This window comes from Rhamphochromis longiceps, linkage group LG23 (assembly GCF_057381845.1).
Source record: "Rhamphochromis longiceps isolate RC_006_pf linkage group LG23, R_longiceps_female_GT1.1, whole genome shotgun sequence".
NCBI classification, from domain to species: domain Eukaryota; kingdom Metazoa; phylum Chordata; class Actinopteri; order Cichliformes; family Cichlidae; genus Rhamphochromis; species Rhamphochromis longiceps.
The window spans coordinates 48638395-48702116 of NC_140578.1; the positions used below are offsets into that span (position 1 = coordinate 48638395).

Genomic DNA, 63722 nt, shown 5'->3' on the forward strand with positions numbered 1-63722 from the left:
GCCAGAGAGGACCGAGCTTCAGGCCCACAGGCCAGAGGCCTGAGGGCATCCCACCCCCCGGAAGGGGCCCAGCCGGGCCACAGGCGCCAGGCCCCGCCAATCGGCCACCAGGAGTGATCCGGTACATACATGAGCGCCCAGCCCCAGACGACAAGTACCACCAACACACCAACGTCTGAGGGCATCAGCCACCGGCAGGGAGTGTGGTGAGGGGAGATAGGCCTCCGTACTTTAGGTGTACCCAGAGAGGTGGAGTCTAAGACCCAACCTGACATATAGACACAAACGAACAGGCACACGCGGACACAAACGTGCATTCCCACCCCATATGCACAACCAAATACTCGGCACTCACTCGACGTGTAGACAGACACAAATAGACACTGCACAGACAGTCGCACTCCCCAAACATACTCTATATCCCAGGTCCAGGTACCCCCGCCCTCAGAGGGGCAAGCCGCACCTAGACCCAGGAGATGTAACCCTTCTCTCTGGGGTGGAGGCAAGCGGACCACCTCCTTATCTCCAGTAGCAGGGAGGCCCCGCATCCCAGCCCCCAGTCTGACGGCCAGCACCTCCTCCGGGCCCCCCAGCCCTGACGGCTAACAGAATCGAAATGCATTTAAAATTGAGGGTAGGGCACCAGCGCCAGAGGTGGGTTTGAATACACAGAACATCCTCTGGACGCTGTATGACGTGCCCACCCCCAAGCCCCTATATGTATGTGTTATGTGAGAGTGTGAGTAATGGGGATGTCTAGGTTGCAGAATAAAATTGAGGCACAGGCGGCCAGAAGGGGACAGAGGGGGAGTGCCTCCCCTGCACCCTGGTGACATACCTGCACCCCAAGCCCTGCATGTGTGGGTGGGTGTGGTAGAGCGGGAATAGGGAGGCAGCTGAGGATGGGGAGGGAAGAAAGGGAGGGGCAAGCGGCCCCTCCCTGGGGCCAGCTCCCCCGCTGACCCCAGTAGGCACCCGCACACTCTGGAACCCACCAGGGCAAGGGGGCCCAAGCCCATCCAGACCGGGGCCTGCAGCAGCAGCACCGCCCAGCCCCACAGAGTCCGGGGCAGCCCACCTGACTCCACCCCAGAGAAAACTGCACCCACCCCATCATCCAATCCTCTCCCAAACTACACAAGACAATAGACACCCAGGTGGAGTTCATTCTCCACCTCTCCTATATCTCTCCCCCCCACCTGCAGAGTGAGCTCCTGTAGTGAGGAGACCACCTGCAAAGATATAACAACTTGTACCATACATCTATAAAGCCTTTTCAATTATAGTCCCAGAAAAGTTGAATCAGAACCATCTTTGTGGCCAAATCAAAAGGCACAATATAAGTACAGACCCAGTACCAAATAATAATAATGGATTGGATTTATATAGCGCTTTTCAAGGCACCCAAAGCGCTTTACAATGCCACTATTCATTCACTCTCGCATTCATACACTGGTGGAGGCAAGCTACGGTTGTAGCCACAGCTGCCCTGGGGCAGACTGACAGAAGCGAGGCTGCCATTTCGCGCCATCGGCCCCTCTGGCCAGCACCAGTAGGCAAGTAGGGTAAAGTGTCTTGCCTAAGGACACAACGACCAGGACAGAGAGCCCAGGGATCGAACCGGCGACCTTCCGGTTACAGATACACTTCCCAACCCCCTGAGCCACGGTCGCCTCGATACTGTACAAATGTTAATTTCTAAAAATCCTAAATTCATCTATAAATCCCAAAAAATGTGGTCAACCTGGACACATGCGCAGAACCCAGATGTAAAAGTTCAAGTTGTTTATGGAATAATTATGGAATAATTAGCACGATCCATTATGAATAAAGATCCAGGATGAAGGCAGCTGTGTGATCTGTCCCGTGCTAACCTGCCATGTCATGACTTTCTCTTGCTACTGTCATGATCCTGGGTCCTTTTGACCCAGCGTTTTGTGTTTTCTCTTCGCGATTTTGGCTCTGTTCTCCTCTAATCGGTGTTTACCCTGTTCCCCCCCCCGTGTGTTCCTGTTTTATTGTGAAGGTCTGCGTCTTATGTGAGTGTTTTTAGTTTGCCTCCCTGGTCTCGTCATGTTAATCACTCCCAGCTGTGTCTCCCACCTGTGTGTAATCTCCCTGTGTTCTCTGAATGTATTTAAGTTGTATTTTCTGTCTTAGTAATCGCTGGTTCGTCTGTGTTGTTTCCCCTCGGTCTCCCTGCGTCTCCCCGTATGTATTTCTCCGGACCTCCCTGCATCCTCATTCTGGTTTGTCTTATTAGTTTACCCAGTTTAGGTTTCCGGTTTCATGTTTTGTTGCCACCGCTGTTTGTACTTACACCCCTGTAAATAAACACTCACCTGCACCAGAGCTGCTGCCTTTTGGGTCCTTTTCTACATTCCACACGGCTTGCCCCGGCAATCCGTGACAGTACGAACCAGCCACCATGGACCCAGCGGCAGTAAATCCGTCCGAGGAGCTCCAGGATGACATTACGTACAATGTGGAGATTCTCCTCGGGCTATGGCTAGAGAACCCTCCAGAGGAGCTCCGTCGTGCCGTGGAAAGTCGGCTACAACGGCTCTTTTCTGGCCTGCCATGGCTTCTGCAGTCGCTCCCTCCGACCATGCAGGCTTTTTTCCGGCTCACACCGCACCTTCTCTCAGCCACTCCTGCCTCGCTGCCCGACTCGCCGGATGTGATCTTGCCCGGCCCGTCGGAGCCGTCTGCGGGGAGGAAACGCCGATCGCGCCGCAAGCGCGCCACCCCACAGCCGGACGTTCGGGCTTCTAAATCGCCGGCTGTGGTGAGTGAGGACTCTTTTTCATTTTCGGACTGTATGACTGTTCATTCAGGGGCGATGTTCTGTGCAGCATATGATATTGTGAACAGCATATCACCTGCTCAGTTAGCTCCCCCGCAGCCACTCCCAGCTCAGTTAGCTCCCCCGCAGCCACTCCCAGCTCAGTTAGCTCCCCCGCAGCCACTCCCAGCTCAGTTAGCTCCCCCGCAGCCACTCCCAGCTCAGTTAGCTCCCCCGCAGCCACCCTCAGTTCAGTTTCCAAAGCCTCCAGTGTCGCTTTCAGCTCAGTCTCCAGTGTCCAGCTACGTGTCTGTGAAGGTTCTCAGTCATACAGGTCATCATAGCTTAAGGAGCTTGGAAAGAAAAGCGTCTGGACTTCTTTAAGTTGCTTGAAGACGTTTCACCTCTCATCCGAGAAGCTTCTTCAGTTCTAAGGTCAAATGGTGGAGAGTCCCAGATATTTCTTGCTACGTTTTTCCTCTAAGATGTGTGTGTGTGTGTGTGTGTGTGTGTGTGTGTGTGTGTGTGTGTGTGTGTGTGTGTGTGTGTGCGCACGTGCATATGGGTTCTGGTGTTCTTGTTTTTGTGCCGTGTTGGGGCTTTATGGAGGGTCCCCGTCTTTTGGCTGTGATGACCTTGACAAGAGCCACTACTGAAGGCAGTGGCTGAGCTTGAGTCTACGCTAGATTGTTGAATGACAACCATTGAAACCCTGAATCATGCATGAAGCGATTCTATCCTACGACTCTAAAGAAACCTTACCTTTGTTCTCTTTGTTCAGGAAACCTGTGGTTTGGGATAGAGTACTGAGTGTCTTGTAAACATGATTTTGTTTACAAATAATATGTATCACTTATAAATAAAGTCAATGTTATTTTTAAGGAAGTCCTGTAACTGAGTCCTGTTTTGCTTACAACAGACCCGACATAATTTCCATTTCATGGTTCAAACTCTGCTGAATCTCAGCTTCTGTTTCACTTTTTGAAGCAAAACTTTTCCTCAGCAGTGGATACATTGGGCACAGCCTACAAGGTAACTCCAAAATAGTTACTTCTTTCCAGTACTCACAAAGATGACAAGCCGAGCAACTTAACACATGTGGGGTAACGATGTAGTGTCTGGTGAGGAAAAACCTCCATCCTAACTCAGCCAGCAGAAATCTAACAACTGCAGCCTTCAACAAACATTTCTGGTGGAGACCAAGGTAAAACTCTGGAACACACAAGGCTCAAGACACAGCCACAAACCAACCCAAGTATCACGGTGGGCTGGCGTGTCTATTACACATTTTGCCTGATATCAGGTCGCACAAACACAGAGACAAAGAAGGGAAGAGAGTCAAAGGGAGAGTCAAAACTGGACAGAGAAGAGGAAAAGGGCGAGACAGACCAGTAGGACCAGGACACCCTGACCAGGGATGGGATCTGATAAGAATTTAGCAAATCTGATTTCATTGATATCACCTATCAGTTTGATTCCTTGTCACTTCTTTTATTTATTGTCATTATTTTCTCATTGGCCCCACCTTGAGTGTCACTGCCATCTATTTCATTTGTGTAAATTAATTGCATTTTTGCATTAGCAGCAAAATGCAGTTGTTTCTGTCCTGGATGCAGTTTCAACTTGTCTTTTTATTTAACGTATAAATAAAATGTTCATATCCACACTGTACGTTGTAGACTGCGCCACTATTTTCCTCCTCCGGCACAAGGAATGAAAAGCTGATTGTAGTGTAAGTAGAACTGATAAGGGGGATTGATAGGCAGCAGACTAACAATATCAAAGAACTGAACTAGTCATTTCCCAACCCTAGTTTAGAGATAGTTTTATTGATTCAGCTCTTTTAGTCAGAATATTTTTGTCAGACAACCAGACTTTCTGACCTGGAGAGTAGTTGGGGCCTGAGATTTGATGGCAATCGGCTTGGTGCTTGTTTTGTTCCTGCATCCTTAGAAATGCTGTTTTGGTGTCTCTCCAAAGGCAACAGCAGCAATGGAGATGATGCTGGATGGAGGGAGCACAACACTTGCTGTCCTGGGAATGCAAACAGAAAACATCTGGAGTTGTGTACCTACTCTAGCTAAGCCAGCTGGGTACTCCACATAGGCTGGTTTGATTGGACCACACAGAGCCTGGTTGGCTGTCTTGGTCTGGCCGTTGGTCTGTGCATGGAACTTAGCAAAGAGACTAACCTTGTTGACCGAGGCCCAATGGGAAACTTGAAAATTTGCTTTGGGCACAGACAGGGCAGGTGGAGACATATTAAACCTGGAACCAAAGACAGACACCAAAACAACCTCTGGAGAAATAAGACTGTCCATTACTGCCTTAGTTGGCAGTTGAACCTTACAGTGTGAGCCCAGAGGATTACCTGGGGCCTTATTGCTGTAGGAACATAGAGTCAAGTAGGTGGTCCACCTCCAGGATTGGGTTTGGTCTGCTGCTGTCTTGACCAAGTATCCGATCTGTCAGGAGACCTTTAGGACAACACAGGTGGGCAACAGAACGGGCTCAGGTTATCAGATTTATAGATTACCAGTCTTCCTTCAAAGAACAGCTCGCTTGAAGTTAAACCCATTCTCACTCCATATGTCTGTGTTTGGGTTTTCTCTCTAACCCATGAGTCCTATAGCTACCTACAGCCTTCTGACAGCTTTTCTTTATCTTTTTTTAACACCATCGTCTATCTCTATTTTCAGTCACCTTCTTCATTTCGCTACACTTCCCTGCTGACTTTAAGCTCCTCTGAAGTTTGGAGAAACCGCTAACAGCAAATAGCCATCTGGCAATCGATGAATACTGAAGCTTTTTCAGTATTCCCTACATTTTCTCACAGCCACATTGGTTCCCCCTCAGCCTTAATGGGCAAAATGCCGGGTGCATATCTGTAAAGTCTAGTGTGACAGGTGTCCTATGTGAGGCAGGGCAAAGTCCCTTTAGTCTTGTGGTTAATGAAGAAGTCATGCAAAGAGTTGCCTCACCCATTTCTCACTCTTCCTCACCCTCTATTTTCCCTCCATTTCCATTTGTTCCCACATTGTGGTTAACAAGTGAATGCAAAGTGTTGTCTCTGTGCTTGGACTGTACCCATTAGTGCCCTTATATTCTGTATCGTAAATGCCACCAAGTGACTAAGCCTTCTGATTTATTCATTGGCTCGTTTGGGATTTGTGTCTCCTTGTGTGGTTGGTTTTAAGATTGGCTGCCTCTGCTGCTTGCACCACTGACCTGCTTATGTTTTAACAGATCTTCTGGGTTACTTAACATGTGCACATACACAAACACACATGCTACAAAGGCATAAAGTAATGACATCTTGAGGGGTGTGAATGGCTAATTAGTTAATTGGAAGTCTCCTTCTCAAGCTGTCTGAAATGATCTATGTCATGAAAGACAGTCATTGATTTTTGGGCTTGTCTGTAGTTACTTCTGTATTGTGTATTTACTGTCTGTGCCTGTTCACAATCCAGTGTTTACCATCTTAAAGCCAGATGTATCGTCAAATAGCTCTTCTATTGATATATCACTTCAGTTCTTACAGTTACTCTTTAGACATTACACCGAGTCAAGGCCCATATACATGAACTTTTAAAGATTAACCTAGTGAGGTTTCATGGTGTGAAGTAACACTTTTTATGTGAAAACATGCAAATGTTATATAATGTATTTCTTATTGTTGCTTCTTTTGGTTAAGGTACGATACGAAGTAACAATCAGATTACTCAGAACTTACAGGGCTAACCCCAAAGCAACATTAGTCATCCTTATATTGAAAGAAAACATGTACAATCCAAAACATGTGATACAGGGTGAGTTATTAGCAACAAGCAGTAGCAGCAAATGCCTTGTATCAACCCAGCAAGCTAGCATATTAATGACTGAGCTGGGCCTCTATCAGAACAGCTTTGTTGCTGCTTGTTACAGATTCTCCAGTCTTAGAACTGAAAAATAATTTCTCTTCATGAAGTGATGAACGCTATTCTTAAACCCCTCCATAGGGGAAGCAGCATGTGCTCTTTTCTATGGATTGGGCTACTCAATTTCAATTTACTGGTGTTCAAGTAAAGAATGGCACGAGGACCACAGCGCAGAACAACATACATTCACACAACCAACAGAAATGCATGATGACACATGAAGATTATGGGGGTTTTTTTGTTTTTTTTTTAAAAGAGGACAGTACAGGCAGAGCACAGCGGCCAGCCCAACACAAATTTGGGACTGTTTGCTTAAACTAATTGTCAGGACAGCTGATGCTGTTTCTTTAACAGTATGAAGTCTCCCATATATGTTCAGTTGGGCTGAGATCTGTGAGGTGTATAAATCACATCATTTGAGCTTGTACCCCATCACCAATACCGAAACTGGTTTTCCTGTTTTTGTTACCTGTTTGTAGGACATGAGTTTACATAAAGCTCTATGTATTAAAGTGGTGATGTGCAGAGGTTCCCCATTTATATTACAGGTTCACATCTTCCAATTGTTGTTGTGAGAAAAGATTCTTGTAGGTCTTTGGCCGTAGTAATGTCCTGGTTCCACTGCACAGCTGTGAAGTCCTGACATCACAGCCTTTACAGTGATATCTGAATTCTGAAGTATTCTTTATTCAGTATTCATATCAGTGTTGCTATGTCATAGCAAAGTGTGGTTGAGGTCACAGAGATTTCAGTCACGCAGGCACATATATATTACAGTACACATTTTTACATTTAGATAAGGGTATGCAGATTGTTCAATCACAGCTTTTATTCATTTACAAAATATCCACAACGTTGGGAAGTAAATGCTGTTAAAATCAAGGCTCTAGTTTTCTTTTTGCAGCTTTCACTCAAGCTGTTTTCCTCACAGATCTCCATTTCTCTTCTCATTCTCCTTTTCCTGCTCTCAGAACCTGAATTCAGTCCTCCATACCACACCAGTGCTGCTGCTGCTCCATCCATCCTCCTTGCATTTTGTGCACATTTTGTCATGAAATCACCATAAAATCTTTACACAGAAGAGACACACTTGTTTTGGATAGATTTGCACCAATATTGTGTAAGTGTAGCTGATGTATGGAAACAGTCACCTTTACTAAAACAATCAAGAGTCTACTAGTTCCATAATGAAATGTCTTGAGATCAGAGTATTATATTTAATCAAGAAACAGGGTAACTATGTGCGAATGCTGTTTGTTGATTACAGTTCAGCGTTTAACACAATAGTGCCCTGCAGACTGTTCACAAAGCTCAGGGTCTGTGTGCATGGGTGTTGGACTTCCTCACTGGCAGAACTCAGGTGGTGAGGGTGGGCAGGTGCTTCTCCAACAGCATCACCATCAACACAGGAGCACCTCAGGGATGTGTCCTCTCGCCACTGCTCTACTCCCTCTACACTTCAGACTGTGTGGCCACCCACGGCTCCAACACCATTGTGAAGTTTGCTGACGACACAGTGGTGTTGGGTGCCATCTCCAACAATGATGAGGCGGCCTACATGGATGAAGTGAAGAATCTGGCATCGTGGTGCCAGGACAACCACCTCCAGCTGAACGTCAGCAAGACCAAGGAGCTGGTGGTGGACTTCAGAAGGGGTCAGCACAGAGACTACAAGCCCATTATCATCAATGGAGCTCCAGTGGAGAGGGTGCAGTCCTTCAAGTATCTTGGTGTTCACATCTCCTCAGACCTGACATGGGCTGCCCACATTCAGGTCCAGACCAAAAAGGCTAGGCAGCGCCTGTATCACCTACGACAACTGAGGAAGTTCAGGGTCTCTCCAAAGATCCTCAGGATTTTCTATACAGGCGCTGTGGAGAGCATCCTCACACAGAACATGACATCATGGTTTGGGAACAGCTGTGTGAAGGACCAAAAAGCTCTCCAGAGAGTGATCCGTACAGCAGAACGCTGCTGCAGGATTGCTCTCCCCCCGCTTCAGGACACCTACACCAGGAGATGCCAGACTAGAGCAGATACTGAAGGACCCGTCCCATCCTGGCAACAAACTGTTCCAACTTCTGCATTCTGGTAGAAGGTTCCGCATCTTCTGGGCAAGGACAGAGAGACTCAAGAGGAGCTTCTATCCCCAAGCCATCCGTGCCCTCTCTCTTTATATATATATATATATATATATATATATATATAAATAATGTTCTTCCTCTTGACATGTCGAGGAGCGTGTCAGGCTACATTTCACTGTGTGTTATACTTGTATAACTATGCATGTGACAAATAAAGAACCTTGAACCTTAATCTGTAAACTATATTCAGTGGAGCTCAATATTGTCTGTACAGATTCCAGTGTTGTCCATTTAATAGTGCTTGTAGAATTTTAGTGCGTACAGGAGTAGCACTGTCATGTCCTGAGCCATTACACGCATACACTACGTCAGCTGCAGTTCCTGATAACCCAATAAGCTTTGTTTTTTGTAAAGGCAGCAGTAGCTGAGGTTCTCTGACCATGTGATGCTTTCTGTATATTACCTCACATACTGTCAATTCATCTAATGGGAAGTATTAAAAACAGCTGCATCTGCGACTCTGTTTCAAAAGTTTTAAATGTCATTCTGCCAGACGTTTATCAGTCCACTACCCATTTTACACAGTAATCGGTCAGATGACCACAGGTGAAAAAGAAGCCAGAATTTGCCCTGCTTGTGTTGCTTTTCATGTGCCCACATAGCAAAATTGGTATGGCCCGGATCTGGCCCACACAATGTGCTTACACATGGCCCACATACCGCAAAAAATGACGGCCCCTTGGAGGCATATGTGAAATGAGAACTTGTAAAGGTACTCATCTGTCCTGGTTGCCTCTTGCAGGATGTGGAGCAAAAGAGTGAAAGCGGCTCAATCACCTGTTTAAGAGCTCTTGGAGCAGACCAGTGTGCCAGGTTAGGGAGTATGGTTAAAGAGGGTTTTAATTTAGATAGAAATGGGTGAACCTTATGTTATTGGTTTGTTTATAGCATGTGCTGGAAATATGTATATGTTTGTGATGTGCTTTAATGTTATTGTATGTTTGTTTGTGTGGAGGGTTATGTTTCATGTTGATTAGTTAACCCCCATACTTGGGCTATTCCGGATGCTCACCTGAAAAGGTAGAGTATAAAAGGAAGCCATTTTGTTTAGTTGTAGTTAGTGTTATCATGCTCCTTCTTTAATAAAGTGCCAATCCATGGATGTCTTTTACTCCAGTCTCGCGTCATATTATTGGACAGAACCTATGACCGCCGGCCAAAACTGACAAGTGGTGGCCCACACATCGGCCATTACAAGGCCAGTTGCAGACACACTGCTGGCCCACAACAGTTTCAACTCTGGCCCCAGATGTTAGCCTAATGTGTACCTTAATCAAGCCTTGTAATGACGACATGTGCTGGAACCTAATAGTGCAAAAGCAACATGACGAAACTCTGTTCAGACTGATTCTTATATAGCACTTTGCTACTCTCCCGGTTTACTCAAAGTGCTCTATACAACAGACCATATTCACCCAATTCCTCTAAACTGAGTGCTTCCTAACTACAGCCACACACATTCTCACTCTTGCAGACTGGAAGAACTAGGGATCGAACCACTAACCTTCTGATCAGTAGGTGACCTGCTCTTCCTCCTGAGCTACAGCCACCCACTAGAAACGACAACTAAACCGTCACTAGGTATTGCTGCCAAAGGAATCTCTCAAGAAACTACATGCTCAATTTGTTGGCTTTGTTTGATTATGCAGCTGTGTAAAAGATCAGCCCTGATCTGAACATCATTTACTGCATCCTTTAAAATCATTGAATCCTTTTCATATATTTATTAGCTCTTACAGTCTGATGCTGATCTCAGTAACAAACGGGCTGCTTCCTTCCCTGTAGGAAGGTTTGCAGATGTGGCTAAAAGAGGGTGATGCACTGTCATCAGTCAGTCAGCAAAGGAGACTGTTTTCTAAGTTTGATATGTAGGATTCTCTCATACTGAAATATTTATTTAGCATAGAAATCGTTTTTACTTGACAGTGTTTTGTGCTGAAATTAGGATTATTTCATATTAAATAGTGATGTGCATTGGCTGAATAGCACTAAGTGGGAAGGAGACTTGCGTTTTAAAACTTTTGTATTGTTATGTTTGGATTACCTGTGTCTGAAGAATACTGCAAAGAGAGAGAATAAAGGCATGCTCACATTTACAAATACATCACCATTTCCTTGTAAAAGCTGTATTTATGTTATGTTATATTTAAGTTCATATTATTCCTAATTATTCAATAATTCCTCATATTTGTTCCATGAACACTACATTGAATAAAATATATTGTGTCAAGCTTCAGATATGAGAGTATAGATCGTTCCCTGGGTGCCTGATGGAAGCATTGGTCTGTGCTGGGGCAGGAATAACACACACACTCGATATGTACTGTGCCCAGCTGAATTGTTGGCTTAAAAAGGCATGGAACAAAAACGGATGGTAGAAACTGCCTTATGTGAGCACGCCTTCATTCTTTCATTTAGCACTTTCTGTTGTCAGAAGGGAGTTTCCCGATATTCTGGACATACAGTGGGGCAAAAAAGTATTTAGTCAGCCAACGATTGTGCAAGTTCCCCCACCTAAAATGATGACAGAGGTCAGTAATTTGCACCAGAGGTACACTTCAACTGTGAGAGACAGAATGTGAAAAAAAATCCATGAATCCACATGGTAGGATTTGTAAAGAATTTATTGGTAAATCAGGGTGGAAAATAAGTATTTGGTCAATAACAAAAATACAACTCAATACTTTGTAACATAACCTTTGTTGGCAATAACAGAGGTCAAACGTTTACTATAGGTCTTTACCAGGTTTGCACACACAGTAGCTGGTATTTTGGCCCATTCCTCCATGCAGATCTTCTCGAGAGCAGTGATGTTTTGGGGCTGTCGCCGAGCAACACGGACTTTCAACTCCCGCCACAGATTTTCTATGGGGTTGAGGTCTGGAGACTGGCTAGGCCACTCCAGGACTTTCAAATGCTTCTTACGGAGCCACTCCTTTGTTGCCCGGGCGGTGTGTTTTGGATCATTGTCATGTTGGAAGACCCAGCCTCGTTTCATCTTCAAAGTTCTCACTGATGGAAGGAGGTTTTGGCTCAAAATCTCACGATACATGGCCCCATTCATTCTGTCCTTAACACGGATCAGTCGTCCTGTCCCCTTGGCAGAAAAACAGCCCCATAGCATGATGTTTCCACCCCCATGCTTCACAGTAGGTATGGTGTTCTTGGGATGCAACTCAGTATTCTTCTTCCTCCAAACACGACGAGTTGAGTTTATACCAAAAAGTTCTACTTTGGTTTCATCTGACCACATGACATTCTCCCAATCCTCTGCTGTATCATCCATGTGCTCTCTGGCAAACTTCAGACGGGCCTGGACATGCACTGGCTTCAGCAGCGGAACACGTCTGGCACTGCGGGATTTGATTCCCTGCCGTTGTAGTGTGTTACTGATGGTGACCTTTGTTACTTTGGTCCCAGCTCTCTGCAGGTCATTCACCAGGTCCCCCCGTGTGGTTCTGGGATCTTTGCTCACCGTTCTCATGATCATTTTGACCCCACGGGATGAGATCTTGCGTGGAGCCCCAGATCGAGGGAGATTATCAGTGGTGTTGTATGTCTTCCATTTTCTGATGATTGCTCCCACAGTTGATTTTTTCACACCAAGCTGCTTGCCTATTGTAGATTCACTCTTCCCAGTCTGGTGCAGGTCTACAATACTTTTCCTGGTGTCCTTCGAAAGCTCTTTGGTCTTGGCCATGGCGGAGTTTGGAGTCTGACTGTTTGAGGCTGTGGACAGGTGTCTTTTATACAGATGATGAGTTCAAACAGGTGCCATTCATACAGGTAACGAGTGGGGGACAGAAAAGCTTCTTACAGAAGACGTTACAGGTCTGTGAGAGCCAGAGATTTTCCTTGTTTGAGGTGACCAAATACTTATTTTCCACCCTGATTTACGAATAAATTCTTTACAAATCCTACCATGTGGATTCATGGATTTTTTTTTCACATTCTGTCTCTCACAGTTGAAGTGTACCTCTGGTGCAAATTACTGACCTCTGTCATCATTTTAGGTGGGGGAACTTGCACAATCGGTGGCTGACTAAATACTTTTTTGCCCCACTGTATCTGCAGTACCTTCAGTCTCGACATCCACACAGCAGGAGAGATATGCTTAAATTTTCAATGGTCACAGATGGACGTGTGTGTGTGTGTGTGTGTGTGTGTGTGTGTGTGTGTGTGAGAGAGAGAGAGAGAGAGAGAGAGAGAGAGAGAGAGAGTAGAAGGGGGAGAGTTAAAAGTTTCTGCTCTAATGCACCTTGTTATCCATTCATACTGCACTAAACACAGCCTGAGGCGATTCTATCTCTCCCTCTCTATCACTCTCTCTGTCTTGCTCCCTTTTATGTCCATTTCTATGTTAAAAGAATGAAGATTTAAATAACTCTGACTGTGTGCAAGACTGAATAGGTATGTCTCCCCTCCCCCCAAACCCAACCCCAACATCACCATCACCACATTTCTTGTCACAAAATCAATTTTTAGTTTAGCAAGAATAAACCTGTCTCCTTTCATCGCAGAGGCTGGCTAAATAATTGAGTACATATATGCACACACATACACCTAAAAAACAATTACACACTTTTGCACTTGTAAAGTACTTTTTGTGAAAAGGAACATTGCTGAGCATTTTATCATTTTTCTTTCTTACATCAATGTGTGTCTGTGATTTTGATACATTTTAGAGAATTATTAAAGATATCCCTCCGAGACATTAAATCTACTCTGTGTTTTTGTTACAACATACCATAAAAATCAAATACAATAACATATTCATTATTGGACTCCACTCCTATTTACATGGCTCTCAAATAGACTCTCAAATACATAGATGCATAATCCAACCACTCCAAGGGTGTTCTCGAACTGACCCACATAGCAAAATTGGTATGGCCCGGATGTGGCCCACACATGGGCCAGCACAAGGCCAGTTGCCGACACACTCCTGGCCTTGTGCTGGCCCATGTGTGGGCCACCTCTGGCAAACCTGGTCTGGGCCACCAAAGGGCTGTCATTCTTTGCGATATCTGTGCCATGTGTAAGTTGTGTGCAGCCACGGGCCAGTTGCAGACTGCTGACCCACAACAGTTTCAGCTCTGGCTCCAGATGTCAGCATAATGTGTACCTTACTCAAGCCATGTAATAACAGAATATGCCAGAACATAATAGTGCAAAATTAACATGACAAAATTCTGTTCAGACAATGAATTACCTGAATCTTACTGTATACTCCCCTGGGTTACTCAAAGTGCTCTATACAACATGCCACATTCAGACACTTCCTCTAAACTGAGTGATTCCTACTGCGTTCATACACTTTCACACTCTTGGCACGCAGACTTGAGGAGCCAAGGATCGAACCACTAACCTTCCGAGCAGTAGGTGACCTGCTCTTCCACCTGAGCTACAGCCACCCAGTGGCAAACCTGAGTAAACCGTCACTAGGTTTTGGATAAAGTGTACACTCACAAACCTGCTTTTGAAACGTTGGCTACCATAGCAGTATAGTATTGCAACATGGCATTTGGATCTTCTAACTAAAATAGGAAAATAGGAACATAAACAGTGTCATCATTGCCAGACCTGGCCCACATCTGGTTGACATACACTCTGCCATGACACCAGTCAGTCTGAAGTGCCTGCTTGATGCCAGATCCAGGCCAGACCTGTTTTCTATGAGCCTGGGCCACGTAAACCAAACCACAATCGGGCCAGATATGACATGCCATCACATAAACAGTGCCATCTATGCCAGGCCAAGCCCAAATCTGGATGACATACCACTCACCATGCCAGAAGTCAGCCAGCAGTGGATACACAGGGCAAAACGAATTCACACCAGCAAGACTGAGGTACAAAGGAAAAAACAGGACTTTGGAGTCACAGCAAACTAAGACGAGGCAAATGAAACCATCCGTTCAGTCAGCACGGATTCTTTGAGGTCCTCTAGCGAATGAGGCAATATAGTGGATGAGCCTAGAGCATTGCTTAAGACCTAGAGCAAATACAACGACGTTAGTATTATATACTGATCTCAAACTTGACAGTCTGATAGTTTCTGGCTTCAGAACTTTTTAGGTAGCTCTGAGGTATTTCAGTGACTCCTACAGCAGGAAAGGTGGAGACCAAACAACACAGGGTATGTGTGGAGTCCTATTAATTAATGCTTAAATATGATCTTAAACCAAATCTACCTTTATTAATGGTGTATGTACCACAGGCCTTCAAGCTGGCTGTAGTTAAACCTTTACTCAAAAAGCATCTCTAGACCCAGCAGTCTTAGCTAATTATAGGCCAATCTCCAACCTTCCTTTCATATCAAACATCCTTGAAAGAGTAGTTGTCAAACAGCTAACAGATCATCTGCAGAGGAATGGTTTATTTGAAGAGTTTCAGTCAGGTTTCAGAGCTCATCACAGCACAGAAACAGCTTTAGAAACAGAAACAGAAACAGAAACAACATACAGAAGTACTGTGCTGGGGATGCCTGTACTCCTAAGCTTTCCAGTCCAGTGAAACAGTGAAATATGCCACCTGCAGAAGTTCTCTGTTCCCACCACAGTGGCGGGGTCTTTTAGAGTTGGGCAGGAACTGGGGAATAAGGAACTGGTAAGATTTCTGTGGAGTAATCCAGCAGAACTGGAGGGCCAACAGTTATGCTGTGCACAAGAAGCGAATGGGAAGATTCTATCTTCCGAGGAAGCTCAGATCCTTCATCATATGCAGCAAGATGTTGGAGATCTAATGCCAGTGTCCATCTATTGACTGCCCGCCTGTCCACCCGTCCACCTGCCCGCTCAAACCAACACAGTGTATACAAGAAGCAGGCTCTATTTCCTTAAAGAGGATGAGATCTCCCAGTGAGTGTGTGCAGTAAAATAATGAAGGTTTTCTATGAGCCAGCCGTGAAAACTGGAGGAGCAACATCCCTTAGGAAAGCTGGCTCTGCGGTGGAAGCATGTCATTATTACCTGTTACTGTGGATAAACTCGACCACAGCATGTACAGAAGAGGCAGCGGAGTACCTTCACACTGTTTAAGCTTCGCTGCAAACAAGAAACCTTGATACATCATCTACAACAGAGCTGTCTAGAGCATTGTTTGCCACACATTATTATTATTATTGTTGTTGTTGTTAATGATAATAACAATAATAATGGTGTCATCATCATTTTAACTGCTGTAACAAAAGAATTCCTGAAATATGACAAATAATATTAATAATAAATCTAATATTTTGCAGCACATTGTACTTCCTTAATGATTCATAGGTAGTCACAGGGAGTTGATTTTTTGTGGCTGACAGCCTTTTACTTCTCCCACAATTTGCAATGACAAACTGTGAAAGCACCCATCTGTGTCATAAAGTAATCTGAGTGATTAGCACCACGTTAAACATGCTGTACTCATCACAGTAATCAGGATAAATTCTCAAATCCAAAGGGGCAATGATTCAGTTAAGGACTGTCTACGTTTATGAGCGATCAAATGGGAAGAGGGCAGAATGAGACAGTTTACTGTGTAATTCTATAATGTGCAGTTAGTGCACATCGTGGTGCAGGTCTGCGTTTTATCCAGACTCTTTGGGTCTATTTGTGTCATTTAGTGCTGCTGCGAACTGATATGTCAGAAAATCAATTAATTACTTTGAAGTGGCAGTTAACTGCATCCGCACAATACACCCCATGAATTATAGATGAAGTGTGTGTGCAAATAATCTGTGTGTGTGTGTGTGTGTGTGTGTGTGTGTGTGTGTGTGTGTGTGTGTGTGCAATACCAATGGTTTCTCTGTTAACTAGAGACAATTGCTAGCTCTTCTGTCCCTAATAACTTGATGAGAGTGCTTTGACACAAATCCACTGAGTTGTGAAGAGTCTGAAGCAACTGAAATGAATAATAGGACAATAATACAAAGATGTCAAGTAACATGAAAGAAACAAAAGTTAATGAAAATCCAATAAAGCATTTAACGTGATGTCTAAAACATTTCACTGCTGTACATTCCTTTGTGTGATCTCTCTGTATCATTTTCTGGAGAAATTCAGTGATGCTCGTAAAGATTGGATTTTATCGCAGTCTGAACTCGAAATTCTGCTTTTGAGAAAATATGATGAGACATGTTAGAAAAAACAAAGGATTCACCCTCAATACAGCCACTGGTTTCTCAATCCATTGATCCCCTGCTGAAGGTGTGTGTGTGTGTGTGTGTGTGTGTGTGTGTGTGTGTGTGTGTGTGTGTGTGTGTGTGTGTGTGTGTGTGTGTGTGTTGAACAAGCACTGTCATTAGCCTCAGGCTGGCCTCAGTTCAGGCCACGACAGGGACTGACAGCCACTGGCATGGGTGGGGGCGGGGACCATGAGGTCATTTTATCTGAGTGCTTTTTCACCGGACTCTGATTATACACAACTTAGTTACATAAACTGCACACAATATCAAATAGCATGTATTTATTATTACAAGCTGTTGTAATTAAACACTTACAGTTCAAGTAGTACAGAACTTTTGGTCATTTAAATGAAATCACAAAACAAATTATTGCATTTGGTTCCTCATTCAGCCAAAATGGTGAAAAACAACAGAAAAAGAAAGACAGTTTCTCAGCTTTCAACATGTTCTGCCTGTTAAATTGTTGAATTTAACACGTGGAGTATCATTGCAGTTCCCCTTTATGTTATGTTTTTTTAAAGCAGTCCTACAAACTCTAACGTATTCAATAAACCCATCCAACATTTTCTTCAACTTATTATTTTTGATCAACTTCAGCTAGTTTGCATATTACATTCCTGCTACTTAATTCAAAAGGATCACAGAAATGAACCGTTTTCTAAACTCAAACATGTGACTCTGTTATGTCAACTTATTCTATGGGATATTGATTTAAAACATTTACTACATTTACTCAAACCATTATTTGGTCAGATAATATCTATGCGCCATTCTTCCTGTCAGTATTCATTACCAGTGTATGAATGTGAGGGTGAATGAACAGTGGAATTGTAAAGCGCTTTGAGGGGTCCCGAAAAGCGCTATATAAATCCAATCCATTATTATTATTATTATTATTATTATTATTATTATTATTATTATTATTATTATTATCCACTAAATACATCAACGCGATGATAAGCAGTGATGTATTTGCATCCAAGGAAAACCATCATAGGGATCAAGGTAACTGTCTGTGTTGGTTTTCACTTCTGCATTATGTCGAAGCATCAAAGCAAGCAGATCTGAAGCAGGCCTCGACCACGACCACAGCGGCTCACCAAAATCACAGAGAGTTTTTGGTCCAGCAGTCACATACACGCTATAAGTTTGCCAGAGCCACTAAGGGGAGACAGATAGACGTCACCAGCTAAAAATCCTCTGTGGGAGGCTAAGTGAGCACCGATGTTGGTGTGAGGTCTGGCAGCATGCACCATCTCTGCCACGTATAATACTCTTTTACATCTATGTTGAAATGTAAATCTGCACATACCATGTAAGCATGTTGGTGGACTAGAATTTATATAGGAGTTTTCTAGTGTCACTAAACACACAGAGTACCAGCAACATTTACCTTTGGGCCATGTATAAAAATGTCCATTCTCCTAAATATTCATGTAATACTTTTGTTAATCCCCTTGAGGTGCATTAAACTCATTTGCCCATTGGCCATTAAACTCAAACTCACATCAAAATCACATTTATGTGTCTATAACAGGGGTCGGCAACCCTAGGCACGCATGCCACAGCTGGCATGCGACGGGTTAACTGATGGCACGACCATAGCTGGACTGGCTGGTGGGCCGATGATTATTTTTTGTAACGGTATAAACAATGAGAGGTGGTGGATTGGCCAGATGCTGGCCAGTGTGTAAAAATAACTCAGTTGTTTGGTGGTGGCTATGGCGGAGCTTCCACAGATTCAGTAACATTAGCAAGTGGTGGAGGCCAGCAGGTGGATGAGGGAAAGGGGAGGCAGGAGGAGGAGAGACACCCGAGGCGGCCGCCGGTCCGAGTATCAGGTGAAGTGAACTTCAGGTAAGAAGTTATGACCTGCAGTCTCTCTGGGTCAGATATGAACCAAGTTTAGGTGGAGTTTATTTTAGCTGTGCTGACTTTTTACAGTCAGTTACAATACCTCATACTGCTACTAGCTAGCATGACGGAGTTTCTATACAGCTGGGTGGTGCTATGATGTTACTGATAGTGAACTTTATTTTATTCATAAGGTTAGTTAGTAGAGTTGCCAACTGTCCCGTAAAAAACTGAATCATCTCGCATTCAGAGAAAATATTACGAGTTTCGTGTTGAGCTGAAAAGGAACAGTTTGTCCCGGACTTCAGCTACAATGGAAAAAGACACAAAGCTGGATTTATTCTGTCTTTATGCTGCAGCTGCCTCTTCTTCTCTCCCCTCCCTCTCCTGTTGCTACTTCAATCATGAAACTGATCAGTGATCAGCTGATTGTCTTTTCTCTCTTGTTTGTTTATCGCTCACTTTGCGCCAGAAAGAGGAAACCAGCGGATGTCGCGCTAAACAACAGCAGCACGTTTAAGCTCGATCAGCTGTTGTTAGAATTTATTTAATATTAATTTCTAGTATCAGCTGATGTTTGCTGGAGCCACAGCTGTAAAGCTGCTGGTCATGATGTGGGTTTGGATATGTGGTGAGAGGGAAACATGAAGATGAAACCAGGAGATGTCCTTACTGGATCATCAGAGCTGTGATGGAGAAACAGGTTTACCTTTTAGGTGACATGGATGAGTTGAAGTTATGAACTGTTTCTGAGAGACACAAAGAAATACTTTCTTTTTCTCATTTAAAATGTCTCGCTTTAATAAATAATTATCTGAATCTTACAACCAAAGTTTTCATCTGATGTAAAATGTATAGAAATCATACATATACCAACAAGACTGTACATCACTGTCACAACAGCATTTTCATTCAAAGGCTTTATGGCTTTAATACCTGGGGGGCCGGTCTCTAGTCAAAATGCTGATTTTTGTCCCAGTCCAGCCCTGGGCACGACACACAGTGAGTTAATCTGAGAAGGTGCATTAAAAAATAAATGGCCGCGCCAGCGATGCACATAGCAAACTAGCTCACATAGACACATTAGTTGTGCTGCTTCTTAATGACAGTATCTTAGCTAACAACCCCAACTACCAGATTCAACTTGTAATTGGCTAAAAATAACTTAGCTACCGGTGAGAGGGACATTGCTAGCTGGCAGTTTTTTCAAGCGATGTTAAAATTTCCACATTCTGACACTTCAAAAGTTTCAGCAGCTGTCTGCTCAGCGCAGCAACAGCACCACGGAGATACACGGATACATCCGTAGACTCGAGACAGAATTCACAATGTGTTTTGGGGACTGTCAGGTGTTTGGACCAATGTTTTCTTTTCTGATCAAACCAGAAATCTTTAATGAGCAGCTGGATTTGTCTCACATTAACTGGCTGAGTTAATGCCAGTTAATGCAACACGCAGCTGGAATCCACAGCTGTGCGTGTTCATGGAGCTGCATGTTCACCTGCTGGACATCACTACCTGACAAGTTTAACTGTCTTCAGAACATTGCAGAGGCCTTACTGACAGTATTTGGCTCTACATGTCTGTGTGAGCAGATTTTCTCTCACATGAGTCCTCAGGTAGCCTCTGAATGCTGGACACTGGGAGACCTGTGTCTCTGAGTGGGAGACCAGAGATCACATTAACATGTGTCTCTGTATTAACAAACATGCCATATTGGCCCAGTTTATTTTTCTTATCATTGTTGTGAGGAGACCATAGAGAGCATTTGTATTTTCAGTTGTACAGTTCATTTGCTGTTATGGATAAAAAGTCTTTTTTTTTGTTTCCAAATAGCTGATAACTATTCACTGATAGCTGCCAACATCTGCGAACACATATAATTCTATAAAGTGGTTCTATATAGTGTGTAACTGTTCATATAGAGCGTTATTAAATTTATTGCTAATGCAGTCATATGGCACACTGACCTCTGAGGAAATTTTAGATGCACTCGTCATCAGAAAGGTTGCCTACCCCTGGTCTATAACAACTGGGACATGTACCAGCACATCAGGGATGCCAAACCTGCCCAGGATGAGTTTGTTGGGTTTCAGGTTCCTGAGCTAGCCTGAGCTCATCTTTTTAAACAACCCACAGAGCTGTCACTGGTCACTATGGTGACAGTGTCCAGCAGCAGCCTGTATCACTTTGAATATTTTTATGTCTTTCAGTGTAAAATCCCACTTTTGGGTAACGGCACAAACACTAAGAAACGACAGAGAACATGTCATTATTACAAAGCTGTAGCTTCTGTTTTGCCCACATTTATTGATGATGATTTCACATAACTAAGCAGTGTACTGTACTCTCATCAGTTATTTGGGCTCTTATAATATTTAAGAAAGAGCACAGAGAGGTGGTACGGGTACAGGAAGGACGACGGAGCAAACAGTGAAGTTAGCTGAAAAACAAACGTTATTGTTTATAAAGTAATTGTTCGTGTATTTCAAGGATCTGTGCTTTCTAGTAGCACACTTAAAAAATGCCAGTGCACATTCTAAACAGGAAATATTGATATGAATGGTAACATTTCACAGGATGGCTGCTACACTGATGTGACGGACTACAAGTCTACTCTCCACTCATGAAATTGGGGTACACAGTGCTCTGTGCTGAGACTGCATAAAAAGGAGGGCTGTATTTTATTACAAAACAGCTCTATTACCAATTTGCTTTGTGTGCAGGTCTTTGAAATGAATAATGCTGCTTTTGGTGGACTGGGATGGTCCATATGTCAAATATCAGTGATGTAATATTTAGTTAGCATGGTTTCAAATTGAACACAATAGCTATCTGCAAGTTCAACACCTAAATAAAGCTCATCATACTGATTGTTTGACCTCAGTGTTCAAGCAGATCTTAGCAGAACCAAATAGAAAGAGCAAAGAGCAGATCGAGAGATGGAGAAAAAAAGAGAAAATTATTTGAGCGCTTAAATAAAATTAGCAGCTTTAAAGAGCCTGAGGGCAAAATGGAGTTGTGTCCCTCGTGGCTATGCTTTGAAGAAGGGGAGAATGAATTAAGCTTGACTTGCTCCTCTCCCTCCTCCTCCTCTTCTTTGCTCTCACTTTTAACTCCCTCACTTTTCTTCTGGTTTGCACTAATATGTAGGGTGACATGGAGGGAGAGGGAGGGGGTTGAGGAGATGAACGAGGGGTATAAAAGCAAATGATGAAGGTAAGGGCAGGCTGGAGCACTTCATTGCTGAACAGCTTTTTGGACTCTCTTACACATGTTGTTCTTAAGTTTCACAAATACTTGATTTGTTCCCTTCCTATTTAAGTTCTCTTTTTCCTCCCTCTTATCCTTCTCCGTACAGTTTTTCCCTCATACGTTCTGAGTATCTGAAATTGGGCCCCAGTTGTTGGTGCTTCTACACACAGGACCGGAGCATGAACCCCGGGGCTTTCTCCAGCTCTGGGCCTCTGTCTTGGGCTATGTATCTGATGAGGAAAGGCCGGACAGGCAGCGGACTCTTTGGTAAAGCTGATTCTTCTTCATGTTTGACGTCACCTCGATCACTATCATATCTGCTCTGTTCGTGATTATGTTGTTTTTGTTCTTAACTATTTGTTCTGTTGGGGCTCCTTATTGGGAGGTTTTGCATGACCTAAATCCTCACAGTACAAACAGTTAAACTGAACTGTGCTGCCCATCATCAGATGGCTCTTACCTGTTCCATTTTCTTGTCTAATTCTGTTTCTTGGATTTCTACAAGCATTTGTAGATGGAGTTTCAAGGCTTTTTGAAATTCTGCTGGGTGCTTCAGTTGGTTCTGGCTAAAGGCTACCAAAGTTTGCATTGTCTCAGATCTGCAGCCGTGCCTGTTTATTGATATAAATCATCTAACTTTAAAAGAGAAATAAACAAAAAAACCATCAAACGTGTGAGAAGCACAGCTGACTCTGACTGCAGATATCGATCAGTGTCAATCACTATCCTGGACAGGACATATCTCTTTAGTAAACTTGTCCTCCTGCTATTTTAAAGAAGCAGCTTCTGGTTTTCACAATGAAATTTTTATGTCTAATAAATAATTAGAAAAGGAAAACAGTTGCATGCACACTACTGATCCACACTGTATTTCTATGAAAGATATCAAGCAATGTTAGTATCAATAACGTTGATAGGACACTGTGGCTGAGTATTGATTATAGATCAGAGGGCAGTAAGCAGCTCACATTACAAGATAGTCAGCGGTAAATGCTGGCTTCGTGAAATCCAACTCCACTGCCACTGTCATCACTCTTTCTTTCTTTCTTTCTTTCTTTCTTTCTTTCTTTCTTTCTTTCTTTCTTTCTTTCTTTCTTCATCTGTTGTTTTATTTGACTTCTCAGATGTCTACAGAGGACTTTCATTGAAATAGTGTTTAGCAGGCTGCTCTTTGTTTTTTCTTTTATTGTGATGAGCACCAGAACTCTATTTCTGTCTTCAGAGATATACTGTTTCAAACAATCCTTCAGTATTTGGAATATTTAGCAGTTTACTCATAAGAAAAGGAAATGTCACGTTTAAAAAATCTATATTTTAAAACAACTTGTACTTGTACTTGAAGGAAAATAATGGTAAAAAGCTGTGAAGTCAGCCTTTAATAGGTTTAACGTTTTGATTTCTGTTAACTCCTGATGACCTGCACAGTGTGGACAAACAGGCATGATGTGAAAAATGGATATTTCCAAGAGCAAAACACACCGTGTCCATCTGGGGCTGGGGCATTTACATTTTTTATTATCCCCCGTTGGCTACAAAGACAGACGGGTGTCTGCATGGACAGCATGTGTTTCTCAGGCAACACAAAGCTGTATTTAATATAGTTTTATAGTGAAAGGAATCATCGCTACTGTGTGTACAGCATAGGTTTACTCCTGTTTCTGGAAAAACTCCAAGCTGCTGATTCCTGGTTTTTTTTTTGTTTTTTTTTTTAAATTTTATTTATTTTTTGCCTGTCCCGTTTGGCTCTTTTGCCATCAGAATTGTTGTCTAAAGGCAAAGAAAGATGCCCAACGGATTTACTTTACCAAACTGACCATCCCAGCCTTGCCGTAATGGTCCATTTGATTCACCTTTTATTGTTTATTTTATTTTCACTTACTGAATACGGGACAGACTTGACTGGGGGAAAGAAGGGGAGAAAGAAAGAGGGAAAGAGAAACAGCTGAGAAGAGGGACGGGGGAGAAGGGCAAAAGACATAAACCAACAGAATGAGCAGAAATTTTTATTTCATTTTTTAGTTTTTATTTCCTCCAAAGGAATATTAATGGAAGAGGAAAACAGATATTTGAATTTGGCTTCAAAGCAAACAACTGCAAAATGATTTCAGAGATACGTTCACTTATAAGTTGGTGTGCTGCGGTTTGACATACAGATATACACAGACACAGAGGAACATTAACGTCACGCACACACAAATGAGTGGATCATTTTCTCATTTTTGGATAAAAAAAGAAAGAAAAACATGATTTCCTACACTCGTTTTAGTCTTTAAGATTAGAACATAATGTAAAACTGAAACACATGAACTCCCACGTGGTTACTGTGTGACTCTGTAAGTGCTGTTGGAGTTTCAGCAGCAGCTTAAACACAGTTTAGTTCTTCATCATTGAGACTTTTTTTAGTTGAGCAGATAAGTCATAGTTACTTTTTTCATCTGTCAGCTCTTTCCCTGTTGCTGCTTTCTTCCAGAAATGGTTAATAGCTCCATAATAATAACCTTCCTGGTCATCTTCATTTATATAGACTTTACATACAGTACATGCAGAAGACAGAGTGCTGAAATGAACTCAGTATCTAAACCATTTTTTTGTGCATTAAAGTTTTTGTGTGTGCATGAAGACAATGTGCATGTGCAAATGTTGTTCAAATGTGAAATTAATATAATAGCAATATAATAAAAAGAGCTTTTCCTTCATTTAAAGTTATTTTTGGTGCTTAATTTGTTTTGTGAAATACTTTCCAGTAAAAACTTGAGCGGGATTCAAACTATCCCTGGTCAGTATAGGCAGCAATAACACAGTGTTCACAGTTATGATGATAACATCACAATAATGTAATTTAGTTAGAGGCTGAGAGCATTATAAAACGGTCAGGAGTTCAGAGGTATCATTTATATCAAAGTACTAATGCAGATGTTTGAATGTGTATTCGAACTCTTACTATTAGAAACAGATGAAATCACATGAAAGTGTCATCCATGTGAGTCGGCTCGTTCGGCCTGTGCCGTCTTCATTTAGGATCAGTAACGTGCTTTAGATCACCTGCTGCCCTCTATCGTCTGTATGTGCTACTGACAGCTTGCATATATAAAGCACACAGATTCTCACGCCTCGGTCTGCTGTGGTGAAAAGAATAAGAAAACAAAGATTTGGAGGCATGTGACTCTGACTTTGATCCGCAGTGATGCATTCATATGTCGTTAGTTTGTTATGTGTGGATAACGCACATAACCACACAGTGTCACGAAGGAAGAAGCGCAGCTCTGCCTCCTTGTTTCTCAGCTAAAGCCGCCTCCTTTCGGACGCACAGGATGCTGATTGGTCTTGTGTTTTCGGCGACAGCCTCTAGAACGTGTCCTGATTGGCTGAGAGCAGGTCTTTGCGCAGACGAGATGCAAATCCAGAGCGGTGCCGGTAAAAGGCTGACGCCAAGATCGGAGATGGCCATTCATCTGCAGCGGAAAGGACATAGAAGTAGTTATGATGAAAGCGCTTACTTACTTTGAAATACAGTCAGATACTCTCTCTTTTTCCCCTCCAACGTCTGCCCATTTCCTTCCACTTTCAGTATGAGCGGAAGTTTGTTCTGCTGAGCTTTGAAGACTACAGAACCCATCTCAAGTCTGCCTTTGACTTCTACTCTGTATGGAGGACGCATCAAACACATCTGAAAGCGTCGGGGACATGTTTGCACGGATTTAAATGTGTCGCGTTTGGTCGGGGTAGTTTGACAGATAAGTACTGGACGACGCGCACACAGGAATCCGCTTCTTGGCCGCAAACAGGAGGAAAGCAGGAGGCTTATAGTGAAAGTCAGCGAGAGGAGACTGTGGACGCACAGATGGTGTTTCCGTGGGACGCCAAATACGGTACGACGTATTATTCTGGTTGTTGTTCACGATAAAGTATGAAGACATGCGCAGAGAACATATTTGTTCTCTTCAGCTGTCACATTAGTTTGACTGACTGAGCTTTTGGAGAAATGGTCTCTGACGGCGCGGTGTTAGTCCGTGGTTTGTCGGTCCGTGTGTGTTTGTGTGTGAGCAGTGATGGTGATATCCATATACTGGAATGTGTGTCATTGTACAACAACGTTGTCATTTACAGGCCTGTAGAAAACTGTAGCTTTATACATAATATAGCACAATCCAGCGTTCGTGTACCGGTTTACTCTGTGACATCCAAATCAGCTCAAACGATCATTGTCAGGTTATTGGTTTGATCCAGTCCACGAGTCAAAGTTTCTTAGATTTAAATATACAACCCCACCTTTTCTCAGTGACTGCGTTCGTGAATGGAAACAGAGTTATTGTGTGAACTGGTGAATGTGGTTTGTAGTGTTTGTAAAAGGGGAAAAAGTGGAGTCTGAGTTTTGCACTGCTGCCAGAATTCTTCAGAGATTGATGCAAAATGTTAACCATGTGTTGAAGTGTTCATTCTGAACTAACAAATGTGTGCTATAATACGAATGAGTGTTACCTGAGCTCACTAGGATCCAAAACTTTGGATTTGACTGAGAAGGTCATCAGGTTGGTCCAGTCTGCATGCCATCCTTGGGCAACATACGAACCCCAGGGTACTCTCTGTGCTCTCAGTGTGAATGTGTGTGAATGTTAGACCAAAAGCGCTCGTATGAAAGGACGTGAATGAGGTGTGTTGTATAAAATACTTTGAAGGCTCCAGATTAGAAATTTAAAAAATCAGATATAAGAATCAGTCAATTTAACATTTAGATACAAATGTAACTATTAGCAAAATAAACGGTCACACCTGTTCACCTGGTTACCTTCTCCTGTGGTTGTGGTGCCCCGACAAGTGTACAACTTAAACATCTCTCAGTCTCACTCTGTGTGTGTGTTTTATAGATCCCAGTTCACACACACCTGTACAGTGAAACAGGTGTGTGTGTGTGTCTTTAACCTGAATAAAAAGCAAGCGTAGTCATAATTTGTCAAACACTATCTATAGAAATCTTTCTAGTCATTACCTACTAATCTACTTACTGATTGATCATAAGTTGTGACAGAATAGTGAAAAAAGTCCTTGTTAGTGCAGACTGGGGGGAAAGAAAATATCTGTGAGCAAACAGAATCGCTACGTTTTCTTTCTCTGCTGAAATTATTTCTTAAACAATGAATGAAGAGTGAAAATATATTCTCATACTGTTCTGATGATTACGTGATTCAAAGACTATTTTTTCCTGGGTTCTGTCACAGACCCTGCCCCCGGTCGCCGCTATACTCCCCCCTCTACCACCCTCGCCTCGGGGGGGAAGATGGCCGAGGCCCTGCCTCTCGGAGCCCAGGAGGCCGGTGGTGGAGCTGCTATGGTGGGAAAATTGCGAATTGCAGACCACGGCATGGTGGAGGTAGGGCAGCACGGGACTGGTTGCTTATTTCTGTCTTAGACTAAAATAACTGTGCTGCTGTTTTTTCAGGTGATGCCAGATCATCCAGGAGAGCTGGTGAAGACAGACAGTCCCAATTTTCTGTGCTCTGTGTTGCCTACTCACTGGAGGTGTAATAAGACTCTGCCCATTGCTTTTAAGGTGTGTATGTTGTCATTTTAGCACGGGCCGTGCTGTACATTGTAATGGACTGTGCGTACTTAGAGTTCACATACATACCAGGTTTTACTGTTACGTATGCAGTCAGCTCCACCTCTAACCAAGTGATCACGAACCTTTCACCTACTGAAAGTTTCCTGATAATAACATGTAGCATTTTTATATTATTACATCATCATGAGTTCATCTCTCTATTACTTTGATTGCCTTTACTGTTCTTGTCCAACGTGCTGTTCAGTATATTCACTGACAAACAGAGAAAAGCAGCATTTCCTCACATCTGGGAACAAATCTTTGACATTTTGCCTTTAAAAGTTAATTGATGTAAATGGTCCGGATGATTTACGACTTTAGTGTTTAATGTACCAAATCTAACATTTTGTACATTTTCCAGCATCACTCACAAAGGTCCGTTTTTACAGACCTTTATACTGTCTTACCAGTGGGTCATATGATCCATCCACCCTCAGTGATTTAACACAAGTTTGTTTGTTTTTGCTGCGTTTCCCTCATGTGGATGGTTTTCCTGCACTTTGAGACAAAATGCATTTGTGGAAAAGCGGCTTTTAGCTGCAGAAAACACAGTGGATTGATTTACTGAGTTTTATGCATTAGTGTTTGCGCATACATGTGTGTGTAAGAGAGAGTTTGGTGCATTATGCATCATTATGGAGTGTCATGAGCGGATGTCACTGCCTCTTACTGATAATGGATGACTGTTGAGATGAACACGCACATTTTATGCACACAGCGAAAGACGTGCATCCATATTGTATGTAGCTGATAACACACACTCTGCAGGTATTGTTCTGTATACATAGACAGACACACATATTTGCTGGGCTGCTTTTTTGCTGCTGCTCCACAGTCTGCCCGACGGTGAATTTACTGTTTGTTCTTGAATAATTTCTAAACCCAGTGAAATGCTTATTGCAGCCAGTGTGATTCCATCAACTTATCTCATTACTGTGACCGGCACTGGTACTCAGTCTCACACCACTTTAAGTGATTACCAATAGGTGGAAGGTATAATTGTCGTTTTAATACTAGTGTGGCAGTCAGCGCTGGTTGGAGCGCTCTGGGTCACAGACAGAGATGCTCCATAGTACTATATCTGCCCTGCTTATTTGCACAATGATGCTTTGGTGTGATTAGCCACAATATGGAAATCAGCCTGCCTGGCTCTATATTTGTGTAGGTGTGGAAAAGGAGAGTGTGCTTTCTAGTGCGCTGAGCTCTCGTGGAGGGTAAAGCCTAACAGTACGCACAAAAGCTTTATTCAACAACTTTTAGTTAATCATTTGCATCTTTTACTGTCCATGAAGTTCAGTGTAAAACTGCCTCTTTGCCTCTCAGTCAAACCAAGCGTATGGTCAGTTTGAAATTGTGCTAGCCTCTCAGCAATTCAGTCTTTATATATGAACATTAGCTGCTCAGTCACTAATAGATGACTTTTTTGTTGTACTCTACTTTGGATCATCCCACAATCATCCCATCTCATAGGTGTCAAACTCTGGCCCGCGGGCCAAATTTGGCCCGCAACCTAATTACATTTGGCCCGCGAAGCCATACCAAATTACTATTAGAGCTGGCCTACTGGTATTATACAGCTAATATATATATTGTTTAGTATTAAGCTTTGCTTGTTCCATATTCAGTTTTTCAGCAAAACTTATTTGAGTCCATAAGAAAAGATTCATTCTTATATCTGGAGGAAGATTTTTTTTTCAATAAATGTTAATGTTAGCCCACAACTTTGTTCCAGTTTTGAATTTTGGCCCACTGTGTATTTGAGTTTGACACCCCTGTCCCATCTGCATAATCAGGAGTTTTGCACTCCTGCTTTGCATGGACTGACATTTGGTGCAAAGTAGCATCAGGTGTGTAAAAACCTCTGTGGGACGTGTGCACTGAAAAATGGCACCGAACAGGTTGGATACAAAGATGTTCTGAAAACCTCAAACTTGGATTAAACCCTCACGCAGACACAGCGCACACTCGTGCTTTTCTCTTGTTTGTGCCAACATGTCACTAGGTGGTTGCCCTGGGCGACATTCCAGATGGCACCTTGGTTACAGTGATGGCAGGAAATGATGAGAATTACTCAGCAGAGCTTCGCAATGCGACAGCTGCAATCAAGAACCAAGTGGCCAGATTCAACGACCTCCGCTTTGTGGGCCGCAGCGGTAGAGGTACGCACAGACACGCAAATACATACATGGAAATGTGAATGCAGATTTACTGTACAGTGTAAAAGTTGTACAGTGTGAAATTAGCAGGCACCAGTTTATTAGTATGAGTGACATTAGTCAGAAGAGTTTCACCTTTAAATCTTCCACAGGTTGAAAATTAATAGACATGTTTTGTACAAGCATACAGCATTAAATTAGGGGAAGTACATGTGAATAAAAACAGCATTCACACAACTTCCTCCTAATATCCCATCCAGTGTCTGCCTCTTTCTTTCTCCCTCTCTTTTTAACGGACACACAAGCACAGTTACTCTAAATCAGGCACAGGCAAATGTCCCTACTTATCTATTTAAAACACCAGTCTTGTGTACACAAACCCTGCTAACATACAGACACACACAATATTGATAAATCCTCCCCCAGCCAAAAGAAATTGGTATAACTGTCAATATTTTATCAGCTGTGCAGACCTTAAGTTGAAAAAATGAGCATATTAATATTTCAAGTGCAGCAGAATTCAAATGAAGAAGAGTGAGGAGTCTAAATTTGTTTCATGCAAATTTAACAGCACAGAATACAATGGGACCATTTTCTCTCCCAGCAGTATTTTAAGATAGTATTTCTGTAATGTTGACTTACAGCTGGAAGACTGTAGTTGCATCTGTCTGTAAAACAGTGTCTGACCCAAACTGCTGTGACACGCAGTGCTTTGTTCTCTGTGCGTCTAGTTCTTATTAATGCGTTTCATGATAAGGTGACAGGAACAACACGCAGGAAGGACGCAAATCATTTACACACACATGTGTAAGACGTACAGATGTGACGGAGACGATACAAACCTGCACAAATGTCACTTTCATTTCCACTAAATGGCCAAAAGTTAAATTGGAAATTGGTGAAAAATTTGTTACAGACTTGGTAACAAAACTGCTGGTTCGTGGATCAGTTCTCAGAATGCAGTTATTGGAATCTGTCTGGAAAAATAAAGCAGTCAATATGGAAATAATCTGGTGAAAAATCTGGACCTTGCTTCTTCATTTTTGAATAAATGTAGTGGAGACAGGTGCATACAATATGCCTCGTGCAGTAAATACATATTTTATTTCTTACCGTTTTCTATATGTGTAAAATCACATCTCACCGTGTTTCTGTTTGCTTTTGATAAACCTGTACACTCATGGATTCAAGTCAAGATCATTTTTTGTGCAGATGTCATCATCTCATGCTCACTCAATCAAAGCCTGATTTCGTTTATTCACGAGTGCTGCCTTTGCTTTGCACAGAGCTGTTCTGACTTTAGAACGTTTGCCTCGCTAACCTGTATTTCTTCTTTGTTTATGCTTTCTGATGACTTTTCAGTCCCCTCGTAGGGACCAAAATCCACGTCCCCACGAGGTTCAGGCGTTTTTCACACTCAAAATGTGGTTTTAGTGTCATGGTTACAATTAGGTTATGGTTATAGTTAGGGCTAGGCATTTTTGATGGTTAGGGTAACCGGCTCAGGAAAGCATTATGCCAATGAGATGTCCCCATGAGAATAGCAAACCAGACGTGTGTGTGTGTGTGTGTGTGTGTGTGTGTGTGTGTGTGTGTGTGTGTGTGTGTGTGTGTGTGTGTGTGTGTGTGTGTGTGTGTGTGTGGCCATATATCGTGAAATACAGAAATCATGGTCTTGAAAGAGGAACTGAGAAAAAGACTGAAAATTGGTTACATACATGTACACACACACACACACACACACACACACACACACACACACACACACACACACACACACACACACTCTGTGTGTATTTAACTTTGATTGTTAGCTAAACTGAGTAACATGATGTGCACATTCATGAATCACATCTCGTCCTATTTTCCCAGGGTGAGATGTGCAAGAGTGACTGCAGAGAAAACATTTGTTAAGACGCACACAGGCTCTTTGTTATCTGTTAATGTAGTGTGTGTGTGTGTGCATGCATGTAACTCTTTTTGTAAACAAGGGAACAGAAATGCTGTTATACATTTTTCATTCATGATGTGCTTTTCCTTTGCTTATATAGAGCAGAGAAAACACTGTGTGTAGACCAGGATCACGATCTCTTTCTGTTGGTTGCACAAAGACAGCAGAGACACACTGATGTCAGCTGCCATCTAGTGGCCATTAATACAGCTGAGAATGGCATGTGTTAATCGTTAGTGTTTCCTATAGAAGGGTTCTAGACAACTTAAACTGTTATTCAGTTCTGAGCTTTGTATAGCACTATATATGTTATATAATATATGACTACGTTTCATGTATCATAATTTAAGACAATGAGAGGAGACAGAAAGGGAGAGGGAAATGAGAGTAACACCCGACACACAACAGCAGTGGGGCTCTGCCATGTGCAGTGTTTACATCTAGCACAGTGTTAAGTGACTGCTACTTCACACAGACACAGAGATAGTCCTATTAATGTGTGGTACATACACTCATATCTCTTAGATATGACCGCAGTTAAACACTGGTTTGTGATTGGCTGGCAGGTGTCTATTAGAAATGGGACACAGTAGTTTTCTAAATAAGTAATTAGGCTACATCCAAAGCCAAACTTTAAGTCACTCAAAAAAGTATTTGTCATTTAAATGATCAAACCTTTCCAAAAAATTGTTTTTTATAACATTTAAGGTAAAGCAGAGAATTTCGTTTATAAATGAAAGACATTTTTTTAGTTTTTCTCTCATTTTTTAAAAATATCTACTTGAAAAGATTGACTGCAGATATGTGCGAATAGCTTCATAATACCTTGTAATATTCATGATTACAGGTAACATTCTGTATTATTGTAGAATATGTAATATTCTACATTTGAATTCTTAACTTTGTCTATGACCACAAGTTTGCATGAAAAAACATTTTCATGTACACCATCCTTTTTTCTTTGCTCCACAATCTCAGGAATCAAGTCACATCCAGCAAAGGACAAAGTAATAGTTTTTTATTCTCATACATATTGTTTGCTTTTCAGAAACTCTTTCACTTTTTGTATATCACACTCAGAAGCTGGAATAAAGTTTACACATCGACCATTACCAATAAAAACCAAATGCAATGTAATTTCCAGGATTACTATATAGAAAGAGCCAGAACCCCCACAAAGCACCTCAGCACTCAATGTCTTTATCCACCCTGAAACACTGTCGACAGTGTTCACTAACATTTTCAACACCTCACTGCAGATATGTCATGTGCCAGCCTGCTTCAAGGCTGCCAATATCATTCCTGTTCTGAAAAACAATGATCACAAGCCTTAATGACTACAGACCTGTCGCTCTCACCTCTGCCTGTCCCATCTACAGTCAGTGATTGACCCCCTCTCTCTTGAACTCCCTGTGTTTTGCGTACAGAGCCAACAGATCAGTAGGTGATGTAGTTAGCATGGCACTAGACTTCATCATCCAGCATCTGAACTCTGCAGGAACTTAGTATAATGGTTTTGTGGACCGTAATTCTGCTTTGAATACAATCATGCTGTAGGACCAGCTCCCCTACAAGCACCCCCACAAACATCTTCCTTGGTTCCTTATACATATACATATATATTGGCTGGTAATTGAATGGGAATGGCGCAGGACCCAACCAGGCCTTTGTTAGAGGACCCGAGCCTGAATCCTTTCCCCCCCGAGACCTAGCCTTCTCACACATATGTATATATATACAGTGGGGCAAAAAAGTATTTAGTCAGCCACCGATTGTGCAAGTTCCCCCACCTAAAATGATGACAGAGGTCAGTAATTTGCACCAGAGGTACACGGCAACTGTGAGAGACAGAATGTGAAAAAAAATAATCCATGAATCCACATGGTAGGATTTGTAAAGAATTTATTGGTAAATCAGGGTGGCAAATAAGTATTTGGTCAATAACAAAAATACAACTCAATACTTTGTAACATAACCTTTGTTGGCAATAACAGAGGTCAAACGTTTACTATAGGTCTTTACCAGGTTTGCACACACAGTAGCTGGTATTTTGGCCCATTCCTCCATGCAGATCTTCTCGAGAGCAGTGATGTTTTGGGGCTGTCGCCGAGCAACACGGACCTTCAACTCCCGCCACAGATTTTCTATGGGGTTGAGGTCTGGAGACTGGCTAGGCCACTCCAGGACTTTCAAATGCTTCTTACGGAGCCACTCCTTTGTTGCCCGGGCGGTGTGTTTTGGATCATTGTCATGTTGGAAGACCCAGCCTCGTTTCATCTTCAAAGTTCTCACTGATGGAAGGAGGTTTTGGCTCAAAATCTCACGATACATGGCCCCATTCATTCTGTCCTTAACACGGATCAGTCGTCCTGTCCCCTTGGCAGAAAAACAGCCCCATAGCATGATGTTTCCACCCCCATGCTTCACAGTAGGTATGGTGTTCTTGGGATGCAACTCAGTATTCGTCGTCCTCCAAACACGACGAGTTGAGTTTATACCAAAAAGTTCTACTTTGGTTTCATCTGACCACATGACATTCTCCCAATCCTCTGCTGTATCATCCATGTGCTCTCTGGCAAACTTCAGACGGGCCTGGACATGCACTGGCTTCAGCAGCGGAACACGTCTGGCACTGCGGGATTTGATTCCCTGCCGTTGTAGTGTGTTACTGATGGTGACCTTTGTTACTTTGGTCCCAGCTCTCTGCAGGTCATTCACCAGGTCCCCCCGTGTGGTTCTGGGATCTTTGCTCACCGTTCTCATGATCATTTTGACCCCACGGGATGAGATCTTGCGTGGAGCCCCAGATCGAGGGAGATTATCAGTGGTCTTGTATGTCTTCCATTTTCTGATTGCTCCCACAGTTGATTTCTTCACACCAAGCTGCTTGCCTATTGTAGATTCACTCTTCCCAGTCTGGTGCAGGTCTACAATACTTTTCCTGGTGTCCTTCGAAAGCTCTTTGGTCTTGGCCATGGCGGAGTTTGGAGTCTGACTGTTTGAGGCTGTGGACAGGTGTCTTTTATACAGATGATGAGTTCAAACAGGTGCCATTCATACAGGTAACGAGTGGGGGACAGAAAAGCTTCTTACAGAAGACGTTACAGGTCTGTGAGAGCCAGAGATTTCCCTTGTTTGAGGTGACCAAATACTTATTTGCCACCCTGATTTACGGATAAATTCTTTACAAATCCTACCATGTGAATTCATGGATTTTTTTTTCACATTCTGTCTCTCACAGTTGAAGTGTACCTCTGGTGCAAATTACTGACCTCTGTCATCATTTTAAGTGGGGGAACTTGCACAATCGGTGGCTGACTAAATACTTTTTTACCCCACTGTATATATACATATGTTGTATAAAGGTTTTGCCCTGTGATTTTTGTCCATTCCCTTTCTCTCGTCATCTCTCTCTTTTCACCCTCCTTTTTCTCCCTTTCTTGTGTTTTCATAGGGAAAAGTTTCACACTGACCATCACAGTATTCACCAACCCTCCACAGGTGGCCACATACCAAAGAGCCATTAAAATCACAGTGGATGGTCCCAGAGAGCCGCGGCGTGAGTACTACTGACATACAAATGTTCACATTTTCCTCCTAGGCAAACGCTAACCTGGTGTTAAATACAGTTCGCTTGTAGATCAAATCAAATTACAAAAATACATATGCTTGTGGTCAGAAGTTTACGTACAGTCATGATGGGCATGAATGTCATGGTAATTTGGGGGTTTTAGTGAGGTTTAAATTGGTCTTTTTTCAGAGTGGAATGATTGTATATGTATATATTTATTTTCATTTCATTTTCATTTTTCATTTTATTTATAAAGCATCAGATCACCACAGCTGCCTCAAGGTGACTAAAAATGAGGAATTGGGTGAACAAGTTTGAACTCATTTTGGATTTTCTAGGATCTACACAGGCTGGTTAAATTGTTTCCTTTCCTGGCATGGATCCGGTTAAATGTTGTCCTTTGGGAAGCTTTGGGAAGGGCATTGCAGAATCTTTATGTTAGCCTGCTTTATCCATTACAAAACCAGTTTAATGTATCTTTGTTATCTTTGAGATTATTATCCTGTTGTTTAAATATATTGTTGTTTAAAAGTTTTAACCATCTCGCTGTTGACTGAAGTTAAAGAATTTGGAGGTCATCCTCCTCCTTCATCACTAGGAGAATAACAGCACCAGAGCTTAACACTACCATCTCCATGCTTGACAGTTGGTACAGTGTTATTAGGCCTGAATGTTTCAGACTTACACCTAGAAAAATTACCTCTGGACACCTTGGCCAAATAGCTCAGCTTTTCTCTTGTATATCTCTTTCTTCTTCTTTTCTTCTTCTCTTGTAAATATTTAGTTTTAGCCACGCTTGAAGGTCTTGATTTTGGAATAGGGGGTGACAGTCGATGGTGACACTAGTGTTCATAGTCCATGCCAGGATTGATCCTTGATCAATACTGCATTTTTGTTTATAAATGGTTCCAAAAGACCTTCGCAACTTGGGGTAATCTATAGTTCTCCTTAGATCTTCACTGAGTTTGTCGTTCCCCAGTTCCATGGTTCTGAGTATTGGTCAATCCAACAAGCGCTGTCGAGCAAACTCTTTTTATGCCACACAAGTTCTAATTGCTAACATGAAGTTAATAGAGCTTGGCCTTTAAAACATGAACCAGGGCTCTAGAGTGCGACCAATTTGGTCACAAATGGGACCAAATTTTTCGATTGTGCGACTAAAAAAAATCGTAGGTCGCACCGGTGCGACCAAATGTTTAGGTAACAAGAAAAAATCTCTGCAACTCTGAAAGTCTCCGTGTGGTCAACAACAGACACACATTATTCCCCTATCGTGGACTAAACCAATTAGAGATAGTCAGGGGCGGGACCTCTCTGATTGGCCGTGGTCCAGTTGAAAGTGCAGGTGGAAGTGGGAGGTGAGTAGCTTGAATAAAGCCATATCAATTCATTAAATCCTGAATCGACTTTTAAATATAACTGTGTTTTGCCAGAAACGCCAGATTCTCAGATTAAAGCTCACAAAACCATTTCAACAACCACCAAACAGTAAATGGACACGCCGTCGGGGCTGAAATCCGACAGCTCGCTGACTCTGATGCGTTGGGTCCGCGCTGTCTTTACGTCTTTTTGTGCTCGATTCTGAGCTGCAGGTTTTGTCTCTCTCCAACCAAAATTCACCGAGCCAGCAGCAAAAGAAGATCCAAACTACGCTTCACATTTGATCAATGTCGTCATTAATTCCCTCTTACTATTGCTGTTTTGCTTCCACCACGATAAAAATCACTTCATGCACAACTCTCTCTCTCAGTGTACTTCAAGAACAGTTTCCCATCTCAAGTCTCTGTTTTCTGCATTATTCTTTCGCTTATCACCCACCAGTCTACCGTTGTTTACAGCGCTGTCGGCCACTTTTTCTTTTCTTTTTTTAACTTAATGACCTTGGATAAGAAAGCCTAGTTTCTGCTGTTCTATACTGAAGAAATTTTAACTTTTTTAAATCTATGCAAAATTGTAGAATATTGCAGAATATTTTTAAGGTTATCTGCTATAAAAATCCAGGCCAGGAAAATCTCGTTCATGTTCTTCTGTGTTTTACTCTCAGTTACTTTCACACAAAGGCATCTGCTGTGATGTTCACACCTCTGATGAAGTCTCACATGTATCAGTACTGATAAATGATCAGAATTATAATATTTCTGACTGTCTGAGGCAAAATTGAATTGAATCAGGATTTGTGAATCGGAATTGAATGGATTATAGAAATCAGTGATCATACCCAGCCCTAGTGAGCAGCCTAGGCCTGACAGAAGTGGATGTAGCTGTGGGGAATAAGAAAAGATGAAAAGAACTATTGATAACATTTTTGTTAAGGCCTGAACTGTCTGAAATTCATAGCCAGTGCTCTGACACGGTGCCATCAATCTTTGAATGCTGAAAAAGCACAGTGTATCCAGGAAACACATTATATGTCGTCATAAATGCACTGCCCAAGTGTTCCCTCTACCACTGCCTTTCAGCGGCAGGCAGCAGCAAACAGGTCGTCAGAGGAGGTCGAGATGATGATTAAGTGGAACATTTTCTACAATATTGCCAAAGAGTGCCAAAGCACTTTAAGCACAAAATTGTTAGTTAATCATTTACAAATGTCTATATGTCTATATGGACTGCAATTTTCCCCCCCAAAAAGTGCACATGTAAAACTGTGGTGTTAAGCGATGCGGTTGAAAAATTTGAGTGCACCTAACTTTTGTGCTGGTGCGCCAAAGAAAAAAAGTTAGGCGTACCAGTGCAACCGTGGCGAAAAGTTAGTCTAGAGCCCTGTGAACCGTCAGAATCATCTTTGAACCTGTGAGCAGAGAAAATCCCAAATAAAGTCAAACTTGATAACCCACCTCTCATTTTTTTAAATCACTAAAAATGTATGCAGTGCAATCATTCCACTTTAAAAAAACAAAACAAAAGAATTATTAAAAGCAAAGAATTACCATGACATTCATGTCCAAGTGAAACAAACAAACCGGACTGCAAAAAAGTTGGGACACTAAACAAATTGTGAATAAAACCTGAATGCAATGATGTGGAGATGGCAAATGTCAATATTTTATTCAGAATAGAACGTAGATGACAGATCAAAAGTTTAATCTGAGAAAATGTTTCATTTGAAAGGAAAAATATGTTGATTCAAAATTACACGGTGTCAACAAATCCCAAAAAAGTTGGGACAAGTAGCAATAAGAGGCTGGAAAAAGTAAATTTGAGCATAACGAAGAGCTGGAAGACCAATTAACACTAATTAGGTTAATTGGCAACATGATTGGGTATAAAAAGAGCTTCTCAAAGTGGCAGTGTCTCTCAGAAGCCAAGATGGGTAGAGGATCACCAATTCCCACAATGTTGCGCAGAAAGATAGTGGAGCAAAATCAGAAAGGTGTTACCCAGCGAAAAATTGCAAAGACTTTGCAGTTATCATCATCAACTGTGCATAACATCATCCGAAGATTCAGAGAATCTGGAACAATCTCTGTGCGTAAAGGTCAAGGGCGTAAACCCATACTGGATGCCCGTGATCTCCGGGCCCTTAAACGACACTGCACCACAAACAGGAATGCTACTGTAAAGGAAATCACCGAATGGGCTCAGGATCCAGAAACCATTGTCAGTGAACACAATCCACCATGCCATCCGCGCTGCCAGCTGAAACTCTACAGTGCAAAGAAGAAGCCATTTCTAAGCAAGATCCACAAGCTCAGGTGTTTTCACTGGGCCAGGGATCATTTAAACTGGAGTGTGACAAAATGGAAGACTGTTCTGTGGTCAGACGAGTCACGTGGGACGCCATGTCATCCGGACCAAAGAGGACAAGAACAACCCAAGTTGTTATCAACGCTCAGTTCAGAAGCCTGCATCTCTGATGGTATGCATGAGTGCGTGTGGCATGGGCAGCTTGCATGTCTGGAAAGGCACCATCAATGCAGAAAAATACATTCAGGTTCTAGAACAACATGTGCTCCCATCTCTTCCAGGGAAGACCCTGCATTTTCCAACAAGATAATGCCAGACCACATTCTGCATCAATCACAACATCATGGCTGCGTAGGAGAAGGATCTGGGTACTGAAATGGCCAGTCTGCAGTCATGATCTTTCACCTGTAGAGAACATTTGGCGCATCATAAAGAGGAAGGTGCGACAAAGAAGGCCCAAGACGATTGAACAGTTAGAGGCCTGTATTAGACAAGAATGGGAGAGCATTCCTGTTTCTAAACTTGAGAAACTGGTCTCCTCGGTCCCCAGACGTCTGTGGAGTGTTGTAAGAAGAAGGGAGGATGCCACACAGTGGTGAAAATGGCCTTGTCACAACTTTTTTGGGATTTGTTGACACCATGACATTTTGTATCACCATATTGTTCCCTTAAAATGATAAATTTTCTGTTTCAACTTTTGTTCTGTGATTTATGTTCTATTCTGAAGAAAATATTGACATTTGCCATCTCCACATCGTTGCATTCAGTTTTTATTCACAATTTGTTTAGTGTCCCAACTTTTTTGGAATCCAGTGTGTATTTTGGCATTGTTTATTGGGCTCGCAGAACAAGGCATGGTAATAATAAATGAACCTGAAAACTAAAAAACAAACTTCTGATTTGCCATTGGTTAAAGGGTTTCCTTTTAACAACACATTAGACTCACCAATAATAAACAACTTTTTTTTATTTAGTTTATTACAAAAGGTCGACCTACCAAATGTAAGACCTTTTTACTGTATTTGGTGCTAGGCTGCATTTATATCATGCCATTTTAATTGTCCCAACTCAACAACAGCTGACCTACATCAACTGCAATTTGCACATCACTACACTTTGCACACTAACTTTATTTTGCACATTGAGCTCCTTTATACATCCATTTACATTTACATCTGCATACCTCACTTGTCTTCACTTACTTATTTTTGTAGTTATTTATTTATCTTTCACTATTTTTATCCTTATTTTTATCTTTATATATCTAATATCTTGTCTTATTGTTATCCTTGTTTATCTTGTTCCTCCAACCCTACCTACTTGGCATTTGTGTATGGACAGCAAAGGAAGAATTTCATTGCACAGAGAAATGCTATTTCTTCTGCACACATGACAATAAAGACTTTGAATTATAATAATATTATTAACAATTTCTTGGATAATATGTTTTATTTAATGTCATTATTTCATCAATTTCATTTTATTTTGTGAACTGCATACTCAGCGAAGACGCACCCCTGCAGACAAACTTTCAATTGAGTGTTTTCATAAGGGGAACCTGATGCAACACTTACTTCCTCTCCCACTGAGTATGATGAAACATGGGGATTTCTTTAGGCTTACGAATGTGAGAAGAAAGAAGATAGACGTGTTTCTTCTAATAAATGTTAATAAGTGTCATTAAAATAACATTAGTCCACTTCACTTCCATATAACATGAACAAAGTGATACTGGTCAGAACAAGAGGAGAAGTAACAAAACAACAGGAGCACTTGTCAAATCTGCTTAGCTGTGAATACCCATCACTCGTCTATAACTCACCCATGCACACACAGTATAAATACACAAATGCACACTTCCCTTGTTGTGAGGAAGTGCCTGTAACTGGAGCTCAGTATCAGAGCTTTAAAGTGCAGCCACACACACACACACACAGTGTAATCACATCACAAGCATGGAGTGCTTTGCTGACAACTCAATAAATTTCAGGAATTTTGAGCTCAGGTGTGATACTTGAAATTCTAATGATTTCCTCTTAACTTTCTGCCTCAGGTCATCGTCAGAAGATGGACGAAGTCAAACCAGGCTCCCTGGCTTTCTCTGAGAGGCTAACAGAACTGGAACAGCTGAGAAGGAGCTCCATGAGGGTGACACCTCCTCATCACCATCATCAATCGTCAGCCAACAGTCGCCAACCTCCAACTCTCAACTCTGTCGCTTTCTCCAGCCCCACACACACTCAGATAACTCCTGGTAAGGATGTTTATGTCCTTCAAATCAGTCACTCATGTTCCTACCTGTCCACAACTGTACAACTGTTATATATATCACCATTTTCATTAACTGATGCCCCTTTAATGTGGATCCATATCCATGACAGTCATCCAGCTTTCCTGATGTAGGTGTAAAGGATATAGTAGCTGTTTTTCAACCAGACCCAGGTTCATTGTACTATGTGTCAGTGTTAAATAGCAAGTTCGAAGGTGAGATGAAGTTGTTATCACCATGGGCAGAGAAATGACCATCAACGATTGTGAAGTGGGTCTGGGTTTATTTCACGTTAGATCAAAGGAAAGACACACATGAACTTCTCAACTCTTCAAAAGAAAACTAAGTTGGACATGGATGTAGTGACCCACTCGCCAGTCCAAGTGGGTCACTACATCCCGGTCTTCACACTGTATATACTTGTTTGAAAATAGGGATTGTCCTTTTCCCGATTTACTTTTTTATATATGTTTGTCACATTTAATGCTTCAGATCATTAAACAAATTTAAATACTAGACAAAAAAAAAAGGAAACACAAAATGCATTTTCTAAATGAAGGTGTTTATGATTAAGGGGGAAAAAATCCAAACTCTAATCTCTTAATCATTTGTATTGAGAACAGACATGGGCAACGCGTTACTGTAATCCGATTAATTTTTGTCAAGTAACGACTAAGGTAAGGGATTACTGTTGCAAAAAAGGTCATGAAGCATGTTGCGTTACTGCGTTACTAAAACCGTGATGTTTTTGCGAGAGTGTCTCCTCAAGGAAAGATAATGAGGCCAGGGAGTTGGCCTGGCCAAGAGGTTAGGCTGAAAGGCTGCAGCAGCTTGAGTGGCTGGTTTGGCCATAAGGCAAGGTCTACAGGCAGACCTCCTCAATGCAGGCAGGCAGTGAGGAGGTCTGCCTTGGAGGCCAACAATTTAGAAAAGAATTGAGGGGGCATCATGGGTGACAGTGTTTGAGGAGATGTGGCCAATCCAGTTATATGGCAGGAGGCTATTTTTTACTCCGGCGATGATTTATTGGACGCCAACTGTGGTGTCAGAAACCTTTGAGCGACAGGACTGGAGGCTGACAATGGTGGCAAAGACTGGATTCCAGCGACTGCAGCAGAGCCTCTCCGGTGGCTTGGATGGAGGACAGCATCGAAGGAAGCTTTCAGATGGCTGTAAGGTGATTAGAGTGACAGACTTCCTTAAGCTGGGTTGGAGGTCCACATAGGCAGTGGAGTTGACAGACCCCATCAGATGGCTGTACCGGACACACCGGGGATCGGTGAAGGTGGAGTCAATGGAACACCTCTGGAGGCTTGGTAGGGGACCAGCATTGGCAAAGGCGACGGGTACTTGGTCCAGATGACGCTTGTTAATGCATCAACGCATTAACGAGCTAGCCGCGCCAACGCGTTAACTAACGGGGATTTGGGCTGATGAGTCCAAATTTGTCTACAGGAAATCATACTATCCAGGGAGAACACGAACAAAGATCAAAGGGAGACTCGGACACAATATTGGAGGGTTGTTAGGGAAGTGGGGACAGCTGGGACAGCTGGGAGCACATCAGGGACAAATCAGGAGTAACAAGACAGGGGAAGCAAAACTGAATATGCCACACACAGGACAAGTGAATAAAAGTGGAAGTAGCACTGAGACCAAGACTAAGAAACAAGCTTGACACAGGGACAGAAGACAAATCATGGAGACAAGACCAAGGGAAGAGAATGGGAACACGAAGAGAAACTATAACTGCTAACCAACTAAAGGCACAGATGACAGGAATAATCCAAAACCCATAGCCATAAATAAGAACCAAGAATAATCATAAAAACAAGACAACCACCAAAAATGCCAAAGCTCACAATCCTCGATCAGCAACCCAGGAAAAGAAGGAAAAGAACAGCTAGTCCATTTAACTCCGCTTCTAGTGATAACAGGCATTTGTGTGTCATTTATCTTCTTGTGGCTTTAGTTAATGAGATCTGTTATCTTCTCCTTGGATGCTCTATGTTGTACCAAAAGAAAGTATTTGTTTCTCCTCGTCTTCAGTGGAGGTGACACAGAATGTCAGTTCCTACTAATGTGTGCATTTAAATATATCTCTCTGTGTGTGTGTGTGTGTGTGTGTGTGTGTGTGTGTGTGTGTGTGTGTGTGTGTGTGTGTGTGTGTGTGTGAGGACACAACTGGCATCTTAAGGAGGAAATGAGAGTCAGCTAGCAGGAAGTGCTACTGTGAGAAAAAAAAATTGTATGTAACTGTCACAAACTAAAAAGAAAAAGCTCGCATACTACAGCTGCCATATGTAGCTTAAATGCCCCTTCCAGCTGAAACAGTTCAGAAGTGAATCAACTGAACTGTTTTTGTGCTGTTTAAAAATATGTTAAAAGGAATAAAACTCAAAGTAAAATTCCAGATAACTAAGCAGCCAAACATCATAACATTGCTCAAACGAACCTGTTTTAAGGAACCTTAAGTTCAAATACGCAAAAAAAAAAAAATACATTTGTTGGATTCCTGTTATAACATTCTTACTACCTTTAAGATGACTGTACTGTAGCATGGCATGGAGGCATGGAGGTAATGTGACTGTGGTGGATGATTGCTTTCTATGAACAGTTTGATATTTCTTTCATGTATTTTCAAGCTGTGACAATGAGCGGAGATGTAAAGTAGCAGAAGAGGTGTGTGTACACTGAGTGAAAAAGAAACAGAGGTGATCTCTAAGTGCTTCCTACTGTCATGGACCCTGTTAAAATGAAAAAAAAAATCAACGTTCAGCAGTTAACTTACTTTTTCCTCGCCCTTTCTTCTCTGAACAACCTGTCGCTCTCACTAACCCCACCAAGCGTTCATTTCTGATTTGTCTTCCTTTCTTTCACATCTATAATTTCTCCATGCTGTGAATAAACAAACATGCACGTAGCTGTATCTCCGTTACATTTGAAATGGCAGCTTATTACACATTTGTGTTGTTGGCTCTCTCTGCGCTATTGTATCACTTCCAGTTCCTGTTAAATGCACAGTGGTATTTTGTCTAGCCAATTTAATTGAAACCTTCAGATAATGACTTATCACATAGTTTCATCTTTACGTGCCTTATCCAAAGCACACGCCACTGAACCAGCTGATAAGTTTCTAGTATTCATTCATTTTGTCTTTAGGTATTCGCTACCTTAGCTCATAGCCAAGTCACTAGCAGCGTGGCTTCTTTACTTGTCCCTCCCACATTTTCCTGCTCAGCATGTCAGACATATAGCTACTCTTCAGCATCTTTTACAAATATTTGTGAGAAATGTAGCCTATTTGCAGCTCTGGAGGCCAGGCTTAGTGAATTGGAAACGCGACCTGGGAAATCCTTAACATAGTGTACGCTGTTAAGTGCCAGGAGGATTGCCAGGATTTATACATCAGGGAAACCAAAAAACCTCTGGCAAAGGAGATGGCACAAAACAGAACAGCTGTGGGGTGGCTGTGGCTCAGGTGGTAGAGCAGATCAGCTGCTGATTGGATGGTTGGTGGTTCGATTCCTGGCTCCCCAGTCTGCATGCCAAATATCCTTGGGCAAGATACTAACCCCAATTTGCCCACCCTCCTCGATGCGTTCATCGAAGTGTGAATGTGTGTGAATGTTAATTTGTTGCACTTGAGTTTAGAAGTGCCTGTGTGAATGGGTGAATGAGGCATGTTGTATACAGCGTTTTGAGTAGTCTGGGAGAGTAGAAAGTGAGTAGAAAAGCGCTGTATAAGAATCAGTCCATTTACCATTTACCGCCTTGTCAGGCCAGGACTCCGCAGTCTATTCACACCTACAGGCCAGTGGACACTCTTTCAATGATGAGGATGTTCACATCCTGGACAGGGAGGAACGCTGGTTTGAGGGCGGAGTCAAGGAGGCCATTTACGTGAAAAGGGAAAGACCATCTCTGAATCGAGGAGGGGGCCTAAGGGTACATCTGTCACCAAATCAAATCAAATTCAAATTCAAATTTTATTTGTCACATACACAGTCATACACAGTACAATATGCAGTGAAATGCTTAGACAACTGCTCGTGACCTAAAGAAAAAAGAAAAGGCTATGAATAAGATAGGAAATAAATATGAAAATTTAAAAGGGTGAATTTAACTAGGAAGGAATAAAATAAAATATAAAAATTAAAGTTAAAAATGAAATAACTGTACAACACAAATTAGAATGACGGGTAAATTTAACTGGGAAAGAATAAGATAAAATATATAAGTTAAAGTTGAAAATAAAATAACTGTACAACAAAATACACAATATACAGTATAGAAATATATAAGAATGTATGAAGAAATATAAATATATATATACAATAACAGCAGCTGTACAAGTATTAAATGGAAATGAAGAAATATAATGTCCAGTGTTGTGCAATCCACATTTGTAAGCGTCTTACACCATTTTACATGCTGTGATTGCAGCCATTCCCCAACTCTCTGTGAATGGGACTCATGGTTATTGATCAGTGGTTGTTGATCAATGATCAATGGTCTTCCTTACAGATGGACTTCTAATAGGATCAGTGCCGTTATTGTTACAAAACCTCTGAAGAGATCAGATAGGACCATTAAAATCAAAGGACTCTGATGCTGAACTGGCTTTTCTACAGGCATTTCAAAGTTCCTGTTCCTGCCAGTCTTTTGGACCTCAAACAGCTCAAGACTTGATCATTTTGTTAAGACTTGACAAAGTGAGTCCAAGAAATACAGAGTTAGAATTAACACGTGTTGTGTAAAAAAGCTTTATATATCTTTACATACTTTGTCTGCATAGCTGCAATTTTCAAGTCTTCCACTGCCCACAAACATTACCTATTGGGCTGATTAAGACCCAGTTTGCCTCTTATAGCACCAGGAATGCTCAGATGTATCCTCACTGTGTGAAAGGTTAGGATCTACTAATACTGATACAGGCAGATAGCCCTTTAACTCATAGGACTACCATCAATACCAGTGTGAAAACCCATGCCAACCCAACCAATTCCATTTGTGAGTGACTGGGAGAAAATCCAGAGAACAAGCCTCCATACTTAAGCTCTGGGTACAGAATACCACCACAAGTTGGAGGTGGAAATACACTGTCCTGCCACTTCATTAAATACTAACCAGGAGCCACCCATGAGCCAGTAGCCTTGGTAAAAGCCTTGAAATAAACAAAGCAAGTAAATGTCAAACCAGGGTGCTGGTTGAGCTCAGTTGGATAAGCAGGCGATCAAATGCTGCATGGCTGAGAGTGGCCAGCCCAGGTTTGAGTCCGACCCGTGGCCCGTTGCCACGTCTCCCCCCTCTGCTTTCCTGTCAGTCTTCACTCCACCTTTCTAATAAAGCTGTAAGAAGGGCGATTTTTGTTTGTATGCGGCATCAGTCCATAATTCCTTCAAAAAAAAGAAACAATCAGGGGCCAAAATCAATTATCTAGAAAGACTTCTGTATTGTTTCATGCAAGCTGATGCAATGCATCATTTAATTTGTTAAGCTCGTACATGATCATTTCTTGAAGTGTCATGTAATTTTATTTTTCATTTGATGTTTAGTTTATGCTTAAAGAGTTACTGACACGAACCTCTTCCCTTAATTTAATCTCAGTATAGCAGGACAGTTATTTTTCTTGAATCAGTCGTACCACACAGTTTTTCTTATCATAGAACAGTTGCTTATTACGATGTAACTCCAAATTCTCAGTGTAATAGTTAACAAATTAAAATTAAATTCTAAAGTTTTATATCTCAGAACATGTAAAAAAAATAATGTGGTCTGTAGTAGGTCTTAACATTAGTTTAATACAAACTCAGATAAACTATAAAATGTGACATATTACACTGTGTTATTATTTATTTACTAAAGAAAATAAGCCAAAATGCAGAAGCAGTGTATAAAAAACCAAGCACACCATTACTACTTCCATGAAGATGTTAATCAAATGGTCATGATTAAATGATCATCAGCAAGTGTGCCCACCTCTATAAAGGCAGACATTTTTGGTCGTTTGCTCGGTGGGGCATTCCTTTGGGTTTTAATGCAACACCAAGGTAGAAAGAGATCAATGTTAGAGGCTCATCAGTTCCAGGTTTCTTTCAATGTTTTTCTTTTGATTAGAAAAAACTGAAGAGGTATGGCTTGTTTGGTAGCATTGTCAGCCAAAAGCCTTGTATCCCTAAAACCTTAGCTTTGCAAAATGGCATCTGAGCAAGCCACAAGACTTCTGGGACGATGTTGGATATACAAGTCTAATGTGGATATGTTTGGCCAAATTGGCTTGTTTGGTGAAAGGAAAAAAACACAGTATTTCAGCACGAACATATCATACCAGTCCTCAATCCTGAGGTAAGAGTTTCGACTTAATTGCAGCCCCAACAACAGAGTAAGGAAGACATAATTAACATTGTAAGAAAATAGATGGAGGGACATAATTAGGAAAGGAGAGATTGGGGTAAAATGAATGGCTACTTTGAACATGAACATTTCTTTAAAGTGTGGCTTTGAAGTTTTTAATAGTCACATTCAACATCCATCCAGTCTCATCCACTTATCCTTGTCAGGGTCGGGCTGGAGCCTATCCCAGCTGTCATAGGGCTGGACAGGTCGCCAGCCTGCCGCAGAGCTAACACAGACAACCATTCATAGTCACATTCACACCTATGGACAGTTTAGAATTACCAGCTAACCTAACCCCAACTGCTAATCTTTGGACTGTGGGGGGAAGCCGGAGTACCTGGAGAAAACCCACGCGAACACGGGAGAACATGCAAATTCCAAACAGAAAAACCTGGGGGTGGAATCAAACTCAAGACCTTCTCACTAAATAGAAACAGTGCTAATCACCCCACCCACATGCAACATAACATAAACTGGGAGTGTCAGTAGCACAGGAAAAAGTCATGTGAAAAAAACTTTTCTTGAACCTCAAACGTTGATCCTGTTCATCTGGATCTAGCGTTTTCAGTGGGAGAAACGTTTCATCCAGATGACTTCTTCAGTCTCAGCTGACTGCAGGATTCCAACCTTATATACAGTACATTTGCACAGTAACTGAAACTAGCACTGTTGAAGGAATAAACATTTCTTGAAACATTTTACTGCTCCAAAGGTATCAGTGATTATATATTACATGTATTTTCGCTCACAGTCCCTTTCTCCTGTCTGCTTGTATCTCTTTCAGATTCCAGACAGATGCAGTCATCACCATCATGGTCTTACGATCAATCGTATCCTTATCTTGGCCAGATAACTACACCCACTGTTCCCACGGCTAATTCTCTATCACCTGGTCGTTCTTCTCTCAGTGACCTGTCCTCTCGACTAACAGGTAACAAACCTATGTGCGGTGACACACGTAGGGAACACTGTGATTAAGTTGTAACAATCAACCTTTGTCTTCTTTCAGGCTCTGAGCTCACTGCCTTTGGTGACCCAAGGATGACCTTAGAACGGCCTTTCAGTTCCCTGCCCTCCTTGCCTGACTCACGTTTTTCTGATCCCCGGGTGCACTATCCTCCCACTGCAGCTGCCTTTACCTACACCCCATCCCACAATCCAGTCTCCAATGGTGCACTCGGTATCACAATGGCAACAGCCATGGCCACCACCCCTGCAGGGAGGTACCACACCTACCTGCCTCCACCCTATCCTGCAAATGCTCCCCAAGCTCAGAACGGGCCCTTCCAGTCCACCTCCTCACCATATCTCTACTACTCCACTGCCGCTGGCTCCTACCAGTTCTCCATGATGACAAGCGGAGCAGGCAGCAGTGATTCACGCTCACCACCAAGGATCTTGCCACCATGCACCAATGCCTCCACAGGTTCTTCCCTCCTGCACCCCTCTTTACCCAGTCAGAACGAAGGGGTGGGTGCGGAGGTGGAGTCCAGTCACAGTAGCTCACCAACAAACATGGCTCCTGCTGAAGCTGTCTGGAGACCCTACTAAATGAGCAATGGCAGAAGTGAAGGGTGCACCCACCCACTTTGTCATGTGATGCACACACTGGCAAGGGTGGAACAAATAAAATGAAACGGTAACATCCGGTGGGTCTGCCTACTAATTAGCAAGCAATATTGAGTTTCAAGTTAAGCTGCATGTTAAGACCAGTTTATGTTAGAACTGGCTAATGTCGGTACCAAACATCATACAACTAGGAGCCAGAAGAGTACAGCCAGTAGGAAATACTGTCACATCAGGGTCTATCAAGATAGGATTGCTCTCTGTAGAGGAGAAACAACAAACTGAAGACACTGTGCTTGAGCAGGACTGGACTGATCTCAGCCAAGCATCCTTTGTTCAGTACCAGGACTTATTCGTCATAATGTGGTTGATGATGTGAATATATTATTTGCTCCTGACAAATGTTGTGTTTACTGTAGCAATTTCTGTCTGTTTATACATCAGCATTCTTTCTCCCTTTTTTCTTTCTCAACTAAAGTTCAAGAAATATCATTTTAGACATGAAATAGTTCAAAGTTTTCCATTGTTTCCATTTCCAAAGTTCACTGTATTCCATTAGCTGTGTTCATCCAAGATGGTCTTCTCTGTTCTCCAAATCCACCACCATTTAATTTTGAACCAACAAATCATAGCACCAAAGATTGCACCATTGTAAAAGCATTGAATTTGTGTTCATGACACCTTTTTAGAGTTTATTTCATATTTGTTCCTGTCTGTGTGCATATGTGTGTTTGGGTGAGAGTCCATGTAGTTGTGTGTCTGTGTGTCAAATTTTCCAGTGATCCACTACTGATTTGTACCATATATAGCAATGACTGTATATGACACCCTAAGATTGTTTTCATCACCCCTTCCTCTCTCTCACTGTCTCTCTCAAATAGACACACAGACTCAGAGAGACATACAAAGACACACACACACACACACTTACGTCATAGTTTGCTATAACACTGTTGTGTATATTTCAATTAGACTGATGTAAATATAAAGAAAACACAACTGTTTCCTGGTCCTTTAATATGTTTTCATTGTTATTTGTCTCTTCATGAATAATCTGCCCTAAGACAAAATACACACACACAACACACACATGATCTTTTGCTGTTTCTGACCCTGAACCTGAAGTGCAACACCAACACACTTAAAAGTCAACTGAGATACCTGACACCTGCAGCCTGGAATTTAATACCAAATGAGTAATTCAAGTTTGTAGATGACTGGATCTATTCATATAAAAAGGACACCAAGGTATCGTTGGAGACAACTGGATATATTTCTAACAAAATGAAACTCAGAGTCTTTACTCTCCAAACTGTTGTGAATGAAATGTTAATTTTAAACAGTTTTTCTTTCAGTTGAGGTTGTGTGCAAAATAGAAACGTTCAAAGTTCTTGGATTTATTTCTCAAACTCTTTACCTAATATTGTTCCCAAATGTAAGAACAAGAGTTGGTACTCTCTAAGGTGTGTAGCATGATGTTTCCATCTCATGACGACAGGTATTGGTGCTTTCTTTTGAGTTTTGATATATGACACAGTATACACTATATTGTCAAAAGCATTTGCTTGTCGGACTTCACATACATATGATATCCCATTCTTAATCGATTAGGTTTTCCACAAGGTTTAGGAGTGTGCTTATAGGAATGTTTTAGCATTCTTCCAGGAGTGCATTTATGATGTGAGTCACTGATGAAGGACGAGAATGCTTGGCTTGCAATCTCCACTCTAACTCATTCCCAGGTCTATATGCAGGCCAGTCCAGTTCTTCCACTCCAAATCGCTTTGTGCACTGGTGTGCACTCCTGTTGGAACAAAGTTTGGGGCTTGAAATTGGAATACTTTGGTATCCTAAATTATTAAGAGTTCCTTTAACTGGAATTAAGGGTCCCAGCCCAAGTCCTGAATAGCTACCCAACACCATAATCCCCCCTCCACCAACCATTACACCTGGCACGGTGCAGTCAGACAACTAACTCCTGGCAACAAACCCAGACTTGCCCATTAGACTGCCAAATGGAGAGGCTCTTCACTCCAGATACCACATCTTCACTGCTTTAGTTTAGTGGCAGCATGCTTTATTTTTATCCAACACTTTGTGTTGTGCTTGGTTATGTAAAGCTTAGATGTAGGTCCTCATTCATGGAAACCCTTCCGATTAAGCTCTTTGTTCTTGAGCTAATCTGAAGGCCACATGAAGCTTGGAGGTCTGTAGTAATTGACCCTTCAGAAAATTGAGTACTGAGCAGATGATCTATTGGACTTAGCTCAGGCAAGCGTGGAGCCCAGTGCATTATATTATTTCCTCCATCCAAAAGGATGAACTACTGTTAATACATGAGGGAGGCCATTGTCATGCATTGTCAGAGGAAGTCAGAGCCCACTGCACCAGTGTAGTGTCTAATAATGTGTTAGACAATTTAATCCCAGTATCTAATGGTGTTCAGGGTGCCATTGCCTAGCCTGTAGAGGTCTATACAATCCATTCATTGATTTGTCTTCCCAGATCATTACTGGCACAGTACCCAAATGGTTATGTAGAACGATGGTACAAACAACATAAATGACAATTGGACCTTCACACCACTGGCCTGCTGAAGGTCATTTTGTAAGGGGTTGGCAGTGTTCATCCGGATACTGTTGCTGCTGACTGTTTAAGAAGTTTTTGTTCAACTATCCAGAGTAGCTGTGTGTCTCCTAGAATCTCCTCCATGCTCCTGAGACTGTGCTGGGAGACACAGCAAACCCTCAGGCAATGGTAGAGTCCAGGTATCGCCTCATGCTACCCATAGTGACACTGAGCCTCGCCAAATCAAAACTAGTGGAAAAAACTCTCTGAAAAGATGAGGATAGAGTCAGCCAATTGTTTCCCCCTGATTAATACCCCCCACACAACTGACCAGATGAGTATCCCAGAAATGTAATACTGTACTCTGATCCAGGTGCTCCATTTTTTATGAGCTCTGTATGACTGATGACAGATTAACAAGGAGCTGGATTCTCATAAAGTCTCAGTGACCATCATGACAGGGAAACAGGAGCTACAGTGAGAAAAAAACCTGAGACTATTTGTTTCGCTGTTTATATTTATGATTCTCCTTCAATAGTCTGAACAAACTCATTAAAAATTTAAACTTGTATTTTGAAATTTTCATTTGTAAAATTTCTCACACAAATTTGAAATTACAGTTACAGTTTAAATCTCAAAACCTGTATTCACATTTTATTCATGTTTATTTATTATTTTAATATTTACAAACACAGCTCTGTGAGCTCTTAAATCAGTGAATACAAGTGCTCAACTGCACATATTTACATATTCAATGCTTTGACTTTTGCAACACTTGTTGCACTTGTAGCTGAAAGGGGGGGGGGGGGGGGAGTGGTGGTTGGGGGTGTGGGGGTGGAAGTCAGCCAATCAGAAAGCAAAAGACTGAGCGGTCTCATTCGCAGTTGCCCTCATCTTTACTTCTACTTGCCATCCACAGTTTAAAGAAAGATTTTCCACAATTTAAAGCACATTTAATAGAAAAACTTTATTTGCAAAAGACAGGATATAAAAAGACCAAGAAAGAAACATGTCACTGGAAGTCAAACCATCTTCCACCATCGTGGGACCTGTTGAAGTGAAATTTATAGATTTACTTTTACTTTTTTCCTTGTATTGACTGCATAACATACGTGATATTGTCTGATTGGTCCTGTCTGATCTTCACTGTACTAACCATGGTTTTCGCTGTTCCCCTGAATCTCCAGTGCCACCCACCATGCTCATGACCCAACCTAAACGCCACTGACACTTTCATCATGCTTCATGACCAAGCAGCTACCTACTTACTCCCTGCATTTCACCTGTTCAGCCTGCGCTCTCCTGCTGCCCTTCATTCATCTCCAGAGGCCAGTTTTAATATATAAATCAATGTAAATATATCCCTTTGCTTTATTTGGGCACGTGTTGTCAAATACAATGATAATATAAGCGCATTAGTGTTTTAGAGATTCTAACTAAGCCTCCATCTCAAATTAAACATCGGAGTTCAGAGGGAACTGCCACAGATACTAACTACAAACACAGGAGACTCCTGAATCTAAATAACTACAGATCCACTTAAACATTTATTTATATCACAATTTTCAGAAATACCTTAAATGTGTTCAATATTCCTTAACAGCGTATATCAAATCTTCAGGCTCTGACATCCATCTGAAGCACTGCGCTGGTTTCTGCATTAATGCCTTGTGACTGAACAAAAAAAGAATCACTCTTAGACACGCATTTGTCTACTTTTCATACAATATAATGAATAACACATTGAACAAAAACAGTAAACCCTTAGTATTAGTCAAACTTTACATTAGAAGTTGACTTTTTTTAAGTAACTAGTTAACATCTGTTGCTCTTAAAGCCTGTTGAGTTCAGGGATTTATTATACAAGTGTGAGTATGAACTTGGTATAGTTTCCTTTTGGCATGATAACCATGGGCGAATCAAAATGAAAGTACTGAGGAAAACTCTGGTCTGTGTACTCTGGTGATGCCTGAGTGAAAGTGTGATAGTCCTGTGGTTTATTGTCAGGGGTGAACTAACAGTTCTGTTTTACTGCCAACAGTGGGACAAACTAATACTGCTGGATTGGCATCTTATTTTCATGTACTGGACATTTAAAATATGTTCTATTAAAAGTCTCTTTAGATATAAAATATGCTGTGAAAGAGGATCCTCTACACTTCCATGGAAATCTTACATATTCATACTCTTTTAAGCTTTAAAAAATATTTTTAAATAGATCTTTTTCTATATATTAATATATTTAGTATGTGATCTCCTCTTTGGAGACCTTTACTTACTTAGACTTAGGTGTCCACCAACATACTCGATCGGCTGCGGCTGCTTCGGCCTCATCCCATGCAATGTCTATGGTGCATAAGTCATCGATGAAGGTCCTCCACCATGTTGTATGGGGGCGGCCTGGTTTGCGTCTTCCATGGGGTGGGTTCCATGTGATGGCAATTTTGGGCAGTCGATGTGGGGGTTGACGTAGAACATGACCTCCAAAGCGCACACGCCACTCAGTCACAATGTCCTGGAGGGGACGTGTGGCAGTTCGATGGTGTACTTCTTCGTTGATGACATGGTCCCGGTAGGAGACCCCCAGAATACGTCTTAGCCATTGCTGCTGGGCCACATGGAGTCTTTTTGCAATTCTGGCTGATGTTTTCCATGTCTCACAAGTGTAGATTGCAGTAGGTATAACGATGGAGTTGACCACGATCTTTGGGGTCGACCAGATTGGCCGGAGCTGCTGAAATTCGACACACAACGTCATGCTCAGCATCTCCATCACTTGCCAGGATGCTGCCCAGGTAGGTGAATTGATTCACCTCCTCCAGTGGTTGCAGTCCTACCGTAATGGGGTCCTGTTTCGTCACGTAACCTATCCTCATGACCTTGGTCTTGTTTCCACTGATCCATAGGCTCACTTTGGCTGCCTCTTGCTCCAAGCATGATGTCATAGTAGTCATGTTTTTCCGGACGTCAGCCAACAAAGCGATGTCGTCTGCAAAGTCGAGGTCCTTGAGGCATGTTGGTGGATGCCAAGGTATCCCAAAGCCATCTTGGTCCATGGCACTCTGCATAACAAAGTCAATGGCAAGAAGGATGAGGAAGGGAGAGAGGATACCCCCTTGCCTCACACCGGTCTCAATGGTGAAGAAATCCGTGTAGCCATCCTCTGTGCGAATGCAGCAACTGGACCCTTAATTGTGATAATCTGATTAAATGCAGGGAAAAATGTTGTGCAGCTTATTTCTTCGCTTAACAGCACTTACACATAAAGAGGAAGTCTTTAGCCAGCTAGGAGCTACATTTCATTTGAACATATCAAATCACCAGGTCTATGTTATCATCCATCAAGCTTTTGTCCTCCACTGGGATCAAAACTCCCAAATATTTAACAATATTTTTAACTGGGATATTTCTGTATCAGCAATGTCTTTTAAAGCAAGAATGTCAAAATTATTTAAATTAAGGTCTAAGCCTGATGTTAATAACAGATCAGACTTTGAGATTTCATTTGTGTCATTGTGACACATTGAGGGGCAGGGATAGCTCAGTAGGTAGAGTGGTTGCCCCATGATCGGAAGGTCGGGGGTTTGACTCCACTGAACGGCTCCCCTGAGGTACCCCTGAGCAACGTACACATTATTATTATTATTGTGTTTGAGAGAGTGGAAAAGCACCATTTATATCAGTCCATTTGCCATTAATACAATCACTTTTTTCTTATACTTATGTGCTTTTTATCTAACAGTCACACACATTCGTACTCAAATGGATGCATCAGAGAGCAGCTTGGGGTTATTTATGCAGACAGGGATCAAACCACTAAAGTGACCCCCACTCTACCTCCTGAGCTACAGTCACCCCAGAGACAATGACTTGTGTATATTCAAAGATAATGCAACTAAACTTAAGGTGGATTATTGAAAGGTTCAGAATTTGGCTTACCGCTAAGAAGAGATGGGACGGCCATGACGAAATTCCCCTCTTAATCTGAGTGATGGCAGTTTCACCGATGATAAGGTCTTGATTGCTTTGATAAAAAAAGTTATCAAATTTTTTAAAAGTTTTGGTGTCAGTGTCAAAATGTTGTGGTCTTTCAAAATAGCAGGAAAAAATTGTGGAGAACTGTAGAGAATAAAGAATAAAATCAGGTGACTGCCAACAAGCCATTATTTGTAGTTAACTCCAAAAACAGGTGAATATTATTGAGATATGAATGCCACTAATGAATGCACAGTGGGATTCCTGAATTCTTTTATTTGGATCAGTGTTTCAACGCTTTGCTACTATCAAAATTGTCATTTTATAATCATTGTTGAGTGTAATTGGTCTCCAGTTATCAATAAATAAAGGATCTTTGTTGGTTTGGGGAATTAAAGGGAGATGTCCTTGCTTCAATGACGGGGACAGTTCTTCTTTTGCAGATCGCTTCATTAAAGAGAGCAGCTAATCATTTAATTGGTAAATTGACAGCAGAAATATCATTATTTTTTCTATTTTTATGTGCTTGTTTTTTTGCCATATGCAGTGGCTATCTTTCTCATTTAAAACCTTAGAAATTCCCAGTATTTTCCACATACATTACTTTTTGAGGCCAAATTCCAGGACTTTCCTATAACATCCTTTATATCTGATATGGGCTGTTCACTCTTCAGAAGTGAGCTAGTCTGAGCCTAACCCCTTCTATTGTTCCACTTACTGATATTTGGTGTCAGTGTCAAAATGTTGTGGTCTTTCAAAATAGCAGGAAAAATGTCTGCCTCATTTATATTCAGTTCAAGCTCTGCTGAAATCGACCAAAACGTGATTATAGACAGAGTAGAATCGTTGGATGTAAGCTGTTTCCACAGCGCTGCTCTTACCACTCTCGTTCTCACCAAAATGAAGCTTCTTCTCTTTCAGATGTTTCTCACAGAGCAGAGGACGATGATTGCACATGGCTCGTCTGCCCAGCGTGTGCTTCACATCAATCATTGCCTCCTGGCTGAGCTCGGTAGCAGCTTTCTGACAGAATCAGGATACTTTCTGTCTCATGTCCTGTTCTCTTGTTCATTCTCAGCGTACAGATGCAGACGCCATCCTTTTTTGTAGCACTCTGCTTCAGATAATCTGTTACTGATATCACTTTGCTGTTTTTGAATATTTTCTCAAGAGCTTGTTTTTTTCTTTTGTTAATGCCATTGATTTCGTCATAAGCAAACTCTAGTCATGTTTAAGCTTCTCTATCATATTGGGACCACGTTTTCTAGCTTGTTTGCCTTGTTTACCTCGATTGTGAGAACACTGATTATATTAGTGTGGAACAGGGCATTGGTGTTCCTCTTTTTGACCCCTGGCCTATTTTGAAATTCTAACCAGGAAGGAGGAAACGGGTTAAACTGGACCACAACCATAAAATATAAGAAAATAAGATGTATTTAATTTTATATGCCATGGGACAGATTTACTAAGCGAGGCAAATTATTGTGATGTCAAAACTGCAGTGTGGAGCAATTTATAAGCAATGGTGCAGTAAGAGCACTTCAGTAAGAGTAGTACAAAATACTGGCTCAAAAATCCAGTGTAAGCTCATGACCGGACCTGGGGCTTGCAGAGCCTTGGCCCCTTTGGGAAATAGTCATGGAGGGAGTGGTTCCCTCTTCCTACCACTTTCCGCTGGACGATGCTGCCCCTCACTGGGATGTGGGGAGGGGCAGCATCCCAGGAGGGATCAACGGCACGTGGCTGGATGTTCTGGTGTGGTTGTTGAGCCGCTCCCTTGCTGGTATGGGATGGCTTGGACCTCTTCCTTGTTAGGGGGCTCTGGCTCAGGTGCTGGCCAATTCTTGGGCGCCTGGAGCCCTGGGACCCTGTTCTCGGCTCGTGCCACTATCCTTTTATTATATTTTCCCTTATTTCTTCCCTCCTTCCCCCTTTTATTTCTCCTCTTGCCTGTCCTGCCTTAGACGTTGTCATACTATAAAGGGAGTGCAGAATTATTAGGCAAATGAGTATTTTGTCCACATCATCCTCTTCATGCATGTTGTCTTACTCCAAGCTGTATAGGCTCGAAAGCCTACTACCAATTAAGCATATTAGGTGATGTGCATCTCTGTAATGAGACGGGGTGTGGTCTAATGACATCAACACCCTATATCAGGTGTGCATAATTATTAGGCAACGTCCTTTCCTTTGGCAAAATGGGTCAAAAGAAGGACTTGACAGGCTCAGAAAAGTCAAAAATAGTGAGATATCTTGCAGAGGGATGCAGCAGTCTCAAAATTGCAAAGCTTCTGAAGCGTGATCATCGAACAATCAAGCGTTTCATTCAAAATAGTCAACAGGGTCGCAAGAAGCGTGTGGAAAAACCAAGGCGCAAAATAACTGCCCATGATCTGAGAAAAGTCAAGCGTGCAGCTGCCAAGATGCCTCTTGCCACCAGTTTGGCCATATTTCAGAGCTGCAACATCACTGGAGTGCCCAAAAGCACAAGGTGTGCAATACTCAGAGACATGGCCAAGGTAAGAAAGGCTGAAAGACGACCACCACTGAACAAGACACACAAGCTGAAACGTCAAGACTGGGCCAAGAAATATCTCAAGACTGGTTTTTCTAAGGTTTTATGGACTGATGAAATGAGAGTGAGTCTTGATGGGCCAGATGGATGGGCCCGTGGCTGGATTGGTAAAGGGCAGAGAGCTCCAGTCTGACTCAGACGCCAGCAAGGTGGAGGTGGAGTACTGGTTTGGGCTGGTATCATCAAAGATGAGCTTGTGGGGCCTTTTCGGGTTGAGGATGGAGTCAAGCTCAACTCCCAGTCCTACTGCCAGTTTCTGGAAGACACCTTCTTCAAGCAGTGGTACAGGAAGAAGTCTGCATCCTTCAAGAAAAACATGATTTTCATGCAGGACAATGCTCCATCACACGCGTCCAAGTACTCCACAGTGTGGCTGGCAAGAAAGGGTATAAAAGAAGAAAAACTAATGACATGGCCTCCTTGTTCACCTGATCTGAACCCCATTGAGAACCTGTGGTCCATCATCAAATGTGAGATTTACAAGGAGGGAAAACAGTACACCTCTCTGAACAGTGTCTGGGAGGCTGTGGTTGCTGCTGCACGCAATGTTGATGGTGAACAGATCAAAACACTGACAGAATCCATGGATGGCAGGCTTTTGAGTGTCCTTGCAAAGAAAGGTGGCTATATTGGTCGCTGATTTGTTTTTGTTTTGTTTTTGAATGTCAGAAATGTATATTTGTGAATGTGGAGATGTTATATTGGTTTCACTGGTAAAAATAAATAATTGAAATGGGTATATATTTGTTTTTTGTTAAGTTGCCTAATAATTATGCACAGTAATAGTCACCTGCACACACAGATATCCCCCTAAAATAGCTAAAACTAAAAACAAACTAAAAACTACTTCCAAAAACATTCAGCTTTGATATTAATGAGTTTTTTGGGTTCATTGAGAACATGGTTGTTGTTCAATAATAAAATTATTCCTCAAAAATACAACTTGCCTAATAATTATGCACTCCCTGTACCACACATAATGTAATAACTGAAATGACACAAAAAGAAACGAATAAATAAACTGATAAAAGATACACATGAACAAGAGGAGCCTATAGCGAATTTATAGAGCTGATCTTGAAAAGGAAAACTATACTCACTCGAGAGGATGATACAACCATGTTGTTCCCTCTATCTGCAGCTGAGCACTGGTTGGCTTTTCCCCACAGAAGAGCGTTCAGCATGTAACAACAGATTATTTAAACCATATACTAACCTTTACAGGCTACTGTATAGTGTCTGCAATGATAAATCACGCTTTCAAGTTTGTTTGTTTTTTAGAAAGAAAAGACTACTTCATCTGAAAACAAAATGCAGGTATACAATGGAAGCCCAAATGTCCCAGCTTTACACTGGAACTTGAAAGCAGCTTACATTTGCAGATCTGTGCGAAGCTGGCTACGTTAAATTTGTCTCAAATCCCCTCTAAGTTCCAGGTACTCGTCACTGTATATCCGCCAGTAAGGTACAGGAAACCGCTGCAGTATTCTCCTGGACGATAGGCGTCGCCACTCAGACAGTATCGCCACATAAGCGCCGATATAGGAAGAGAAGAAGTCAAAGCCGGAAGTCAAGGCTTTGCCTTGTGTTTTTCTGAAAAGGTCTTTCCACAAACCCTCAAGTTTTCAAACTATTACAACATCTCCTTGTGTATACGTCTCTGATTATTATTACATTATTAATTTAAATCATACAATTCAAATGTAGTAAAACCCGACACGACGTCACATCCTGACGTACTATAATGTCCAAAGTTCCCGATGAGTAAAGGCTCCAACAGATACAATAATTGCATTTAACACTGTAGATTATTGTGTATTTATTTTTAACGTGCGTCACAAAAACAAACGTAAGCAAATGACGTCCGTTTAGCTCCTTTTCACAGCCATTATCACGCGGGGACTCTTTACGTCAGCACGCTGCGCGCCAAATTTTTACAGCGCAGAAAGCGCAAAACAAAAACAGCCGCGGGTCCTGCGCTTTCTAAAGGAAACAGCTCTAAAAGCGGATTGTTTGGGGCAAACTGCATCTCCACAGGATGTCGGAACACTTTGGATACTCACCCAGCTTCAAGCGACCAGCGGAAATTTTGCGAATGAGGTGCAAAAGAGCCCGAAGCGACACCGGTGCCGGGTCCACAGACCGCCCCGAACAAAGCGGCTCATCTCCGACGTGCGTGCGGACTTTCTCCCCGGAACCGCTCTCCGGCGCCCAGAACCATTCCGGGGTTGGAATAAAACGCAGGAACCCGTTCGCAAAAATAGAAAACACTTACAGTCCCAAGAAGAAACGTCTGACTTTCAGCGACGCCAGCTGTAACCCCGAAAACTCTGATAGCTCCGGGATCACAAACAATGAGAGAGATGAAGAATCATCGAAGAGAGAAGGCACGCTAGATCTGGCTCTCAGTTTCAGGCTCGATGAGGCACAAAAACAGGAGTACCGACAAGCTTCCAGCCAGGTTGGTCTCGGTCCTTTGCACCGCCCGTATCATCAGAAAGCTCCTGTGTTTATGTGGTAGAGATGTAAACATGAAGGGAGACACTATAGGACCCCCTCTTACCTTTCCTGTCTGTGTCCTGCTGCAGAAATCTGGATCTCTGTATGAGAGTGATGTGTTGTTGGAAGAAGAACCGGAGCATATTAAAAGCCCCCTGCTAAAGGTGGGAATTTTTTCTGTATTTTTTTAAATGCTGACTGACATATCTGTGAGAATTGTCACTTTTTCCCAGGTTTTCTGTTGTGCAGTGTATAACCGTGTATTCAAAGGATTCCCCTCTGTCCTTCTAGAGCCCCCAAGCCAGTGCTCCCACTGCAGCTCCTGTGTGCACCCAGTATCCAGCAGACTGGAGCCTGAAGACTCGTCTCCTCCTGACCTCTCTGGTCTCCCTTTCATGGGCAGAGCAGCTCAAGGCTCAGGAAGAAGCTCAGGGGCTCAGCCAGCACTGCAGGGCACAGTTCAGTTCCCTGCCACACAGTCCACAGGTAGGCTCATTGCATACATGTGGAAGATGGACAGGCACACAATAGTCACATATGTTGAGACACCAGTGACACCAGTTACAGCCCTCCAAATAAATATTTTTTTCAGCACTTGTTGAGCCCTCACCATCTCACGACTTTTCGATTTTAGACCTACTTCAGATGTTTAAACCTAAAATCTTGTTTTTTATTCAGCCAGATTATTTTTTCTGTAACCAAATTAAAAAATGATATCACAGAATAACAGAGATGATCAGTGTCACCGTTTCCATGTAAACCTGGATCAGTTTGATGATTCTGAGTCTCAGTCTAAAACAAAGATGTGTGTCTTAATAATTATTATTTATAATAATAATGAAAATTGCAGGTCCCTGCTGTCATTAGTAGGGATTTTGTATAAATGAGCTCTTTAGCCAGTAGGCGTGGATGATGTCAGGGCCTGGTGCTGCCCAACGCTTCATGCTTGAGACTCTTTCATGGATGTCTGCCGCTGTGATGCTTAATGGATCCCGTTCAGAGAGGCTGCTGTGGTCCGCTCTTAGATCCACTGAACACTGAGCATTGCTGTCACGGGTTGTGTCCTTCTGCTGTATACTCTTCCGATATTGCTCCATCTCCAGCACCTCACACCTCAGATGATTTGATTTTCATGGCTTCGATCTCTCTGGTGTACCTCTTCAAGCTGCTAGCCAAGGCTGTGAGTCTTTGATGATCAGGTATGACCAGCTTGCTGTACTTCTTAGACATCCCTTCCTTTATCACACCTTTCTGCAGCTCCGATACTTCCCTCTATGCTGCCTTGACCTTGGCCTCTAGTTTCCTTCTCCATGGAGGGTACTGCTCCTTGTGGGTGCTCATTTTGTTGCCAAAAATCTCACTGATCACTGCTGTTGTGGGGTAGATCAGTTGGTTGGTTACATTGATGACCACAGTGGGGATTGTCTGTAATGTTGCATTCACATCGCACGTGGGCTGCACGGCCTCGAGTCCTTTCTTTTTCTCAAAAATCGACAGTGCACCTTATGTATGAATTCTGGTTGTGCTTACTGACCGTGAACCGATTTTATGTGCTACACGGCGCTCAGCAATCTGTCAAAAATGTTGTAGTACGACTTTGGTAGCTACGAAGCTGCACCGCTTGATGGATTGTCGGAGCATTACGGAGTGATACGTACTGTGCTTCAACGCAATACTACCGGACTGTGTGCGTATAAGCACCACAAATGGCACCTGTTAAGAGACGTGGTTATGAAGCCAATTTCAAACTCCAGGCTGTCAGTCGCGCAGTAAACTTGGGAACAGAGCAGCTGTGAAATCTGTCTTTGTTATTTTTTTTTTTTAACATTTATTTATTGGTTTTAACCGGTTTTACATCGTGCACCGCGAGCATTAAAAATAAATAAATAAATACATAAATAAAAACAAAACCACAACAACAACAACAACAACAGAAACAACATAGTAATAGAAACAAAAACAAAGCAAACCATAACAAAAGGGAAGGACAGATATACAAATCAAGTTAGAGTTTCAGGCCGTTAAGTCCACAGCGTGCACGCTGCAGTTCTCCAGAAAGTTGTTGAATTTTGACCATAGAGCCCCAAACTTGTCCAGTTTATTTCTTAATGCATAAGTTATTTTCTCCATAGTTAGTATAGATGTCAGTCCATTAAGCCACTGAGATAGTCCACATATTTTTTGATTTTTCCAACTCAGGAATACAGCGCTTGGCTTCCACAAGTCCAGTCGTTAACAGAGCTCTGTTGTTTGCAGCAGGTACAAAATTATTTGGGTATATATTTAAAATACATATTTTAGGATGAAGTGGAATCACATCACCAATAATTTGACTCAACAGATTTATTACCTTTTCCCAAAAGATTTTCACATGTGGACAGTCCCATATACAGTGAAATAAAGTGCCTGTCCACTCCACACTTAATACAGGAGTCTGGGATGTTTGAGTTAAAATGATGCATTTTTGACGGAGTAAGATATTGTCTTGTTAACCATTTATATTGAAGTAGTCGAGATTGCACATTAATTGTCTGACTCTGGGCTAGGGATGGGTATTGATAAGATTTTAACGATTCCGATTCCATTTTCGATTCTGTTTAACGATTCGATTCCTTATCGATTCTCTTATCGATTCTTTTTTTTTAAAAAAGGAGAACACTAAAGTCGATTAGCTTAGAACTGTGTTTTATATCTTCTCTTTGAACAAGATAGAAATTTAGGAGTAACATGGCCTTACAAACCCAACAGTGAGATCTTAAGAGATCCACAGCCTACGGCTCTTCAATGG

General features: G+C 42.1%; 2 protein-coding genes across 2 annotated transcripts; both read left to right on the plus strand.

Annotated features, from left to right (window-relative positions):
• The first annotated feature begins 25554 nt into the window (after positions 1-25554).
• runx1 (RUNX family transcription factor 1) lies at positions 25555-50529 on the plus strand. Its single transcript, XM_085398512.1, has 8 exons — positions 25555-25991; positions 27339-27490; positions 27560-27670; positions 29724-29880; positions 35283-35387; positions 41137-41337; positions 48536-48682; positions 48761-50529. Exons 1-8 carry the CDS (start codon positions 25964-25966, stop codon positions 49300-49302), a joined length of 1443 nt encoding a protein of 480 aa, XP_085254638.1. The 5' UTR covers positions 25555-25963; the 3' UTR covers positions 49303-50529.
• Positions 50530-60298: 9769 nt separating this feature from the next.
• donson (DNA replication fork stabilization factor DONSON) lies at positions 60299-63704 on the plus strand. Its single transcript, XM_085398930.1, has 3 exons — positions 60299-60896; positions 61024-61098; positions 61226-63704. Exons 1-3 carry the CDS (start codon positions 60474-60476, stop codon positions 61463-61465), a joined length of 738 nt encoding a protein of 245 aa, XP_085255056.1. The 5' UTR covers positions 60299-60473; the 3' UTR covers positions 61466-63704.
• The last annotated feature ends 18 nt before the right edge of the window (positions 63705-63722 follow it).

What these genes read in the sequence shown, in the direction of transcription:
- runx1 (XM_085398512.1), top strand. Translation starts at nt 25,964, where the DNA reads ATGGTGTTTCCGTGGGACGCCAAATACG. An exon ending in CAGACCACGGCATGGTGGAG is followed by an intron (nt 27,491 to 27,559) that starts GTAGGGCAGCAC and finishes CTGTTTTTTCAG; the next exon opens with GTGATGCCAGATCATCCAGG. An exon ending in ACACACTCAGATAACTCCTG is followed by an intron (nt 41,338 to 48,535) that starts GTAAGGATGTTT and finishes TATCTCTTTCAG; the next exon opens with ATTCCAGACAGATGCAGTCA.
- donson (XM_085398930.1), top strand. Translation starts at nt 60,474, where the DNA reads ATGTCGGAACACTTTGGATACTCACCCAGCTTCAAGCGACCAGCGGAA. An exon ending in ACCGACAAGCTTCCAGCCAG is followed by an intron (nt 60,897 to 61,023) that starts GTTGGTCTCGGT and finishes GTCCTGCTGCAG; the next exon opens with AAATCTGGATCTCTGTATGA. An exon ending in TTAAAAGCCCCCTGCTAAAG is followed by an intron (nt 61,099 to 61,225) that starts GTGGGAATTTTT and finishes CTGTCCTTCTAG; the next exon opens with AGCCCCCAAGCCAGTGCTCC.